This window comes from Vicia villosa, linkage group LG1 (genome assembly GCF_029867415.1).
Source record: "Vicia villosa cultivar HV-30 ecotype Madison, WI linkage group LG1, Vvil1.0, whole genome shotgun sequence".
Taxonomy (NCBI): Eukaryota; Viridiplantae; Streptophyta; class Magnoliopsida; order Fabales; family Fabaceae; genus Vicia; species Vicia villosa.
In genome coordinates this window covers 81,351,600-81,423,266 of record NC_081180.1, presented here as the reverse complement: position 1 = coordinate 81,423,266, position 71,667 = coordinate 81,351,600, and the positions used below count along the sequence as shown (strand labels likewise).

Here is a 71,667-nt window from a genome sequence, read left to right as displayed (position 1 = left end):
TATATTCATTTCAAATGGTGAAGAACAAATCCACAATTGAGCAACATACAAAATTTCACAAGATTATTGATGATCATGAGATTATTGAAGTGAAGATTGATGATGAGGACAAAGATTTGCTCCTGTTGAGTTTATTACCCATATTCTTTGAGCACTTTAAGGATGTCCTTCTTTATGGTAAGAAAGGTACTATTACTTTAGATGAAGTCCAAACGGTGGTGAAATCCAAAGAATTTTCAAAGTCGAAAGATTTGAAGATTGAAGATAGTGGTGAAGGCTTAAAGGTGTCAAGAGGAGAAGGTGAGTATAAAGGGGTGTCCAAATCAAAGAGGTATGACAAGCTAGAGGTAGAATGTTTTAATTGTCAAAAAATTGGTCACTTTAAAAGGGATTGTCCTGAGAGAAAGGGCAATAAAGATTTTGTTCAAGCTGCAGTTGCCTTGGGTGAGGAAAGTTATGTGGATGCTGATGCACTAGTAGTATCGAGTTTGGAAATTGAAGATAGCTGGGTCATTGACTCATGTTGCTCTTATCGCATGTGTCCAAGAATATAATACTTTGAAAATTTAAAGATGGTGCAAGGTGGAGTAGTTCGCCTTGGTGATAATAAAGCATGCAAAGTTCATGGTATTGGTACGGTCAGATTTAAAATGTTTGAGGATCGTCAACTTCTTATTCAGAATGTGAGGTATGTTCTAGAACTCAAGCGAAATTCGTTATTTATAATTATGTTTGATGATCTAGGCTATTGTACTAGAGTTGAACATGGAGTGTTGAAGATTTCGCGTGATGAATTTATTATTGCTAAAGAGTCTAAAATATGTGGTCTATATATTTTAGAAGGTTCAAATGTTGTTATTCATTAATCGTTAACTAGTGGAGGTTTTCATGACAAGGAAGAACTATGAGATTTGAGTTTAAGGCGTTATGAATGCCTTGAGAAAGTTTCAGAGAAGTATAATGAATTTTGCAGAAAACAAGGGATATAAATGCATGTTACCGCTGAGTTGTTATTGAGTTTTTAGGGAAGAGCTAGGGTTAAAACAACTTACTTGGTTGGTAGAGGGAGAATAGTGAAAACCAAAGGAAAAACCTGGTAGAAACTAAAATGGTGAAAACTCAGTTTGAGATGGAGTTTCCTACTATGGATACTAGTAGTAGTGATGGAACTGTTACATAGATCTCTGATTATCATTTGACTCAAGATAAGGTAAGGAGGGTTATTGTATCATCTCAAAGGGACGATTATGCTAGCCTTTGGATATTATGTTTTTAATGTGGCTGAAGAACTGCAAAATAAGAGAAGAAAAACCTTCAGGGAGGCATTTGAAAACAGGTGGAGTCAAGGGTGGTTGAAAAATCATACTTGTAGGCTAATTAAATTACGTAGGAAGAAAAGGGTAATTGGAAACAAGTGGATGTAAGTGGCAAGATCAAGATTCAAGAGTTGTTTGGATTTAATCAAAGTTATTGATTAGAGTTTCAACATGGTAGAGAGCAACAATGTTGTTGATGGTTAAATTGGTATCAACACGGTTTAAAGTCAAGGTGGAGATTGTTGAAGTATGCCTTAAAACCTTTGTTGATGAAGAGAAAGAAAACATGTTTTAAGATTGCTAGAAATCCGAAAGTCAAAAAGTAGTCTGATCCAAGCGATTTACGAATATGTGTGTGCGTGCGTGTGTGCGTGTGTGTGTGTGTGTATTTATAATAGTCTAAGAGATATTATAACATATTTATAATATTTGAGAGATATTATAAGATTATAATAATATCTTTTATTCTAACAATTAAGGAAATATGTTTTGAGAATTGTTGGATTTTGGCTATTATAAATATGTATCTCTTTTGTTATTTTAGTGTGACAATCTCAGAGCTTACAGCAACAAGGGAGAACAAGGGTTTAAAGACATAGCATAGGGTTTTGGTTATTCTCAAGGGAAATCTTAGAAAGGAAATGGTTTTTAGGAAACCTTTGGATTATCTAAGGAAATTGAGAAACACTTATTTACACCTTGAGTTTGAGTTATTCATATATTGAAGGTTTGAGAGGTTGTGAAACACTTGGGTAGAAAATAAGGTTAATTTTTGGGCGCCTTCAGGGTTGTTCTTGGGATCGTGAAGGAAAAAGATATTTTCTTGTAACTCATTTGTAATCTCTTATAACAATTTTCTGAGTACAGTGAATAGGAGAGTTGCTCTCTCCCCTAGAGTAAATCGTTTGATTGAACTGGAAAAACAAACATTCGTATTTTTCTCGCCTTATTCAATTATATTATTTGTGTACGAAATTATTATTGTTGTAGACCATTTATTTTAGTTGCTACTATTCTTGCCTCACAAATTGACATTGAATTTTGTCGTAATTCACAACAAGATTCACAACAATCGCGTAGGGGAAGGTAAAGGGTCGGGAGTTGCGGTGGGGCGAGTATGGGCATTCTCGACCACCTCCAAGTTTGAAGATAAAGCGCAGGAATAAAGCAAACAAGTACTATTCACTGCATTTTTACACAATGAACTATATAGATGGGCCAATACAGCTGAACCCTAACTATACGTGTTTACTTTTTTGAAATCTCTTAACAAAGGTAAATACATAAGATTTACAGTATTACAAGTTGTTTCAAGAAATAAGAAGTGACTAAATAATACCATAATATAACATCGAGCTTTCATTATTTTTTCATCCTCGGTAGAATTATCTGTTAATGTCATTCCTTTATAATGATCCCTAAGTTGTTTGAGATTGATACCTTGGCCCCGAGTTCTTGATCCTGGGTCAACTAAAGGAGCACCCAAAAGTTCTTCGCATATGGTGTTGCCTTGGTTGGCACGATCATTAACAGCCATACCATCAATTGGGAGACCGAATAACATGTACACGTCACATAAGGTGACAGTACATTTGCCGCATGGAAGATGAAACACGTGTGTTTCAGGTCTCCATCTTTCAACCAATGCGAGAATGAATTTATAATCAACATGATAATTGAATATGTTGAGTAAAAGACCAAATCCGATATGTTGAATATGTAACTGAATCCTTGAGCCAATCAGAGCGTGACACCTCGCCTAGCCGTTGGAATTTTATTTTCTTTTACTTTTTAATTCACTTAACTTCTCCAATTTATTTTAAATAGCTACCTTAACCTTTTTAATTCCTTTTTTTTCTTCAAAATTCACAAAAATTATTTTCTATCACATATGGTTTTTTCTTCAGAATTTTAAAATGTTTTTTTGTCATTTATTCAATATTTTATCTCTATTTTATTTGATTTTAAACTATTTTATCTCCACGATTTTAAAACATTTTTTAGTCTAATTTTTTGGATGATGATAGTTGAAGTTTTTCTGACTTTCCATAATTTCTGTGGATATTTATTTGATGTTTTGATATCTCTTTGGTATTTTCTCTTTTATTTACATTTAAAAACCTTTTAAAAGTTGTTGTATCATGTTTTTTAATTATATTTCAATCGGACTTTGGATTGGTATTATTTGATTGATAAAACTTTCTTTATTTCAAATCTATCATAAATTATCATTTGATCATTTTTGGTATTTTGGGTTGAAGACAAGTTTATCTCAAGGTATCATGAAGAAGAATGATTGAAGTAATGATTTAACCCCCTTGCCTTAGTGCATGGCCCCCCTCTTTTTTTTTTTCTTTTCTTTTGTTTTATTTTTGTCTTTGTATTACTATTTTTTTATGATTTTTCTTTTTTTTTTTTGATTTTTTTTTTTTTTTTCTTTGTTTTTTTGTTTTATTTTTTTTTATTTTTTATTTTTCTTTTTTTTGTTTTTTTTTTTTATTGTCTTTTATGTTTTTCTTCTTATTTTTTTTATTTTTTTTTTTTTTTATTTTGATTTTTTTTTTTTTTTTTTTTTTATTTATTTTTTTTTTGTTTCTTTGTTTATATTTTTTCTTCTTGTCTTTTTTTTTTTCTTTTTTTTGTTGATTTTTTTTTTTTTTTTTTTTTTCTTTGTTATCTTTTTTGTTTTTTCCCTTTGCCCATTGGGCTTTTATTTTCTTTCTTTTCTTATTCAAAAGATTCAAAAACATTAATAAAGGCAAAACCTTAAAAAAACTTGGGTTCTAATCTTGGACTATTGGTTACTATCATTTTCTTGAGGAGTTATGGACTTTGAACTTTGGACTTAGTCCTTGTTACTTTCCCTTTGCTTGGAATGGTTACTTGATACTTAATGATCTGTTAGTTCCATGGTTTTAGGATTGACAACATTTTTTCCAAAACATGGTTCTTGAGAGATGCTGAGCAAGATATCGTAACATCTTGATTATACTTTTACAATAGAGTTTAAGCTGATATTGAAGACAAATGTTCTAACAGATGTCATGACATTCTGAACCAGAACATCAGTACAAGCTGTTTTAAATCTTGACAGATTTGATTTGATTTTGTGATATTTCTTTTATATATATATATCTTAATAATACTCGCAGATCAAGAAGATTTAGTATGGAACTAAAAAATCAAATCTCCAATAGAATTAAAGTTTCTAAAATTGAATGATTGGACAATATAGAAAACTTGAAGATTTGTTCCAAGATTAGAAGAGATTTCTCTGCAAACTTGTTGCAGTTCTTAAGTTGTGCATCAAGTAATATTTGGGCATAGATTTTGAAGCCCATGGACTACTAAAGACTATATAAAGAGAACCCTAACCCAATGCATGAACAACTTACACAATTATAAAATTAGGGGAAGTCTTGGGTCTGAAGTTTTGAGAGTCTTTCATGTAGGTGCAAGTCACCCTTGTATCTTTTGATACTTGTGGTAGACCTTATGTTCTCACTCAGAAGCCTTTAGGTAATGATTTGAGTGTTGTTCTCACTCTTAAAGCTTTTAAGCATAGAGTTGAGTTTTGTTCTTGATTGGAGCTTTTAAGCTAGATCAAACATTATTCTTACTCGAAGTTGTGAAGCAAGACTGAGTGTTTTTACTGGAAGAGTAATCTTCTTTAATCACAAGTTTGTGATTTGTTTTGTAACTAGGATATGACTTGTTTTGAAATAACAAATGGGATTGAGAATGTTTATCACTGCAGTGATTGAAGGTGTGATGTCGATTTCTCATATCTAGATGTTGGTTTCTAGGTAGAAGTTGCATTGGATAGGGATTGGGGGAGAAGTTGTAAACTGATACTGGTTAGGTTTTGAATTGATACTTCTAATAGTGGATTTCCTTCATGGTTTGGTAGCCCCCATATTAGGTGTTTTGCACTGAACTAGGTTAACAATTCTCTGTGTTATTTACCATTTTGCATTCTTTTCTATTTGGTAAATATGTGTTATGTCACCAGATGATGTCAAGACATTTGTCCTGACATTATGTTTTATTTTGAGACATTGGTTTTAACTTGTGATTTATGCTGGTTGTCTTTGAAGGATAGAAAAACACTTAGAAAGGGGGGGATTGAATAAGTGTGACTTTAAATCTTGGACGATAAAAATAAATTGCACAATTATTTTTATCCTGGTTCGCTGTTAACGAAGCTACTCCAGTCCACCCCCGCAGAGATGATTTACCTCAACTGAGGATTTAATCCACTAATCGCACGGATTACAATGGTTTTCCACTTAGTCCGCAACTAAGTCTTCCAGAGTCTTCTGATCACAACCTGATCACTCCAGGAACAACTGCTTAGTTCACTCCTAAGACTTTTCTAGAGTCTACTGATCAACACGATCACTCTAGGCTTAGTTCACTCCTAAGACTTTCTGCTCAGCCAACTGCCAAGACTTCCTCTAGAGTATTCTGATCAACCTGATCACTCTAGTTACAAACTGCTCAGCCAACTGCCAAGACTTCCTAGAGTATACTGATCACACGATCACTCTAGTTCCTTACAACTTAATGTAATCTATTCAAGAGTTTACAAATGCTTCTTAAAAGCGATAATCACAACTGTGATATTTCTCTTACAGTTTAAGCTTAATCTCACTAAAAATATTACAACAGCAATGTAGTGAGCTTTGATGAAGATGAAGATTCTGAGTTGTGATTTGAACAGAGTTTCAGCAAGTTAATTTGAATTGTATTGGTGCGAAATCGTTAACCTTGCTTCTCATCAGAACTTCATATTTATAGGCGTTGAGAAGATGACCGTTGAATGCATTTAATGCTTTGTGTGTTCCGTACAGCATTGCATTTAATGTTATACGCTTTTGTCAACTACCTCGAGCCTTGTTCACGCTGTGTCTACTGACGTAGCCTTTAGTAGCTTTAACGTTCCTTTTGTCAGTCAGCGTAGTCTGCCACGTGTACTTCCTTCTGATCTGATGTTTGTGAATACGACGTTTGAATATCATCAGAGTCAAACAGCTTGGTGCATAGCATCTTCTGATCTTCAGTGCTTCTGATCTCATGTTCTTCTGATGCTTCCATAGACCCATGTTCTGATTCTGCTTCGACCATCTTCTGATGTCTTGCCAGACCATGTTCTGATGTTGCATGCTGAACCATTTGAGACACATCTTCTGAGCGCTGAATTATGCGTACTCTTTATATATTTCCTGAAAGGGAAATTGCATTGGATTAGAGTACCATATTATCTTTAAGCAAAATTCATATTATTGTTATCATCAAAACTAAGATAATTGATAAGAACAAATCTTGTTCTAACAATCTCCCCCTTTTTGATGATGACAAAAACATATATAAATGATATGAATTTGCGATCAGAAAGAGTAGACGGCAAAAGACAAATTACACAGCTATAGCATAAGCATATGAATATGTCTCCCCCTGAGATTAACAATCTCCCCCTGAGATAAATAATCTCCCCCTGAAATAAATACTCGAAGAACTTTGATAAAAGACTTCCCTGATTATTTCGGTAGAGACGATCATATAAGCTTCTGCCTTCAGAGAATTCATAGCTTCTGACTTCTGCTTCCATTGGACAGCTTCAGAACTTGAATTTCTTTAGATCCTTAGAACATTCACAGCTTCTGATTTCTGCTTCCATTCAGGACAGCTTCAGAACTTGAATTTCTTTGATCTTCAGAACATTCACAGCTTCTGATTTCTGCTTCCATTCAGGACAGCTTCAGAACTTGAATTTCTGGATCTTTTGGAGCATTCACATCTTCTGATTTCTGCTTCCCTCGGATAGCTTCAGAACTTTGAATGTCTACCAACATCACTTCATGCTAGATTTGTATCAGAACATTGTTGAATGTACCAGAGCATCATCAGAGCATCTCTACATCCTGAAATGTTACAGAACAAAAACTAAACGACAAAAGTCAGCATGAACGAGTTAGAACATAAAATGTATATTCAAATACATGATATGTATCAGAGCCAAATGTATCAGAGCATTTAGGCTAAAAACGTGTATCAGAGCAAATAATGTATCAGAGCCATAACATTATATGTATCAGAGCAAATAGAATTTTGTCAGAACAGGATAGACAATGATATTCAAATTCTATTATCAGTGCTTCTGATTCATTCTTCTTTCTTGCTTCTGATTTCTGAAGCTTGATAGCACTCAGCTTGCTTCAGTTTCCATGGTTTTGCTTCTAGTGTTTGCTTTGAAGATTCTCTTCACTTCTTTGTACCTGCAAAACACTTAAACCATATAGAACTTGCAGTTCTTGTTAGTGAATGTGTGGGAGCCTTTACCCAGCAACTGATAGATTTAATCATATCATTTATCATTTATCTTTCTCCCCCTTTTTTGTCATAACATCAAAAAGAATATTTAAAAAGATTCAGATGTAAAAGACAAAAGAAAACATTTACTGGAATGTAAAACACAAAGAAACTTTTCATTGATAATCAAAAGATATTACAAAAGGTTCCTATGTTTAACAAGATGAAAAACATTCCTAGCAAATACAAAAAAGGATTTCCAAAGAGGAAATCACTACAAAAAATAAAAACAGAACCCTAGCTAGACACGCTCTGTGTCAACCCATCAAGAATCCCGGAGGACTTCTTGTCTTCCAGACTGAAACCTCCACTGTAGGAGAGATCCCAGAACCAAGGAGGAAGTGAGGGACAGTTCACAGACAGAGAGCTAATGTTGCAAACGGGGCTTTCCCTCAACATAGAAGTCAAGAATATCATTCTTAACCTCCTCCCATAACTCAAGAAAGTCTTCTGTCTTTGGATGAAAGTTGATAACAACATCAAAGAAGAGTCTGACTTGAGAGGTATTAGAAGAGCCATCCCGAGATGCACAAAGATCTGTCGCCTTTGAGTCATGGAGCTTCAACAGGCTTAGGGTGAACGCTAGGTTTTGAGAGAAGAAAAGAAAAACGAGAGAGAGAGAGAGAGAGAGAGAAAAAAAACTTTTAAGAGGAAAACAAAGAGATAGGAAACCAAAAAACCATTTTGAAGAGTATTTAAAAGAAAATAAAGTGAAACGAATGATGAAAAGCATTTAATGTTACGTGACGTGAGGAGAGATAATAAAGACGAATGAGGTGACTAGCACAGTTACCTATGGTCGGCGTCCCTTCAACTGCACGCGCGCTTATCCATGAATAGTAACGACAGGTTTACCATCCCGAGATAAAACGTAACAGCTGTTTTGCTTTAAAAGAGGTTCTGAATCAACTTAGACAATGAAACGTTAGTAATAACCGAATCATAATTTCTAAAAGAATTCAATCAGAACTTCTGATTAAAAAAAATGTTCCACATTCATTTCAGAAGATACTCATACATGAGAACTTCTCATCTTCTCATTCTGGGCATAAATCCATACTGATATTCTTCAGAATGAACTTAAACCTATCTTCAGCCAGGGGTTTTGTGAAGATATCAGCCCATTGATGGTCTGTATCCACAAAGTTTAAAGAAATAACACCCTTCTGAACATAGTCCCTTATGAAATGATGTTTAATCTCAATATGTTTAGCTTTTGAATGAAGAATGGGATTCTTAGATAAACATATAGCAGAAGTATTATCACAGAATATAGGAATGTTACTCTCAAATATCTGATAATCTTCTAACTGACTCTTCATCCAGAGCATCTGTGTACTACAACCAGCAGCTGCGACATATTCTGCTTCTATGGTTGATAGAGCAATGGTTGCTTGCTTCTTGCTGTACCAAGAGATCAAATGACTTCCAAGAAATTGGCAACTTCCTGAAGTACTTTTTCTTTCAATTCTGTCTCCAGCATAATCAGCATCGCAGAATCCTACTAAGTTGTATTCTTCAGATTTTCTGTAAACTAAACCAACATTAGTAGTACCTTTCAGATACCTTAGAATTCTCTTAACAGCAGTTAAATGAGATTCTCTAGGATCTGATTGGAATCTAGCACACAAACAAACACTGAACAGAATGTCAGGTCTAGAAGCAGTCAGATATAGAAGAGATCCAATCATACCTCTGTATAACTTCTGATCTACCTTCTTGCTTACCTCATCCTTACCTAGGATGCATGTTGGATGCATAGGAGTTTTGGCTTCTTTGCAGTCTAGAAGATTAAACTTCTTCAGAAGTTCCTTCACATACTTGGTTTGGTGAACGTACGTTCCTTCTGATGTTTGATTTATTTGTATTCCAAGGAAGTACTTGAGTTCTCCCATCATGCTCATTTCAAACTCAGCCTGCATAGACTTAGCAAACTCCTTTCCAAGTGTAGCATTAGATGTTCCAAAAATAATATCATCTACATATATTTGACAGATTAAAATATCCTTTTCAAAGGTTTTACAAAAGAGAGTAGTGTCCACTTTTCCTCTAGTGAAATCATTATCCAGAAGGAAAGAACTTAAGCGTTCATACCAAGCTCTGGGAGCCTGTTTCAATCCATACAATGATTTCTTTAGTTTAAAAACATGATTAGGAGACATAGAGTCTTCAAAACCAGGAGGTTGATGGACATAAACTTCTTCATCTATATAACCATTTAAGAAGGCACTCTTAACATCCATCTGATAGAGAGTGATGTTATGTTGAGTGGCAAAAGAAATTAATAGACGAATAGACTCTAACCTGGCCACTGGTGCAAAGGTTTCTGTATAGTCAATCCCTTCTTGCTGACTATAACCCTGAGCCACCAGTCTGGCTTTGTTTCTTACCACTTCACCTTTCTCACTGAGCTTGTTTCTGAAGACCCATTTTGTACCGATTATATTGAATCCATCTGGTCTAGGAACAAGATCCCAAACATCATTCCTTGTAAACTGATTTAGTTCTTCTTGCATAGCAATTATCCAGTCTGGATCTTCTAGAGCATGATCAACAGAAGTTGGCTCGATCAAAGATACAAGACCTAATTGACAGTCTGCACTGTTCTTAAGGAATGCTCTTGTTCTGATTGGATCATCCTTCTTTCCAAGAATGACATCTTCTGAATGACCAGAGATGAGTCTGGATGATCTTCTGACAGATGGTTCTTCAGATATGCTTAGATCCTCCAGAGAAGCTGATACTTGATCTTCAGATTCTTTGCTTCTGAGAAGCTCTGCTTCTGATGCGTTGCTTCTTGGCTCAACAACTTCTGATATGTCAATATCATAACCTGCAAAATTATCAACCTGCTTTGGTTTTTCAGAACCAAGCTTATCATCAAACCTGATATTGATTGATTCTTCTACAACCAATGTTTCAGTATTGTATACTCTGTAGCCTTTTGAGCGTTCAGAATATCCAAGAAGAAAACATTTTTGTGCTTTGGAATCAAACTTACCAAGATGATCTTTAGTGTTCAGAATAAAGCATACACATCCAAAAGGATGGAAATATGAAATGTTGGGCTTTCTATTCTTCCACAATTCATAGGGAGTCTTATTTAGAATAGGTCTGATAGAGATTCTATTCTGAATATAGCATGCAGTGTTTATTGCTTCTGCCCAGAAATGCTTAGCCATATTGGTTTCATTGATCATGGTTATGGCCATTTCTTGCAGAGTCCTATTCTTTCGCTCTACAACCCCATTTTGTTGTGGAGTTCTAGGACAAGAGAAATCATGGGCAATACCATTTTCTTTGAAGAATTCTTCAAAGGATCTGTTCTCAAATTCACCACCATGATCACTTCTGACCTTTATGATTTTACACTCTTTTTCAGATTGAATCTGAATGCAGAAATCAAAGAACACTGAATGAGTCTCATCCTTGTGTTTCAAGAATTTTACCCAAGTCCAGCGACTATATTCATCTACGATGACTAATCCATATTTCTTTCCTCTGACAGATGCTGTTTTGACTGGTCCAAACAGATCAATGTGCAAGAGTTCTAATGGCCTTGAGGTAGAAACAACATTCTTAGACTTGAATGCAGGTTTGGAGAACTTGCCCTTCTGACATGCTTCACAAAGAGCATCTGATTTGAATTTCAGATTAGGGAGTCCTCTGACAAGATTCAGTTTGTTAATCTGAGAGATCTTTCTCAAACTAGCATGACCTAATCTCCTGTGCCAGACCCACTGCTCTTCAGAAACAGACATAAGACAAGTCACCTTCTGACTCATAAGATCTTGCAGATCTGTCTTATAAATGTTGTTCTTCCTCTTGCCTGTAAATAGGATTGAGCCATCCTTCTGATTTACAGCCTTGCAAGACTCTTGATTGAAGATTATATCATAACCATTGTCACTTAATTGACTGATAGATAAGAGGTTATGTGTTAATCCTTCTACAAGAAGTACATTAGAGATGGAAGGAGAGTTACCAGACTTTATAGTTCCAGAGCCAATTATCTTGCCCTTCTGATCTCCTCCGAACTTGACTTCTCCTCCAGACTTAAGCACCAGGTCTTGGAACATAGACCTTCTTCCTGTCATGTGTCGCGAGCATCCAGAGTCCAGGTACCATGACATGTTGTGCTTTGTCCTTCTTGCAGCCAAGGATATCTGCAATAGGAATAATCTTATCCTTAGGTACCCACATCTTTTTGGGTCCTTTCTTGTTAGATTTTCTCAAGTTCTGATTGAACTTGGGTTTAACATTATAAGCAATAGGATGAACAACATGATAATTTTTAATATGAGTTTCATGATATTTCCTAGGTTGTGTCACATGCTTCTTAGTGTGTGTAATGTGAAAACTTTGTGCATGTGAAGTGTGCCTAATATCATGAGAGTGGCCATACTTGAACTGATCATACAATGGCTTGTATGTAATTTTCATTTCATCAACAGGTTCAAGTTTGTATGGGGTTTCACCCTCATAACCAATGCCGACTCTTTTGTTTCCAGACACAGCATATATCATAGAAGCTAGCTGACTTCTGCCAATACTTCTAGATAAGAACTTCCTGAAACTTAAATCATATTCTTTCAGAATATGGTTTAGACTGAGAGTGGATTTTTCTGAATCAGAAGGAGATCCAACATTATTGGATAATTTTAAAAGTTTTTCTTTTAATTCAGAATTCTCCAACTCAAGCTTCTTTGTTTCAAATTCAAATTGCTTTTTCAGCTTTTTGTATTTGAGACTAATCTGAGACTTGAGTTCCAGAAGTTCAGTTAGACCGGAAACTAACTCATCTCTAGTAAGTTCAGAAAATACCTCTTCAGAATCTGATTCTGATGTAGATTCTGATCCGTCATCTTCTGTCGCCATCAGCGCACAGTTGGCCTGCTCATCTTCTGAATCATCTTCTGACTCATCCCAGGTTGCCATAAGACCTTTCTTCTTATGAAACTTTTTCTTGGGACTTTCCTTCTGAAGATTTGGACATTCATTCTTGTAGTGTCCAGGCTCATTGCATTCATAGCACATGACCTTCTTCTTGTCAAATCTTCTTTCATCAGAAGATTCTCCACGTTCAAATTTCCTTGAACTTCTGAAGCCTCTGAACTTCCTTTGCTTGGTCTTCCAGAGTTGATTTAGCCTTCTGGAAATCATGGACAGTTCATCTTCTTCTTCAGATTCTGATTCTTCAGGATCTTCTTCTTTGGCCTGAAAAGCGTTAGTGCATTTCTTGATATTTGATTTTAATGCAATAGACTTACCTTTCTTTTGAGGCTCATTTGCATCCAGCTCAATCTCATGGCTTCTCAAGGCACTGATCAGCTCTTCCAGAGAAACTTCATTCAGATTCTTTGCAATCTTGAATGCAGTCACCATAGGACCCCATCTTCTGGGTAGACTTCTGATGATCTTCTTAACATGATCCGCCTTGGTGTATCCCTTGTCAAGTACTCTCAATCCAGCAGTCAGAGTTTGAAATCTCGAAAACATCTTTTCAATGTCTTCATCATCCTCCATCTTGAAGGCTTCATACTTCTGGATTAAGGCTAGAGCTTTGGTCTCCTTGACTTGAGCGTTTCCTTCATGAGTCATTTTCAAGGACTCATATATGTCATAGGCCGTTTCCCTGTTAGATATCTTCTCATACTCAGCATGAGAGATAGCATTCAGCAAAACAGTTCTGCATTTATGATGATTCCTGAAAAGCTTCTTTTGATCATCATTCATTTCTTGCCTTGACAACTTTACGCCTCTGGCATTTACTGGATGTTTGTAACCATCCATCAGAAGATCCCATAGATCACCATCTAGACCCAGAAAGTAACTTTCCAGTTTATCTTTCCAGTATTCAAAGTTTTCACCATCAAATACCGGCGGTCTAGTATAACCATTGTTACCGTTGTATTGCTCAGCAGAGCCAGATGTAAATGCAGGTGTAGGTGTAGTCTTTTCACTTTCATCAACCATCTTTTAAATGAAGCGTTTTTCTCTTCCTGAATCTTTTCTAAACACTGTTAAGTGCTTGCACCTTAGAACCGGCGCTCTGATGCCAATTGAAGGATAGAAAAACACTTAGAAAGGGGGGGATTGAATAAGTGTGACTTTAAATCTTGGACGATAAAAATAAATTGCACAATTATTTTTATCCTGGTTCGCTGTTAACGAAGCTACTCCAGTCCACCCCCGCAGAGATGATTTACCTCAACTGAGGATTTAATCCACTAATCGCACGGATTACAATGGTTTTCCACTTAGTCCGCAACTAAGTCTTCCAGAGTCTTCTGATCACAACCTGATCACTCCAGGAACAACTGCTTAGTTCACTCCTAAGACTTTTCTAGAGTCTACTGATCAACACGATCACTCTAGGCTTAGTTCACTCCTAAGACTTTCTGCTCAGCCAACTGCCAAGACTTCCTCTAGAGTATTCTGATCAACCTGATCACTCTAGTTACAAACTGCTCAGCCAACTGCCAAGACTTCCTAGAGTATACTGATCACACGATCACTCTAGTTCCTTACAACTTAATGTAATCTATTCAAGAGTTTACAAATGCTTCTTAAAAGCGATAATCACAACTGTGATATTTCTCTTACAGTTTAAGCTTAATCTCACTAAAAATATTACAACAGCAATGTAGTGAGCTTTGATGAAGATGAAGATTCTGAGTTGTGATTTGAACAGAGTTTCAGCAAGTTAATTTGAATTGTATTGGTGCGAAATCGTTAACCTTGCTTCTCATCAGAACTTCATATTTATAGGCGTTGAGAAGATGACCGTTGAATGCATTTAATGCTTTGCGTGTTCCGTACAGCATTGCATTTAATGTTATACGCTTTTGTCAACTACCTCGAGCCTTGTTCACGCTGTGTCTACTGACGTAGCCTTTAGTAGCTTTAACGTTCCTTTTGTCAGTCAGCGTAGTCTGCCACGTGTACTTCCTTCTGATCTGATGTTTGTGAATACGACGTTTGAATATCATCAGAGTCAAACAGCTTGGTGCATAGCATCTTCTGATCTTCAGTGCTTCTGATCTCATGTTCTTCTGATGCTTCCATAGACCCATGTTCTGATTCTGCTTCGACCATCTTCTGATGTCTTGCCAGACCATGTTCTGATGTTGCATGCTGAACCATTTGAGACACATCTTCTGAGCGCTGAATTATGCGTACTCTTTATATATTTCCTGAAAGGGAAATTGCATTGGATTAGAGTACCATATTATCTTTAAGCAAAATTCATATTATTGTTATCATCAAAACTAAGATAATTGATAAGAACAAATCTTGTTCTAACAGTCTTTCTGTGATTTATCTTTCTGCAAAAGTTACAGGTGGATGCTATTATTCTGTATTAGGAGCAGATGTCACAATATCTTTCTTGATGTCATGTTCTGATGTTGGAACATCAATATGAACATATTGACCCTGTACCAGAGAATTTCATGATCAATCTGATTCTTAGACTTTCATCTGATACTGGAGAATTCATTTGGGGCTTTGGAATTCATTTGATACCTTGAGCTTTCATCTAAGGATTTAATAATCATCTGCTTGCTTGTGTGCTTTGCTTACTTGTGGCAAAATCAAAGGAAATGGAATGTTCATCTTGACAAAGTCAAATGCTAGCTCCATCTTGTGATTAGATTTTTCTTTTCTTATCTTTTATCTTTTTCAAAATCTTCTTCTTTCAAACTTCAAATCATTTTCTCAATAAACCTTGACTTTGTCAAGTGATGTCAAATATTTTTTTAATAAATGCTAAAGCACTTAAGCATATTCAAATTCTTTTTAAAACTTTTAAGAAAGACAAACCCCATCAAACTTCTTTTTGTCCCTTTGTGCACTTTTTCTTTTAAAATCTTTTCACAAAAGATTGGATGATTAAGTTTATTCTTGAGATGATGCAAACACCTATACTTATACAAGATGTTGTGAAGTGATTGACATTTTCCACTTGAATGTTGAGATATGCTCGTTGATTAAATCCAAGTAATGTTCTCTGTATAAAGATGATGCAAATGCTCAATTTCTCATACTTGTGGATATATGGTTGAGTTTTCCACTCGAATATGACGAAATGTCTTTTCTATTAAAATCAATCAAACGAACATCCATGTTTCTTTTTAAGCAGAACTACAAATGATCTGACTTCCCTATTACAACAAAGTAAAATCAGACTCCTAGACACAAGGGTCCCACTGGGCGTGCAAATTTGTTTACCTTGAATTTTGGTAAATAACCGCTAGTCTTCCAAAATTGATATTTCGATTACTTACAGAATCAACTAGATTGATCATAGGACAATATATGCATATTTTTCTTAAGTTTTCTTAGAAATGAACACTATAACAAAGATTGTTAAGACAATGCAAAGACGATTTATAAAAAGTACATGAAGATAAAGTAATTTCGACTAAGACTTAAATGGAATAAAAATGATGTTAATATAAATAGTTTGATACTGAATAAAAATATGGTGCTTCATACATACATATTATTCCAAACTCTTTTCTCAATTCGCTAGATGCTTTGAGTATTGTGAGTTTTGATACAAATTGAACACACATAAATCTAACACTAAGAACTCCTGTTTATACTACTTCGACAATAACGATAACATACAATAATTTCTCCTGAAAATGACACATTGTCGCTTGCATGAACTTCGCCCTCCCTAGACTTCCATGCGTCTTTTCGAAGTAAACTGATAAGGCCAAAAATCAATTATTTTAGTCAGGTCATTCGACGAGACACTTGCAGTGTTGTAGTCGAAGACACATTTTTTTCATAAAGTTGAAAAAATCAGTAATTCCCTTAAACACCACAACGTACTCCCTCTGACTATTATTATAAGTAAATATTCTCTTTTTAGATTTATTGAATAATGAATGTATTTGATCTTTTATAAATCTAAAAAGAAAATATTTGCTTATAATTCAGGGCGGAAGGAATACATACGAACTTCGACAAACTTAAGGCTGAAAAATCTATCAAAGTCTAATGAAACTCTCAACCATCTCAAAATCACATTAATTTTCAATTGTCATTCCCAAAACGCTAATAGTTTTAGTGTGTGGAAAATACCAGCTAGCAGAGAGATTATATACTTTAAATAGCCATTATACATTTAGAAAAATATCTAAGCACTCTTTTGGCAAAAAGTAAAAATGTCTTAGAATGTTTTTGAAATCAAAATCAAAATTATAATATGATGACTAGGTTCAATGAATTCCTCTTATACGACTAATATTCGCTCCTTTCATATTCAATCACCACTCCCTAGTTAAAACCTCTGCAGTATAAAGTCAAATAAACATTCTATATTTTCATTTTCATTTTCATTTCTGCATTCAAACCACGCTACCATGTCTAATTTCTCCGAGTTCCAACCATTGAACGAGAACACACTCATTGAATACATAAAATCCATCCCTGCACTTTCATCCAAACTTAACAACAATTTCTCCGACATTTCCGTTAAAGAAGTCGGCGATGGCAACCTCAATTTCGTCTTCATTGTTTCCAACTCCACCGGTTCCCTCGTTATCAAACAGGTCCGACACTGTCATTACGTTTAATTAATTAATTTTTTTAAATTATTACCGATATATCTCTGTATCATCTGTACGGTGTCTGGTGTCTGTGTTTCTTAGATTTTATGTTTTAATTAATAGTGGATTGTATTGTTTTAGGCTCTTCCGTATGTTCGTTGCATAGGAGAATCATGGCCGATGACGAAAGAGAGAGCTTATTTTGAGTCGTTGGCTTTGAAAGAAGAGGGGAAACTGTGTCCGGAACATGTACCGGAGGTTTATCATTTTGATCGGGTTATGTCTTTGATTGGTATGCGGTATTTGGAGCCACCGCATATAATTCTCAGGAAAGGCTTGATTGCTGGTGTTGAGTATCCTTTGTTGGCCGAACATATTTCGGATTTCATGGCCAACACGCTCTTTTTTACTTCTCTGCTTTTTCGTTCTACTACCGAGCATAAACGGGATGGTATGAATTTTTCCTTTTTTTCAAGTTTTGTTTAATGTTTGAAAGTACTATAGTTTGTTATGTGATACTTTGTCTGAAATTTGATTGAGCTGGTAGTGGTTATTTAAATTTGATTTTGTATTGGAAACATTGGTTGCGTTGGATTGCTAAGACTAGACAATATTAGGGAGAGTGTTGGGTAGCTCATATAGTAGAAAATATACTTTGGTAGTTTGAGTATGCAGTAGAGAGAAGATATGTAGATTATGTGGTAAGGAGAATAGATCAGATGGAGAGGAGTCGTCTTGTTAAGACAGCTCAGTTGGTAGTTGTGTAAGGACATCAGGTGCAGGAGCACGAGTTTGAACACGCGACATCCCACTTGTTTATCTTTAATAAGGTGAACTCCAGCAACTAGGTTACTCAACCAAAAAAAAATGAAGAGGAGTCAAACAACTAGAGGTAGAGGAATGATGACCTAGGAAAACTATAAGAGAAGTTATTAAGCAATATCTCGAGATTAACAATTTGAATAACAACATGGTCCTGGATAGAAGATTATGGCAGAAGTTGATCCATGTAGCCGATCCCACTTAGTGAGATAAGGCTTGCTTGCTGCTGTTGTATTGAAAACATTGGATCCCTTATGGTGTTTGTCACTTAATTAAACACACTGGTATTACCTACGTTGCCATTAGCCTTAATTTATGGTGACTTCACGCAGTGGCCGAATTTTGCGGGAATGTGGAGTTATGCAGGCTGACCGAGCAGGTTGTTTTTTCTGACCCATATAAAGTTTCTGAATATAATCGCTGGACTTCCCCTGATCTTGATCGCGATGCTGAGGCTGTTCGGGAAGACAATCTACTGAAGCTTGAAGTTGCTGAGCTGAAATCAAAGTATAATGACTCACTTTTTCTTCTTTTGATGCGGCAGTTTTATTGTATGGATTTTGTTGATGAGAATTTATGTTCATTTAGGTTCTGTGAGAGGGCTCAGGCACTAATACACGGAGATCTACACTCTGGTTCAGTGATGGTTACTCGTGAGTCAACTCAAGTTATTGATCCGGAATTTGCATTTTATGGACCAATGGGTTTTGACATTGGAGCATACCTGGGAAACTTAATTCTGGCTTACTATTCTCAAGACGGGCATGCTGATCAAGCAAACGATCGAAAAGTAGGTCTTAGTCTGCTGTTAACTGAACTAGCATCGTAGTGTTTATCTATTGTTGTATGTTCATCTAATTTGCTATGTTGTTTTCTTTAAGTTGAATTTCTGCATTGCATTGAAAGGTGAATGAGATACAACATTTGACATTTAAACGGCATTTCTTAATAATTGTCGGGGAAAACTGATTATTAGGGGGAAAGAGTATTGTTCCTTGTCTAATAAACAGAATGTTATGCAGGGATATAAGGAATGGATTCTTAAGTCAATTGAAGACACTTGGAATCTTTTCCACGATAAATTCACTGGACTTTGGGAAAAGCATAGAAATGGTGCTGGCGAGGCATATCTTCCAGCAATCTATAATAATCCTGAGGTTCAGCTGCTCGTACAGAAGAAATACATGACAGATTTGTTTCATGATAGTCTTGGATTTGGTGCTGCTAAAATGATAAGGTGACACCTCCCCTTAATTATTTTGTTTCCTTTTGTAACAAAAGCCATAGGATGAGGTTGTGATAATCATTTTCACTACTATAGAATTTCTGTCTGTATATGATTTATGGGTTAAAAATACAATCAGTAGTTATAGAGAAAGAACGAAGTAGTTTCCATTGTAGAAAAAATGATAGTGTCTCATCTAAGATGATTTATGTATGTATACATATGGGGTGCTGGTGTCCATAAACTACATTCTAGTATACTAGTATGATCATCACGTCCTTGTCTTATAACTATTTCAGTGATTTTTGTTTTCATATAATTGATTTTGAAATAAGCTTGTCTTGCTTGAGAGTATTTGAATTCCTTTGAGTTGTATCCAGAGCCAGTCAAGATAACTTTCATTCATGTTCAGTTGGGGTTAGTCAAGAGAAAGTTACCGTACTCTGATCTTAGTTGAGCAACATGAGTTGGGGTTGCACGAGTTTATTTGCATAGGTCATGTTCGTAAAAGAACAGGAAGGTGTCATGACTAACTCTTCCATTTCACTTATTTGATACACAGGAGAATTGTTGGCGTAGCACATGTTGAGGATCTTGAATCCATTGCTGATGCTGGTAAACGAGCAACCTGTGAACGGAGGGCACTTAATTTCGCTAAGATGATTCTCAAAGAAAGAAGAAAATTTGAGAGTATTTCTGAAATTGTCTCGGCAATTCAACAGTTTTAGGCGTGACACGGTTTTGCTATATCAACAACTTTACCATCATCATTTATCTGCTTTCCAGTATACCATTATTAGATTTTGGTCAAGTGAGTACTACTTGTTACCTGCTACAAGTACAATTTCCCAGCCTCTCATTGATAAGAAACTAAAATATTTATTCACTATACATAATTTGACGGGAATTTTATGTGGTTTATTTAAGGTTCTATTCGAAGTTTTTTTAATTATGAAACTCAATTATGAGTATGAAGGATAAGGTGCTGCTTCTACTGATTCAGTATTGTAATTTCAATGCCGATGGATATAAATAATAATATATTTTACTTAACATTTAATGGTTGGGGTAAAGTTGTGTTGGTACTGATTTTTCCTTTAGGTTAACACAACTTTGTTCTGGTATTACAGATGTATTACATGTTTTCTTATTAGCACCAGCTATGGTTTCCTTAGTTAGTGTTATTCTTATACATGGCTTTATAGTCACTCCACAGCTGAGAAACTGGCTTCCCTAGCAAGTCATTAGAGTAATTCTCACTAAAACCCGTCTTCAATTTCGCGTTCAAATCCGCCACAAACCCGTTTTTGATATTTTCACAGTACCGTTTCCATCTCACTGCAATATATGAGCCATTTTATGGTATATCAACCCAATAACCTCTTTTTTGATATCTCAACGGTACCTCTCAATGTAGCCTGCTGCAATATGAACCACATTGTTGGTAGTAAATGCAATTCCGACAATGTTTTTGACAGTTACGCTGACTTTTTCAGCACTTTTGGTGTAAGTGTTATTGTTATGTTGAATGAGTTTCTGTATGAATTCCGCGGCTGAGTTGAGCGTTTGCTTGACATATTCTGCACCTACTTCTTTGTCGAAACGGAGAGCGCCAGTGCTGGCTCCGGCTTTGTTGGACACAGCATAGTTTAATTACCTCAGCGCAGTTAGCAGCTGTTAGAGTTAGTAGAAATTAGAGTTAGTAGAAAGAACAGAACATGCTAAGGTGTTGTTGATCCATTGTTGTTTTAGGTGTATTTTGCAAGAGATCATTTGAGGTGTTTTTATTGGAGTTTGGAGGGTTGTGCTTGTGCAGTTGTGAAATTGAAATAGCAGGGAATAAGGGGGCGTTAGGAGCATGCCATATATCAATTGATAATAGCAACAAAGTCCATTTTTCTTCTGTGTCTTGCTTATAAACAATCAACAACAAAGCCAAAACAACCGCAGCTGTCATAAGACTAATAACAAGGCATTGCTTCTTCCACACCCTTTTGAAAAATAAAAAATCTCTAAAATTCAAAAGTGCATTTTCGGACACGCAACACAACAACATTTCCTAAATGAGATATTCTTATTTTGCCGCCGAAAAATAGTTTCGAAAATATACTTTTGGAATAAATACTCTCTTGAATGCTAATGAGGTTGACCTGAAGTCAGAGTCAAAGTCAATAATTTATGCCTGTTGCTGAATTTAGCATTATCTGCATATTTCAATAATATTTTCTAGATAGCTCATAAATTAACTTATACTATAAGTATGAATATATTTAATTTCAGATAATCTTTATTACATAAATATAACGACAAAAAGTCACTTATTCATACATTTAATTAATAAGCTACTTGATAATTAATTAAGCTATATTGCCATACTTTGCCTTATACTCTGTCCACAACTGATCAACTGTCTTCCCCAAAAGCTGAGAAAAGAAATCATCACTATAACCACTCTTCATCAACTTATTCAACTCTGCTACAAACCCATTTCTTAAACTATCACAATAATCCAAAAAACGAGCTGTAACATCATAACCATGATCCCATTTATCACCTTGTCCATCTTTAACCCAATGACTTGGTGCAAAATTTGCTTTCAATCTCACATAATCTGCTATACCTTCAATCAATCCACCATTTGCTGCACCATTCCCATTCCACTGCCAAACATGTGTCATTTCATGATACAGTACTCCTGTAATCTCATTTTTCACATCTCCGTTGTAGCCATTAACATATCTTGCACTCACATGAATTTCGTTGTTGCTAGTAAACGCAACTCCGTCCATGTCGTCGATGAATAAACTCACCTTTTGAACGTCTTTTTGGTCGGTAGGGTTTTCTTCTTGAAATACTTTCCATATGAATTGTGTCGCGGAGTCTAGGGTTTGTGTCGCGTATTCATCTCCTATTTGATCACGGAATCGAACTCCACCTGCAATAACAATTCTCTCATTATTCAACATATATATTTTTATTAATAACTTCTATCAAGAATAGTAATAATACCTGTAGTAGAGAGAGCAGTGTTGGTGACAGTGTAATCAACTGCTTGAATTCCATGTATAATAGCAAGGAGTGCTAAGAAAGAACAAAGGACATGCATGATTGTGGTTATGTTTAGAGCTCTTAGATTAATTTCTATTGAAGAATGAGCTTGTGGTTTAGTGCACTAGAATTAGTGCTTTATATAGGGAAAAAAAAGTAAGTAAGTGGTTACAGCTTTTATGTTTTATCACAATACTATTTTTCAACATGTTGAATTTTCTAAGCAGTTGCGGTCACAATACTCATGACCAAGTCATAAAAACCATAAAATTCAAAGTAAAGGAAGGAGGGAAGCTTCGTGGACATAATATTTGTTTTATTTCCATGATCACTCTAATGTGAAGTAAGTGTGATTTTTATCTTATTCAATTTTATTCAATTGATATCATGTTTGGTATGAAGTATCTCCTTAACATAGGAGTGGATGACCAATAATCTATCAAAATTTTATTCCTTCCATGAATAATTAATAATATTTTTCTATTATATCCTTAAATATTTATTATTTTCTTAACATATATCAAAAGTCCAAAACGACTACTAATAAAAAATGGAGGTAATATCCGTTAATTTAATTTAATTATGTTTTTATCCCACTTAAAAGTACTTTATTATTTAAGTAGAGTAAACTTTATTTTCGAAAGTACCAATAAACTAAGTTTGAGGTAGAATAGAAATAAAAGAGATTTTTGAAGTTTTACATACCATTAAAAAATATTTGGAAATACACATACCATTAAAACAATAAGCTTAGCTACATTATTTGATTTTTTTTTTTTAATTTTATTTTTAACTTTTTGGTGTCCATACAAAATTTTTAATTTAGAATTTTGGTTAAAATTTCTCTTCAATTAATTTTGAGTCCTTGAAAATTAGTTTTACCGGGTCAATTCTCACCTAACGACATCTAAGAATTTGAGTGTTTTTAACTTCAGTGCAAAAAAGTCAATTGAAACTCATAATGGATCGGCTTCTAACTTATTTTTCGTTCGTCTTGTCATCTCTTTGATTTGTTCTACTTTTCCTTGCAACCATGAGCGTATGGGCAGGGTTGAACAATAGTATAATAATGAGGCAAATGGTCATGCTAAGTGTAAAATAGTATTATGCTGTCATCAAATATAAATTTAACATTAAGTCAATTTATATAATTAATTTAAAATTTATAGTCCGGTGTGGCGAGATACATGATGGTGATTGATTGATAGTAAAAATTATTATACATTGTCGGTACATATCACATTTTCTCTAATAATATTATATTCATGTATCAATTTCTTTTTAGATAAAAATGTTCATTAGATAGAACGGATCTTACAAAAAAAAAATTATAGAATGTAAAAAAATATAAAAAAAAATAAGAGAAATGCTCTTTTCACCCTTATGATTTCTCTCACACCACTGTCAAAAGACTAGAATGTCCCTAGCATTTGGAGATGTATCTTCAAATGCATATTTTCCATGTATAACTGAAGTAAAAGAAACCCTTAATATGTAAAAAATTGATCTGGAGATTCATTTTCGTATGAATAAAATGGTACTCCCTCTATCCAAAAATAAGTGTCTTTTTAGCCATAAAAAGTTGTCTAAAAAATAATAGTCTCTTTACTTTTCCAAAACAACATTAACTAACTTTTACCAACTTTACCCCTTATTTGCACTCTTTTCAAATCATGGTAATATATAACAACCAATAGTAATTAAGGATAATTTTGTAAAAATATTATCTTTATTGACTCAATCATTACTTTTCTTAATCTGTGTGTAACAACCTTAAACAAAATTTATTTTGAGACGGGGGGTGTATTTCAGAGATGTTTCTCCAAAATGTCCCTTAGTTCATTAGTCAACGAGCAATCCGGAAATGCATCTTTGAAATTCTGTCTGGTAGATCAAAGCAGGAACAATAATGGCTGAATGAAATTCAAATAACTTAAATTAACTCTAAAATAAACATTATATAGATAAATATTACATAAATTTAATATTACATGCTATTAAAAATAGGTAGTTTAGGTCGTTGCAACATTCTTATAATATTGTTGACTGATCTTTGAATCGTCACGTCCACTTCAATCGGATCCTTTGTTGAGTAATGGTAAAAAGTTCTCCACGTCACCTTTAATTCATCGTCTGACTTCAGTTCAAGCAATTTGAATTATAGCTTCCATTCGTTGTCTATCGAGGGTAAACGATACTCGAGCTTGATAACTCTCTGATTTTCTGGATATTGTAGGAGAGTATTCAGTTTGATTTTCAGATCGATGAGAAGTATGTCCATGCAGATCTGAAATTAAAGTGGGGTGTTGGGCCATTGAAATACACAAAAGCAAGATGAAGATATGTAGACATTTTGATTTTTGTAAAGAAAATGGATTGTGAGAACCTATTTATAGAACTTGTAGAGCAATAAGGGCCTCACATACATGATCATGTCTGAATGAAAGACTCCGGAGATACATCTCTCAATCTGCCTTATTTTTCAAAAAATAAGGGTCACTTCAGAGTTGCATCTCTGAATGATCCCCTGTTTTGTTTTTTAATAAACAAAGAAAAATTTGAAGATACATCTTCAGATTCACCCAAAAGTTATGCAGAAAACATAACCATAATAATGCAGGGTAGAAATTCAAAAACAAAAGTTATCCACAAAATATCACCCAATTCTATAACATTGTGTGATGCGTTACTTACAAAATATCACCCAAATTTAGGCTACACATTACATGTACTACTTTATAAATGAAGCAACATACTACATATGCCTCACTTTCTATATGAATTTATCTCTTCCCTTAGCTATTTACTTTTTTAAGTTTTATTTTTATTTTTGTTGCATTTCCATCTATCTGATATCTTGTTTTTCGATGCTTTTATTTTTTTTGTTTTACAAACGTATTTTAAACTTGGATTTTGTAAAATATTTTTTATTTGGATATAGTTTTTCAAACTCAAACAATTCACATTTCTCTTGTGTTTGGAGTATCCTTTCCAACACTCTTGGATCTGTTTTTTGAGACCGGTTAAGATCATGAAAGAACTACTCCTATCGAGCAGATTATGCCTTGTCATATGCCAAGGAAAATCGATCAATCATGCCACATGAAGAATGCATTTTTCTAGAGCCTTCCGAAGCCCTAAAGGTCATAAGTCGGGTGAAAATTTAACATATGCCTCAAGCACCAAGGAGCAACATTTTAAAGTAGTTAAAGGAAAAAGGTGAATATTGAGGGAAATATTCTTGGAAAATCTTCTGCAACTTCTATGGAAATTTGCTTCCCCGCCAAGAGTGACATGTCCTTCTTGTGTCTCTTAGTGGATGACGAGGTGATTGGTTCCATAATTCCTTGTCATCTTCAATGTAGAGAATGGTAACATTATTAGAGGGATGTATATTAGAAAGACCAATATTAAGATAGCCATTGGTGGAAGGACTATTAGTAGAAGGACAAACACAGAAGGATTCTAATTTATGGTCCAAATTTGTTCTCATTATATTCCCAATAACCATGCCAGTCGTAAAAAGAACAAAAATGTCAATAAATAATATGTATGAGGAAAATCAAATAACATGACAATATAACATACCTAACATAATCAAATGTTCTTTCTCCATGTCATCAACTTACATGAAGTATTGGTGACATATATTATCTCATGTGAAGCCACAGTCATAGGAATGTATCGCCACATAAAGCTAATGGGAAAAAGTGAAAAAAGTTTTGAAAACATGAATAAAAAGGTCAAAAGTAACCAAACACTGATTTGACAAGAGAATTCCTGCTGTAATTTAAACACAATAAAGACTAAGATATGAGGTTTCACTTTTAAGGCATGCACACAAGTGTTAGAAACCCATTATGTTAGCCTAATAAGAAGGATAAATTTGCAAAAGATATAAAAATATACTTTCCAACATATGACATTCGAACATAGTGAAGGGAAATAGGATCCCATATTTTTGAAAAGTAACATTGTGCATGAGAAAATTACATACAAAGTGCCAACCACCTAAATAGTTCTCTATAGCAGGGATAAAGACAACACATTTGGTCGACTTCCCCAATTCAGTTGAGGGTTAAACGAGTGTGTCACAATTGGATCAGAATAAATATGTCGCAAGACATATGACAAACAAGATCTATAACATCCCCCAAGCATCCCATTCAATGAGGCACATCAAGACCTCCTGAGGGACAGCGAGGAAATTTATCCATAATAACCTGTCCAAAAAAAGGCCAGACCATGGTAAAATTCAACCCACTTTTTCATTTCCCTTAACTAAATAAGGCTAACAATCACATTATTTGATTCTTCAACCAAAATATAACTGTTAAAGGGGGTTGAAAGGGAGATATGGGAGAAACATTATTAGATTCTTATTACATGAGATACTGAATAGATAATATTGTCATAAAACTAAATTGCAAAACATAAAACAAACAAACAGTAAGAAACATATAATTGTACCGAGAGAAATACTTTGAGGGAAAGATGACTATAATAGAAATGAGTTGGAAGTAGAATAAGGAGAATAATCGATTGTTAAGAAAAAAAAAAGGAATTTCAGAAAAGATACACATAAATTGAAAAGACAAAGCCTAAAATAGATAAGAGAACACATGAGAGTAAGAAGTGGAGACTCCTTATTTAAAAATAGTTTTTGAAAGAAAGAAACAACACTCTTGGATTTTCACAGTTTGTGAAAATTATGGATTCACACTTGCATGTGTTAAACAATGAATTTTTTAGAAGACAATGACAAAATTGATTTATATATGTTCTAGATATAAGATACAAAATAGGTGAAATTAAGCAATTCATTCAAGAATAATTCTACAATTAAGATTTGAATCAGATGAAAAAACAACTTGAATTAAGGTGATAAATTCCAAGTTTAACTTGTTTGATTTGAATCACACAACCTTAGTTGATTTCCAAAAGAGTTCATTTAGTCTTGATCCAAATCAACCAACCATAAGTACGATTCACATTAAGGTGTCTTTGATTTGAATCGGACGGATCCTTGACTCGAATCACACCCACATCACCAAGTTCGAAATTTTCCTTTTACTCTTGATTTGAATCAGCAAATTTTTTTATTTGAATTAAGCTTTAAAAACATCTTATTTTAAGACGTGTAACTTGTGATTCAAGACAGTCATAATTGAGTTTGACCATTTTGCTCAAATTAAAAAACATTGCAGTTTCAAGTTTCAACTTAAGTGAATGTATGGGATATCTCAAGTTACAACACTACAATAAATGGTAGAAATAAAATTAGGATAAATCGATCAAATAAAAATTAATAAAAAAATGAAAATTCGAAAAATATCAAAAGTACATTAAAACATCAAAATACGCAGATGAAATTACACTGTTACAGATGAAGTAATTTCGTGTAATTTCAGCCACCCCCTACACTCTGTTAAATGATGTCACTCTTTTGGAGTAGTAATCCTCAAAGAAGATTTTAATACTGTTAAACTAAGGTGAATCTATCCTAGAAGGACCCTTGATCACAATAACTATAAATAACACAATCTCTAGATCTTACCAAGAAGGATCCTTTAACACATTTCCTCTCATATTGTTGTCAAATTAGAAACTTCCATGTCCCGAAAAACCCTAGAACCTTACAATAAACACCTAACTTGTTACTCAAATCAAGCTTTAAGAACACTTTATTTTAAGGCTTATAATTTGTGATTCAAGTCATTCATAATTGAGTTTGACCATTTTGCTCAAATTAAAAAAAAAAAACATTGCAATGGTTTCAACCTAAGTGAGTGTAAGAGATATCACGAGGAAAAATACCACAGTAAGCGCTTAAAGTAAAATTACGATAAATCGATCTAATAAAAAAGCACAACAAAGAATAATTCAAAAATATCAAAGTAAAAAAAAATCAAAATACACAGATGAAATTACAATGTTACTAATGCAGTAATTTCAACCACCCCCATGACATATGGCCAATGATGTCACTCTTTTGATGAAGTTATCTTCAAAGAAGATTTTAGTACTGTGAAGCCTAAGATAAACATATCTTAGAATGACCTTGATCATAACAACTAGAAATTCAAAAATACCCTCATCACACCAAGAAAGATCCACTAATATCCGTCCTCTCATACAATTGAGTAGAAGCTTTTAGGTTCTAAAAAATCGTATAATCTTACGATAAACATATAACAAAGACATCACATCAATTTATATATTATTATAATTCTATATACCTTTCTCTTTCGGTTGTCACTGATTTTTCATCGAAGTATTTACATGTATCATTGTTGTCAAACCGGAGCTCAAAGACATCAAGACCTTTCAATAGAGTTTACCACCAGAACTTAGTCTCTCAAAAATCAATTTTTATTTTTTTATCATATTATTCAATGAAGCAAACAATTTTTTTTGTTATAGCTATGATGTGGGCAACTCTAACTGATTTTCTATCTTGAGAAAAATAGAATATTTTGAAAGAACAAAATATTTAGGTTTTTTTTAAGGTTGTTTTCTTATCCCTATGCTATGCATGATTCATGGAAATTGAATCATCCTTAATCACTCTTAATCACTCTGTTGACGAATTCACGCAGTCATGTTATCATTGTTATAGATTGATATTGAATATGGTCTGAAATTTGATCAAATGATCTAAAAAGACATGACTGCTAGAATGTGGTATGCGGCCAAATAATAACACCTTCTTCCTTAAATAAGTACTATTTCAAGACGACATTGCAATTTGAATCACATTTTAGCACCGATGAAAAATTAAAATAATTCTCATTCTTTCTCTTAATTAATAAATATTTATTTTCATATTTTAATCATGTCCATTAAAACTTTTAAACGCCAAGTGTCAAACATCTACTGAAAAAACTTGATTCTTAAGAAATATAGAGCCGAGCCGATGTGGACACCCATAACATGATGCGAGAGCAGCACCATTTTCCAAATCAAAACCTGACCAGGTTCACTTAACTCCTTTCAATTTCAACCACCAAACATAGAATTTCTGACTGAACAATAAAATCAACACACGTAAGTATAAAACGCAACACAACACTAAAAAAATTAGTTATTCGTTTGTATTGTACTACAAAACATTCTATCTTGATTATACATTCCCCTCCAATTCAAGCCCCACTATTACCATGTCTAAATTCTCCGACTTCAAGCCACTCAACGAGACCACCCTCATTGAATACATCAAAACCATCCCCACCCTCTCATCCAAACTCAACAACAACTTCTCCAACATATCCATCAAAGAAATCGGAGACGGCAACCTTAACCTCGTCTTCATCGTTTCCAACTCCAATGGCTCCTTCATCATCAAACAAGCTCTTCCATACGTTCGTCTAATAGGCGAATCATGGAAGATGACGAAAGAGAGAGCTTACTTCGAGTCACTGGCGTTGAAAGAAAAGGGAAAACTGTGTCCGGAACATGTTCCGGAAGTTTATCATTTTGATCGTGTTATGTCCTTGATTGGTATGCGTTATTTGGAGCCACCGCATGTGATTCTTAGAAAAGGGTTGGTTGCTGGTGTTGAGTATCCTTTGTTAGCTGAACATATGTCTGGTTTTATTGCAAAGACGCTGTTCTTTTCGTCTCTGCTTTTTCGCTCTACCACCGACCATAAACGAGACGGTAAAAACATGCTTTCCCTTCTTTGATACTCTCAACACATTTAATGGTAGCTTTATCTCATGCTGGTTTCATGTAGTTGCTGAGTTTTGCGGGAACGTGGAGTTATGCAGGCTAACTGAACAGGTCATTTTCTCTGACCCTTACAAAGTTTCTGAACATAATCATTGGACTTCTCCTTATCTTGATCGTGACGCCGAGGCTATTCGGGAAGACAATCTACTGAAGCTTGAAATTGCTGAGCTGAAATCAAAGTACGGTATATGTCTCACTTTTTTGTTCTGTTTATGCATTAGTTTTATTCTCAGGTGTTTTGCTTATAAGAATTTGTGTTCCTTTAGGTTCTGTGAGAGGGCTCAGGCACTACTACATGCAGATCTCCATACGAGTTCTGTCATGGTTACTCGTGAATCAACCCAAGTTATCGATCCGGAATTTGCATTTTATGGACCAATGGGCTTTGATATTGGAGCATTTCTAGGAAACTTGATTTTGGCTTTCTTTTCTCAAGATGGACATGCTGATCAAACAAATGATCGAAAAGTAGGTCCTTTTGTCTCGCAGGACCTCCAAAAACTTAAAACGACTCTGATTGTATCATACTAATATGTTCTAGAAATACCCGTGTTTTTATGCAGACATATAAAGAGTGGATTCTTAAGACAATTGAAAACACTTGGACTCTTTTCTACTATAAATTCACTAAACTTTGGGATGAGCATAGACATGGCACTGGTGACGCATATCTTCCAGAAATCTATAACAATCCCGAGGTTCAGCTACTTGTACAGAAGAAATACATGACAGATTTGTTTCATGACAGTCTTGGATTCGCTGCTGCCAAAATGATAAGGTAAGCATATGCAATATCAATTACTCAAGTCTAAAGAGCTCTTGTTTGATATAAACTTTTATTTTCCATTTTATTTATTTGGTTGTTATTAGGAGAATAATTGGTGTGGCACATGTTGAGGATTTTGAATCAATCACTGATGCTGCTAAACGGGCAACCTATGAAAAACAGGCTCTTGATTTTGCTAAGATGCTTCTCAAAGAAAGAAGAAAATTTGAGGCCATTTCTGAAGTTGTGTCAGCAATTAGGCAAATTTAGTTTGGATGATTTTTTTTCCTGTATTAATAGTTTAATACCTCTTTTATATTTTGTTGTACCTTATAATGAGCGTACAAAACTCGGCTCATCCTGAATTGAGTGATATCATTCGGGTTCGGGTTAGGTTTGACCTCCGGCTTACGTACTCCTCCCGTCCGTTTGTTAGTGAGACAAGCAAATTCGTAAAATAAACCTGCTAGTGTTTTCTCTCCAAATGATGTTGCTGTTACTGTCAAGTATTCAAATTGAGAAACCTAATTTGGTTGCGCATGTTCTCAAGGGTATGGAAGAGTATGCTATCATATATTACCTCTTAGATTTTGGCTGAATGATCACTAGTTCAGCTTCTTCCTTGAAAAATTATGTATAATAACTTTTATTGTTTCTTCTTCCTCTGCTATAGTACCAATATACTTTCTAATTAGTGTCCCATACCTCATCAAAGTAATTAGTGTCCCCATGACAAAATAAAATGCATAGTATATGGATTTTGTGGTATAACATAGCATTCCAGGCAAGTTTTTTATTAAGTAAAAGATAATAATTTTGTAATGCTTAAGAAAGTTAGTTAAATGTAATTTTTAAAATTTTAGAGAAAATATAATATAATTGTGAGCGTACGAACGTGCAAGTGTTTAGATATTGGGCCCTCGAGCTGACATGCAGATCTTCATAGGTGAACTTGTTATGTGAGAACCCCTTTATGGATAAGTGCAGTCAGACGTCTTTTATTTAGGATTGTTGTTGGGTTAAAGCGAGCTCAAACAAGGATGGTGAAATGTTCTGTATATGGTATTTTTGCGTAATGAATTAGATGTCCACTCAACCCAGGATTGAGGTATTTATAAAAAAAATTGTGGGCATGGACCTTAGTCTCCATTAGAGTGGTAATCGCTCTTAAGAGCGTGGGAAATGGGTAATTAACTTCCCCTATTACTCATAAGAACACGGTCTTCCACTTTTGACTCGCTTTCCCGAACCTCTGTGGACCACGACACCTTCCCAAGTTCTCACGAACAAGAGAGCAATCCAAGATACAAGTGACGTAATCAATAAATGGACGCCAATCCCAATAAATAGGCGGCTATAGAATCTCTTGCAAGGGCTACATGCTACATAGTCTATCCTGAGAGAGTTATGGCGTCCTTCCTGGGTGGCCTCGACACTTATACCGATACATAGTCCCTCAAGCACGATGTCTTTATAAAGAGAAAAGAGATTAAGTTTAATTTTCTTATTTAGAGTTATTCAGACAAATATTTAAGTTGAATCCCTTTGGTGAGACTTTAAGTTGAGTCCCTAAAGAGAGACGTTAAGTTGAATCTCTAATGAGAGACTTTAAGTTGAGTCTCTCATAAGAGAACTTAAATAGAGTTCCTCTATCGAGACTTTAATTTTAGTCCCTCATGCGAGACTTTAAGTAGAGTCTCTCAAGTGAGACTTTAAGTTGAATCCTTCCATGGAGACTTTAAGTTTAGTCCCTTCACACGAGATTTTAAGTAGAGCCCCTCAGACAAGACATTAAGTTGAGTTTCTTAGGCGAAACTTTAAGTTGACTTCATTAGGCGAGACTTTAAGTTCAGTCCCTTAGGAGAGACTTTAAATTTAGTTCCTCATGCAAGACTTTAAGTTAAGTCCATCAGGAGAGAATTTAATTTGAGTCTCTCAGGTGACACTTTAAGTTGATTCCCTCAAACGAGACTTTAAGTTGAATCTCTCGGGCAATACTTTAATTTTAGCCTCTAGGACAAAACTTTAAGATGAGTCCTTCATGCAAGAATTAAAGTATAGTCCCATAGGCGAGACTTTAAATTGAACCCCTCGAGCAAGAATTTAGGTTGACTCCCTCAGGAGAGAATTATAGTTGAGTCCTTTAGGCGAGAATTTTTGTCGAATCTCTTAGTAAAACTTTAAGTTAAGACTCTCAGGAGAGACATTAAATCTAGTCCCTCAGGCGAGAATTTTATTTTAGTCCCTTGGGAGAGATTTAAAGTTGAGTCCCAAATGCGAGAATTTAAGTATAGTCCCTCAAATGAGATATTAAGTTGAGTCCCTTGGGCAAGACTTAAAGCTGAGTCCCTCAGTTGAGACTTTAATTTGAGTCCCTCTGTCGAGACATTAAGTTAATTCTCTCACGAGGGACTTTAAGTTGAGTCCCTCAGGCGAGACTTTAAGTTTAATATCTCATTCCAAACTTTAAGTTCAGTACCTCAGACGAGACTTTAAGTTGAATCTCTCATTCCAGACATTAAGTACAGTACCTCAGGCGAGACTTTAAGTTGATTCTCTCATTCAAGACTTTTAAGTTACAGTCCTCAGGTTAGAATTTAAGTTGAGTCATACAGACATAACTTTAAGTTGAGTCCCTCATGCAAGAATTTAAATTGAGTCTCTCATTCAAGACTTTAAGACCAGTCCCTTAGGCAAGACTTTAAGTTAAGTCCATCATGCGAGACTTTACATAAAGACTCTCAGGCGAGACTTTATGTTGATTCTCTCATGCAAGACTTTAAGTTGGGTACCTTAGGCGAGACATTAAGTTGAGTCATACAAGAGTGACTTTAAGTTGATTTTCTCAGGAAAGACTTTAAGTTTAGTCCCTCAAGCAATAATTTAAGTTCAACCCCATAGGTGGGACTTTAAATTGAGTTCTTCAAGCGATTTTGTTTGTCGAATTCCTCAAGCGAGACTTTTAGTTGAGTCCCTTAGGCAAGACATTAAGTTGAGTCCCTCATACGAGATTTTAAGTTGAGTCCCTCATACCAGACTTTAAGTCGAGTCTGTCAGAAGAGACTTTAAGTTGAGTCACTCTGGCGAGACTTTAAGGTAAGCCTGTCAAGCAAGAAATTAAGTTGAGTCCATCGTGCAAGACTTTAAGTTAAGTCCTTCTAGAAATACCTTAGGTTCAGTCCTTCAGGTGAGACTTTAGGTTGAATCCCTTGCGCGAGACTTTAAGTTGAGTCCCTCATGTGAGACTTTTAGTTGAGTTTCTCAGGCGGGAATTTAAGTTTATTCTCTCAAACGAGAAAATTTAAGTTGAATTTATGAGGAGAGACTTTAAATTGAGTTTCTCATACAAGACTTTAAGTTAAGTCCCATAGGAGAGAATTTAAGTTGAGTCCCTCAAGAGAGACTTTAAGTTAAGTCCCTCGGGCGAGACTTTTATTTGAGTCCTTCAGGTGAGACTTTAAGTTAAATCCCTCAGGGAGGTTCAGTACCTTCACGCAAGACTTTAAGTTGAGTCTCTCAGGAGAGTTTTAAAAATTGAGTCCCTCAAGTAAGACTTTAAGTTGAATCCCTCAGGTGAGACTATAAGTTGAGTCTCTCAGGCGGTACTTTAAGTTAAACCCCTCTGGTGAGACTTTAAATCCGATCCCTCTAGAGAGACTTTAAGTTGAGTCCTTCAGGAAAGACTTTAAGTTGAGTCCCTCGTGTGAGACATTAAGTTGAGTTGGTGTTTTATGCTCTGTGGGGATCTTCCCTTGGAAGTTTAGTGTTTATATTGCCCCAAAGAGCGACAAAGATCTTCCAACAAAAGTCTAACATATGTGTTGCCCCTTAAGGGTAACAAGGATTTGCTAAATAAAGTCCAACATATGAATTGCCCCTTAGATAAAGAGGTATATGTCACACAACATCCTGAGTTTGTGAAACATGAGGAAGAAAGGAAAGTATACAATTTGTACAAAGCGCTCTTTGGTTTTAAACATGCACCTAGGGGATGAAACAAGAAGATTGATTCATACTTAGTCGAATCGGGATTCATCAAATGCAAATGTGAGTATGGTGTCTATGTACAGGTAATGGCACAAGATATAACCATCATCTGCTTATATGTCTATGACTTGCTGGTAATTGGAAATAGCATGAAGAACTTGTCGAAGTTCAAATAGCAGACAACGAGGGAATTTGAAATGTCGGATCTGGGAAGTTTGTAGTATTTACAAGGCACAAAATTTCAAATTATCAAGCAAGGTATGATGTTGCATCAAAGGAAGTATGTCAAAGAGATACTCAAGAGATTCAGAATGGATGAATTAAATCACGCATCCTCAATTGTCAAACCAAATTTGAAACTAGAGAAGCATGGAAAGGAGGACAGCGTCTATGTAACCTTGTTCAACCAAACTGTAGGATTTTTGAGATATATGTGCAATATCATACTTGATATAGGTTTCTCAATCGAATTTGTGAGCAAATACATGAGTAAACCAAGGTTGTCACACATAAAGACTGCAAGAAGAATCTTGAAATACTTAAAAGGATCGATAAGCTATGAAATTCTGTTTCCACAAGATTTTGAAAGCAAAGAAGCTACAATTACTTTGTATTCAAATACTAATTGGTGTGGAGATAAGGAAGCTCAAAGAAGCACAATTGGTTACTTCTTTCAAGTATTTGGTGTCCCATTCTAATGGTGCTCGAGAAAGCAACTTGTGGTGGCATTATTATCCTGTGAGGCTAAATATATAGCAGGATCCTATGTTGTGTGTCAAGCAATTTGGACCAGATTTGTGTTGGAAGAGATGAAAGTTGAAGTGAAGAAACCTCTGGTGTTGCAGAACGTTAACAAGTTAGCTATAAATCTTGCAAAGAATCCAGTTATGCGTGGAAGGAGTAAGAACTTCGAAGCTAGATTTCATTTCTTAAGGGAGAAGGTAAAGCGAGGTGAACTTAAAGTGAGACATTGCTCACGTGAAGCACAACTGACCGACATTTTCACCAAAGGATTGAAGATCGACAAATTCCTAACCTTGAGAAAGAAATTATGAATAGTTCAAATCGATTATGTTTAACATGTACTAAGTAATTTGGATTATAAGGGAGTATCTTGAGAGTATAATCCAAATTACATAGACTAAACCTAAGTTAGCCCAAACCCAAGTTAGTTAGGATTAAAGTTTGATATATTAGTTATACAAGTCAGATAATTGCATGTAAAAAATAACCTACATACCACCTTTTATTTGACATATTACAAAGACAGACCGTACTATTGTACTAAAAAAAATGAGAATTTCTTTACCCACCTCCCTATGGGGGTCACCCCCAGCGAAAACCCCATTTTACCCCGCTTCGGAAATGCATTTCCGAAATATTTTTTTTTCTAAATTTTTCCAGACTTCGGAAGTGCATTTCCGAAAAAATCTCAAAAATTGAGATTTTGACTAATTCGGAAATGCATCTCCGAAACAACAAAAAAAATCTAAAAATATCCCAAAAATTAATTTTAGGATATTAATTAATTCACATATCATAAATTTGATATAATTTATGAATAATAATAATTATATATTTTGATATAATTTATGAGTTATGAATAATAGTTATTATATATTTCTATCCTGATTCATATTTTAAAATTTAAAATAATTTTAATTAAAAAAATTAAAATAATTTCACTTACAAAATAAGTTATAATTTTTTATTTATATATTTATAATAATTGTTATATATTTATAAAAAAAATTAAAAAAATTAGTGTTTTAATTTATATATTTATATAATAATTATAATAATTATTATATATTTATAAAAATTATTATATTTATATATTTATATATTTATATAATAATTATAAAAATTAAAAAAATGAGTATTTTAATTTATAATAATTATTATATATTTATATATTTATATATTTATATAATAATTATTATATATTTAAATATATATATATATATATTATATTTATATATTTCACTTACAAAATTAATAATTAAAAGTCTGATTCATAATTAAAAATGAGTTATAATTTTTTATTTAGTTTAAAAAAATTAAAAAAAGATTTTGTCTTAATTTTATTTAATGGATAAATTTTATATTTAATTTTATATAATTCAAAATTTACTTATGAAATTAAGATGTTTTTGATTTATATAAGTTAGTAAAATAATTTTTAACTTTAAAATTGTTTAGGAAATTTTGATTCACCTTGATTTTATTGATTCACCTTTATTTTATTGATTCACTTTCATTTTATACCTATTAATTGTATTGATTCACCTTGATTTTAATTTTTTAATAATTATTGAATTCTTTCGGAAGTGTATATCCGAAACATTCCAAGACCAATTTGGTCTTGGAATATTTTGGATATGCATCTCCGAAAAGCGAAAATACCCCTCTCTCAAAAAGGGGTGTTTTCGGAAATGCATCTCCGAAAACTCAAAAAAGGGGGTGTTTTCGGAAATGCATCTCCGAAAACACTTTTTTTTTTCGTGTTTTCAGAAGTGCATTTCCGAAAACACCCTTTTTTTCAATAAAAGTACGTTTTCGGAAATGTATTTTCGAAATAAGAGGTATTTTGGTAAATTCCCCAGAGGTTACTAAGAAGGTTAGGAGGTGGGTAAAGAAATTCTTAAAAAAAATTACAATATCCTATTATTCTTACTTTTGGTAGATGTTCTCTTCAAATGGATTATAACTCTTTTTGAGGTTCTATTTTTTTCTTGCCGGCGAAATGACATATAAAACTTTCACATTTGAACTATAATAAGGATCAATTTTTCTATAGTCTAATCATGTATGGAAAAAATGATGTGCCGTAATTCACCATAATCCATATGTTTTGTATCGATAATATTAATATTTCATACAAGACATAACAACAAAGTTGCTTATTTTACATTTAATTAATAATTAATTAGGGTATATTACCATAATGATTCTTATAGTCCATAAACAACTGATCAGGCGTCTTTCCCAACAACGTAACAAAGAAATCATCACTATAACCACTCTTCATCAACTTATTCAACTCTGCCACAAATCCATTTCTTAAACTATCACAATAATCCAAAAAACGAGCAGTAACATCATAACCATGATCCCATTTATCACCTTGTCCATCTTTAACCCAATGACTTGGTGCAAAATTTGCTTTCAACCTCACATAATCTGCTATACCTTCAATCAATCCACCATTTGCTGCACCATTCCCATTCCACTGCCAAACATGTGTCATTTCATGATACAATACTCCTGTAAGTTCATCTATGGTGGTAATCGTATTAAGATACCTTGCACTAACGTGAATCTCGCTGGTGCTTATATATGTGAATGCAATTCCATCAATATCGTCCACAAATAAGCTCACCTTCTGCACGTTTTTTCTGTCAGCAGGGTTGTTCTCTTGGAAGATTTTCCATATGAATTGTGTGGCGGAGTTTAGTGTTTGTTTGGTGTATTGTGTTCCCATATAGTCGCGGAAACGCATACCACCAGGTGTAGAGAGTGCGGTGTTGGTTACAGTGTACTCAACTGCTTGTATTCCATGAGTTACTGCAAGGAGTACTGAGAAAAAGAAGACAGTTTGCATGGTTGTGTTTTGAGTTCTTAGGTTTCTTTCTCTTGAAGAATGGGTTTGTGAGATGAAAATGCGCAAGGATTAGTGCTTTATATAGAGGAAAAATGGTTGTAATTTATATTCTTTTCGCACCAAATTACAAGTAAAAGTTGGTAATTATAAATGATTTATTTAAGTAATACCTTTTCACACGTCTTTGTTAATATCGTTACTCTAAATTTTGTGAATTATAAATAAATAATATATTTAATTAATAAAATAACTGTAATTAAAATTTTAATTAATACAGTTAAAATTAAACAATATCTACCGTATAAGAAAATTTATCCATATGGAAAACTCCCTTTTAGCCTACCCGCCAACTCATTAAAATAGGGGCAATTTTGGTACAAAAATTGCTTTTTCCAACTAATGATGTTATATTTTTCCATTTCAATTACATGATTGTTGTTTTATTTGAACCGGTTGAGGATGTCATACACTTGAATTGCTATTGCTATTCCTCTTTGACCTCTTTCCAACCTCCTCTTCAAATTGGATTGTGATTCTAGGGTTTCATATATTTTTTTTGATATATTTTGATTTAGTGTTTGTTGTTTTAGGTTTGGTTGTGTTGTCTCGCAACGAAAGATGAATGGTGTGCGAATCGATTTTACGGTGGTGCATCGGCTGTATTGAGTGAGTCGGTTTTGGTATCGGTTGTTTTAGGGTTTTTATTTTCATTTAATGTTTGGTGTTATTTGTTGTTGTTACTGTGAGAGTTGTTTGTGTTAATAATGTGCTTTCAAAATACGGAGTTTTGTTCCTTGCCTGCAAAGTGTTTGAGGAAAGTTCTAAACCAATCATTTTCTTAGTTTTTTGTTTCAGATTCGTAGTTATTGATGTTTTATTGTTACAGTGTCTCAGAATATTGCTGGAAAACACATCAATAGGGTTTTCACCTTCGACAAGGTTCTTAATTTCTAAACCTAAACCCTTTTATTTGTGTCAAAACTAGCTTATTCTTTTAAATTTCATTGTTTTTTTAGGTTTTATTGTCGGACGAGATGTAGAGGCGTGTTAGTAACCACCCAAAATTGCAGCAGAAATAAAGTTATGTCTTTCATTTTTTGGTTATTTGCAGGTGTTGAATCTATTGTGCATTGCTATTGTTTTTCAAATTTCTTGAATTGTGTCGAATATTAAATAACTCTGTGTTCGAACATCGATTGCAGGTGCATAATTGTGGTACCGGTTTGGTTCGTGGAGCGGGTCCGTGATGGTTGTTGATAAACACATTTGGATTATAGCAGCAACTATCTATTTGTAGTTTTCCTTAAATGGTTATTACACGCAAATTAATTTACCAAGCTATTCTCTTTATTTGAATTTTACGATTGTTATTTTCCTGGTTATGATATGCTTTCAGGGAAAATAAAGAAACATAATGGAAAATATACAAAGTGGCCTCTGAGAAGAGCTTATTTTTTATGCTTTATAAAGTTTTTGAAGATAAGTAAGATCCTCTTCATGTATCGCGGAAAGTGTCTCTTAAGAAGTGGAAGGAATCAGAGATGGAAAATTTTCCAACAGCTAGAGGAGACAAATAGATGACCCAGAAGCAGCACTATATACAATTTGGTCTGTTTGTCTGAATCTCCTTTCGAGGGAAGACTATAATCCTAGTCCCGATCCTTTTTTGTTATTAGTAGGAGTGAACTGATCCTAGTCCTCAACAACTATAGCAAAAATCTTAGAAGTAGGTTGGCCTAGACCAAGAGAGACCAGGGAGCCTCTAACAATAGCAAATATGCTAGGACCAACTAGAGGAAGAGTGGGAGATGAAGAAGAAGAAGAAGCCACAGTGAAACCTTGAGCCTCTCGCTCTTTAGCAGTGTTAGACACCTTCTTCAAATAATACATTTTATCTGCAAATATCAAACACCCATATAAAAGACTATAAAGGGATAACTTTATCCTCACAAAAAATATCCTTCCTCTCCAGACTACTGACCACATCCATAATAACATGAGTATCAAGGAATTATTTCCTCAACAGAGAAAACTTTTTCTTTGTCAAATCAAACCCTTATAATAACCAAGATTCTCATAAAAAGCGCCAAGATCCTTCTTCATATCAATCTCGTAATAAGTGAGAGAATTCATATGTAAAACGTATGCATGAGGTTCACGTTTGAAATGGATCCAAGCCCAAAACTTTCGAAACTTGTTCATGCACGGACGAGAGAGTAAGCCTTGACAGTCAATAGAACTAGAAAAGGGTGAGAAATAACTACAATTCACTAGTATCTACCTGGGAATCTGTATAACAAACATAAAGAACAACAACAAAAACAAATAGAAAATAGGTGAGAAATATGTTACATATATTAGAGGTGTATAAACAGCAAAGATAATATACTATCACAGTTAAATCAATCATACAAGTTCAACAATATAATAATTAATCAACAGATGCAATCATGTATGCAGTGTATTCATCTTCTCTACTTTCATGCATGTGGTACCAATAATTCGGATACTCAGAGGAGTGTTACTGAAATATCTAACCTGTCACTGGACCGAAACTTTACTCGTCACTAGACCGAAATCCTAACCCGTCACTAGACCAAAGTGCTAACTCGTTACTGGACAGAAGTCCAACCTATCTTCGATATACATGATGCATGAATGCAACTAACAATACAAATTGTAATCCAAAATCTTCTAACTCGAATCCTTGTCACTAGACATAAGTCACACACATCATTGGTTCTTTCGATCCTAAACACATCATCATCAAATAATTGTCAGTGTAAGGCCACGTCACCGATTCCCTTGAACCTAAACATCCAAACACTGGTTCTCCCGAACCTAATCATGAATCACATCAACAGTTTCGTCCTAACCTTAAAATCTTAACTCGTATATGTATTATAAACCATTTGACTTGTGTCATAAAATATTAACAACTTAATTCACATAGCATCTAATCAAAACAGCCCCAAAATCATGTTTTCTACTAATCGTACCTCAATTTCATATAATTATTTAAAATATTAAACAGAGACGAAATCAAGTAAATAAATATGTTTTGAAAAGCTTAGAGTGTCTATTTTAAGACTATGAATTTTATTTTCGAACTTAAGATCCCAATCAATATATTTTAATCAAACAATAGAAACTAGTGCAGACACCAGACAAATTGTTTTCTACTAGTCATATCTCAAGTTCAAGCAATTCTTTAAAGTATCAAATAAAGTGGAAATCAAGTAAATGAATATGTTTTGGAAAAATTAAAGTTTCTATTTTAAATCTATGATTTTTACTTTAGGACTTAATATCCTAATTGATATAGTTTAATCGAATAATAGAAAGTAGTACGGACACCGGGCAGAGTGTTTCATCAGATTCGTAACTAATATTTCTCCTATTGAACTTAATGAAATGAGATAATTATTAAGTCTAATATAAAGGAAATTTTGTCTATTTTATTAGAATATAAGGTTTACTCTTAAAGGACTTGTGTGGAGCGAGTTGTGTCCAAATTACTAATAGCATGTCAAATAGTTGTGTTGTAGAGTTTTCAAAGCACTAACTGAACTTCCAATTCAATTTTCTAGTCCTTGCCAGAACAGAATTGATCCATATCGAAGTCTATCTCGTCCTAATTCTTTTATAGTTTCTAATAGTCTCAATTTAATTCTTAAAAGATCTAGGTAAGAAAGTTTATAGGAAAATGACGAACAGGGTATACTAATTGCAAGTTGTAGAAATTAATCGATGTATGGTATCAACAATACTTAAACATCTATTATCACGGCTAATCATCCTATATAGTAGTCTGATATCTAATTTCTCAAATCAAGTACACTTATGTTCAATTACTACTTTACACTAAACTCACGTTATATACACAACACAAGTACTGCTTTACACAACGTTATTCATATAAACCTCGTAAAAGTATATCATATTCCCAACATCATTCACCCGCACAATCATTATGAGATACTACCATAATCACGACCCCGTCTACACATTTAAACCTCATTCATTCATTACTCTGAAAAATGCATATGTCTTAGTTTTCCAACGCAACTGATAGCAGCTCAAACAGACTTACGAAATTCAAGTTATGCATGAAACCATATGACCAATACTCTTCTATGTTTTCTCTGACATCATGAAGGTTGTGGAGGAGTTCCTTGAAAAGGGAAGGCTATACAAAGCTGTTAATAACATATTGGCTACTTTCATTTCCAAGACCAATAACTCTGAGATGATTAAGGATTTATATCCCATATCTTATTGCACCAATCTTTACAAGTTAATCTCAAAGGTGTTAGCAGCTAGTTTAGGCAAAGTGTTCAAGAGTATCATACGAGTAAGCCATACATGACCACATACTACTTGCTTACGAGCTTCTGAAAGTGTACACTGGAAATGGAGGTGCCCCCAGATGCATGCTCCAGATGGACCTGCAGAAAGCGTATGATACGATGGAATGGGGGCTGTGGAGGACATACTTAGAGAGTTGAGCTTCCAAAACAAGTTCATAAAGTGGATCATGTTGGCCATCACAACAGTCTCGTACAGGTAAAATGTAAATAACAAGATTACTAGTTGTTTGGATGCCAAGAGAGGGTTGAGGCAAGGTGATCCCTTGTCTCCCCTCCTCTTTGTGATAGTGATGGAATATTTGCATAGAGTGCTATACAAATTAAGGAAGAAACCGAACTTCAATTTTCACTATAAATGGGAAAATTTGAACATTTTGGAGATTAGTTTCGCGGATGACCTCTTGCTCTTTTCATGAGGTGATGATATTTCTATTAAGCCCATGATGCCGGCATTTGATACCTTTTCTAATTCAACTGAGCTGGTAGCTAATCCCACTAAATGTAAGGCTTATTTTGGAAACGTGGAGAATAATGTGAAGGAGCAAATATGTAACATTATTTCCTTCACTGAAGGACCCCTGTCCTTTCTTAATTTGGGGATTCCCCTTACGAGTAAAAAACTATCTAATCACCATTGCTTAGTTCTGGTTGAGAAAATAGTTGTTAGAGTGAAGCATTGGAGCACACGATTGCTCAGTTCTGGTTTAGCCCATATGATAAAAAGTATACAATTTGCCATAACTAACTTTTGGATGCAGTGTCTCCCTATTCCTCAACAGGTGCTGAAGCAAGTGGATGCAGAGTGCAGATCATTCATGTGGTCAGGGAAAGAAATGATAACCAAAAAGTCACTAGTGGCTTGGGAAAGAGTATGCACTCCTAAGAACCATGGTGGACTAAATATAATGAATATGAATATTTGGAACAATGTGTGCATGTGCAAACTATTAAGGAATCTATGTGGTAAATCGGATAGCTTATGGATTCGATGGGTGCACAATTATTTTGTAAAAGGAGCATACCTCATGAGTATTGAAGTAAAACAAGGAAGCACATGGATTTTGAAAGCTAGTCTTAATATGAGACAAGAGGCCACCCAAACCTTGGCGTTGGAGAATATGAAAGGCAATAGCAAATTCAACTCCCAAGCCTTATACAAGGAGCTGTGCAAAAATAACCAAATGGTGGATTGGAGGAAAATTATGTTTTATACTAATGCTAGACCAAAAGCAGTATACACGACTTGGATGGAATGCCACAATAGACTTGCTACCAAAGGTAGACTCTCCAAATTTGGGATGATTAACAACTCTATATGTTGTTTTTGTGAGAAGCTTGAAGATTTGCAGCATCCAATGTTTGAAGGTGGGACCACAAAGAGAATATGGCAGTACGTTTTATAGGGATGGCAGATAGACTCAAACCCGTGGGACCCACCCTCACCCAAACCCAAGTCAACGGGTAAAAACCCGAGTTGACTGGGTTCGAGTGCCACCCGATATTTCGGGTGCGGGTTTGGGTAGTATGAAACCCGCGCTCGAAACCCGATATTCCACCCGCTTATAATTATATATATTATAGAAACTTGTAGGGAAATTGTAGGAAAAATGTATTTTATGTATTTTACTGCGGGTTCGGGTTTGGGTGAAAAAACTCTAACCCAACGGGTGTGGGTGTGGGTGTGGGTGTGGGTGTTATTTTGCCACCCGAATAGCCTTTGGGTTTAGGTTCAGGTTTGGGTGGTGATTTCGGGTGCGGATTTGGGTAGTCTGAAACTCGCACCTGACCCTACCCATTGTCATCCTTAATATTTTACAATTGATAAATAACACGCATTCCCCCTTGGTTGGAAAGAAGAATTACATTGGATGACAGGTCAGTGCAATAGGAAGGGTTGGATAATGGAAATATTGAAAAGTGCTTTCATGGAGATAATCTATGAGATCTGGATTTTCAAAAACTCGATGTGTTTTGGTACAAACAACAGTAGAAATTAGGACCAAGTTGGCCCTAAAATTGTGGATAACATTATGCATAGATGTTGGGCTCACCCCAAGCTTAGGAAACATATTGGTGTACTCCTTTTGCCTTAGAGTGGCTCTAGAGTTTTGTATTAGTTCCTAATCGTACCTGATCAGACTAGATCGTCAATGGTCTTCTACTGTTGGACTTTGAGTGAATGGGGGTGTGCCTGCAAGGTACTCCGATGTCAAAGTGAGAATATGAGCAAGGGAGTGCAAGTACAGAGATTAGGTGAGAATGAATGAGTTACCTGATCCTATAGTGAAAGAGGGCATTTATAGCCCTCATCGCTGGGCCAAGATCTCCATATTGGACTAGATGCCCAGGCCCAAAATGGAGACTACCAGGATCTACGTGTATAGTGGAGACTAACACGTGGTCTCCATCCTGGGTCAACTGTTCCGAAGTTTTAGGGGAGACACGGTCTTCTCGGGAGCGCGTAGATTCTGCCCTATTTGGAGGGTTAGAGACAGAATGAACCCTACGAGGAGGAGGGTTCTCGAAGGGATGGAAGACGGAAGTGCTTGCACAAATCGCGTGCTCGAGACCCTGAAGGCGGTCTTGCTCGGTCCACAGTGCTGCTCGAGGGGTTTGTGGACTTGTCAGGCCTAACCAGGAGCAGCCCATTTCCGGTGTATGAGCAGGTGTAGGCCCGGGTGAGTAGAAGCTTGATTGGGCCTTCTCCTTGGTCAGGATGGATTTAGACCTTGCGCCATGTTTGGGCCAGCGTCGGTCCAGTCCAGAACAATTCCTAAGTCTTTATGTCTTGCTGGATCGACTTCGATCGCTTGTGCTGTAATATTTTTGAATCTATCAATAAAGTATATCTTTTGATTAAAAAAAACACATAGAATTTAACTTTGACTAAATAATATATAAAATTAATATTATATTTTTAATATGAGGCCCTGTGTTATGGTTCAGGCACATGGTCGGGCCTGCATGGGGTCTCCCCTCTTTTCCTTGAAAGATGTATTTATAGAGACTTATAGGATCTAGGGCTTTTTCAAAAAGAGTCACCGTCCATTTAATCAATAGTGGACAGTTGAATCCCTATATCTAAGGGAGTCGTGGGATCGGTTAATGATCTTGACTTTATCTCTTCTCAAAAAATGTCTTATTCCATGTTTCTCATGTAGGAGCGAGGAAAGACTATGGTACGAGGCGATATCTTCCTTCGAACGATCTTCTATCGTTGCCTGTTTTAAAGTGGTCCAAAAACATCACCCTAAGTGAGGCCTTTTACAAATGTAACACTACAATATTCATTTAATTTAAAATTCCTGCTCTTTTTAAATGTAATTGCATGAATGCATGACAAGGTTGTGAAGTGTCATTTTCTACATGAGCATACAAAATTCTTTTAAATTGACTGAAAACTTGCCTCTGAATTTTTAAGGTGTTTAATTCTTCTAACACTAACTTGATAATGGATGTCTCCCCTATCTCAAAGCTGAATAATATTTTGTGATCGACACTGTCATTTTTTTTAAATTGTAGTCTATGTTCTCTTTCTTTAGCTTGTAAAAGAAATTCATTAATATGTCAGTTATTTAACTTGCAAAAATAAATAAATAAACTATCCGTTCTTTTTTTATCATTTATGTTTTGTAGTGAATATGTCAATATAGTACTAAGAGTAAGTTGCCACAAACAAACTATAAACTGAATGTGAATTACTAACAACAAAACTAAACTAAAAATAAATGGTGATTTGCTATTTTAATAATGTGCCAAGCAAAATGCTATCTTATAGACCAATTTAACACCAATGAAGTGATGAACACCTTTGAACGAAAACTTATTAATGAGGTCATAAGAGCACGCGTATTCGAACGATGAAGCTACAGTCATTGATCTTGTCCCACAGCATTAACTCCTACAACACTCCAAGATATACACCCCCACAACTCCTTCACATATCACGAAACCAACAATGGATTACTGGTTGGACCAGTAAGTCTCACTAATCACACCGTATGACTTCTAATAATGTAAAAATATAATTTTACTTTTCTTTTAGTAACATGCTTTTTCTAAGTTTTTGTTAATATATAATATTATTTTATCATATAATTAATTTTTTAATTTTTTAAATTTATTATATTATATTATATGATTAATAATAAATAAGTTTAATGAGAATTATCGACTCGGTCAAGTTATTGGATCACGGAATTACTGGTTGGACCAGCGAGTCACACTGGTCAGATCGCATGACTTCTAATAATGTTAAAAATATATTTTTACTTTTCTTTAGTAACATATTTTTTCAAATTTTTTGTTAATATATAATATTATTCTATCATATAATTAATTTTCTAATTTTTTAAATTTATTATATTATTATATTATTATATTATATGATTAATAATAAATAAATTTAATGAAAATTGTATTATTGAAAAATATTATAATTGTAAAATATATAACTTTCTTCTCTTTCATCAACTTTCTTCTCTTTGATCAAATTAAACATTCAAAGCGTAGTTGGTAAAACTATAGTCATAATAGTTTTGAAAGTTACATGTCTAATTCTTAAAATTTGACAAAAATTGATTTTACAATTTTAACATTATTTAATTGTTATAATTAATTAACATGATTATAAATATTAATAAAATGGATTTTAAAACAGGGACACCAAAACTTTAAAAAAAATAAAAATAGGAGATCAAAATTATAATTAAACTAAAAAATAAAATAAAAAATCAATCTGTCGGATCAAAAAATCCATCGGCTCACACCAGTAAATCGGCCGGGTCACATTGATTTTGTCGGATCAAAAAATCCATTGGCTCACACCAGTAAATCGGCCGGGTCACATTGATTTTCACCAGATTAATTGCAACTATGGTCTAATGATCTTACCGGACCGCTCTACCCTCTAATTCACGGTCTAACCGGTCAGAACAGTCCGGATTTTAAAACACTGCATTATCCATTCAACAAAAATTATTAGATTAAAAATAAAATAGATTTATAATTTTACAAAAATTTATAGAGTTAATCTATAAAATAAGAACTTTTAATTCAACAATTAAATTAATAAAAGATATTTTTTATGATAAATTATTAAATAAAATAATTTTTTCAATTAATAAATACTACTATAACACTTTTCAAATGGAGTGAAATTTCAACATTTTCAAGACTTGATTATCATATTGTTAGTCCTTGCAAAAAAAGTTGAGAATATTTTGGAATAACTTGATGTATTGTCTACCAAAATTTACATAGACAAAATATATATAATAAATTATATGGGCATCCTAAACTCCTAGTTCAAGGCCCCATAGATCAAAACCCTACATAAAATATTTCCTTCTTTCTATAGAAAATATAGAAGTGAAGTGACCCCCCAAAAACAGATGTTACATAATTAAGGACAAAATCATGACATTTCATTTGTACCCCATGTGTAAACTTTAACCTAATCTTGTTAATTGTTAACCCTTCTTTACCTTTTCCAAAAGTTTACCTTCTCATCCTTCTTTTCCTTCTCCAAATAACCTGTCACCATCATATTGAGTACATCTCCAATTTGAGCAGACACAAAAACCCATTTCTCAAAAGATGCAACTTCTTTTTTCAATTCCATTAATTAATTTTGATTACTCTCCTACTGCTTAGCAATAGTAGTTGAAGGTGAAACAACATTGTTGTTGTCTATTGTTGCTGGTGACCAAAAATCAGCACCGTTACTACCTGCCACGTGTAAGGTGCATCCAACAGGGATCAAACATAAACCTCTGCTAGATAAATCTTTGTTCACTTGTGTGTTTTCTTCCCCTCTTTCATTGTTATCTCCGTCCCCCTGAAATAACGCGTACACACACAATCAAGAATCTTATGTCATCAAGAGTTTACCTTAAATGGATAATCTGTCACAACATGACTTTGCTCAATGTGAACATATAATCAGTAAAGAAATGTTCAGTGTTGTCCCCATCAAGTGGACCCCACCCCAACTTCAACTAGCTGTATTTTATGTTTGTTTCTGTTATTGTGATGTGAAAATTTTTACGATTTTGTTCTTTAGAAAAGAAATGTGAACTATTTTGATCGGTCCAGAACAATTTCAAAACATAAATAAATAAATGTTTGGAATAGTACTAGATATTTTTATGATGAGACTTACATTTTGAAATTGAATTTGTGAAGGTTGGAGGTATGGAGAGCACAGAACCTGAACTTGATCATGTAAGAATCTTATGTAACCAGTTGCCTCGTGAAGCACGGAAGCAGTATCAGTCTACACATGCAATTTCAGTTTTCAATTTTCAATTTCCAAAACCTAAATTCAATTCACAATTTCCCATATTCTAATTTAATACTCTAAGATTGAAAAATTAATAGACCTTGCCAAAGGGAGAAACAAGTTGTTGTAATGCTGCAATTCGTTCGCCAAGTTTCTCTTTTTTCTACAAAATAATAGAAAAAAGAAATCATGTTACAATTTTTTATCCTAGAAAATGACAGGTTATGTTTGTTCAAGATTAGAGAGTGACATGCAATGTTTGATAGTTGGTTCTTTCTTGGTTACCTTTGCATGTCCAGTTGAAGTGGGGTTGTCTGCTTTGGTCTTCTTAGGACCTTTCTGCCCTCCAACACCTGCCCTGGTCCCTAGTTCTTGTCCTCCTGACCCATTCCGCTTTTTCTGCAAACTCTTTAATAACCAAAAAAATTAGAGAGAGAAAAAAATTAAAATAAAATAAAAAACAATCAAAACCATCATCATTCTTAAATAAACAAAGACAGACATTATTGACATTATTGAAAGCAGTGTTGTTGGTGTAGTTGCATGAAGAAGCTGAAGCAGAAGAAGAATCACTAGAAGTGATGACAGATTTCTGAGGAGTAATTTCAATTTCATTTTGGTAGTTACCACCAAAACAAAGCATTTTGGGTGTGTTGTGAAGAGAGAAAAGAGAAGAAGTTGAAAAGGTTTGGTCCACATGATGATCAAGACCCACCACCAATGGGTTTTGATTATCAGCCACAAGAACATCGTCATCTGCTAATAGTAACTGAGAGAAACTGGTCCCAGTTGTTGTTGGTGGTGTGGTCAAATGGTCCACTACTTGAAGTTCATCTTTTGGGGTCTCCATTAAAAACAAAGATTGAGAAAGGTGTTGTTGTTGTTGGGTTAGTTTTTCAAAGATTGAAATGGAAATGTGGATGCATTTTGGGGGAGAGGGGTTGTTTAAAAGAGAGAGAGAGAAAACAAAAATGTCAAGTGGCAGTGATGGTAAGAGACATTTGTTGTAATGAGGTTAGTGTCATCACTGTTGTTCTTTGTGTGTGTGAAAGTAGAATCAAAATGAAAGAAAAGAAAGAGTTACTACAAGAATTGGGCTGAGTGGGCTATTTCCAAGGTTGGCTTCGGTTTTTGGTAACCAATGGTCAAACCCACCTGGCCCGAGAAAACCGTGTTTGAGCTATCCAATGCATCATTGCAATTCCTTCAATATACTCTTATTAAAAATATTATATGTTACTAAATTAATAAAATAATAATAATAAATGTTATATTGATTTTTAAAGTAATAATTACTTTAAAATAAAAAGCATAGTATAAATAAATTATTATTTATTTAATTTATATTATATTTTTCAGTAAATTTTATTTTAATGGAACAAGTTCCTATGGAGTTTTTTTTTTTTAAGTTAGAGGAGAAAAAATATTATTAATAATAAAAATATTACTAGTTATTTTACAAATTGTTTAGACACATCAATACGCTAAGTCATGTTTTTTAAGTGTGATTTTTTAATTTTTATTAATTCATTTTTTATTTTATATTTTAAATGGTATTTAAAATAGTCTTTAAACTTATAAATTTTTAATTAAAATTTATTTTTTAAAAAATAAGTATATTTTTAATATAAATAAAAGTTTAATTGAATTAGGTTTATCAACAAGAGTTGAATTCAAAATCTTGGGATGAATTATCTTGAGTTATTGTTTCTTATTTTGTAGTATATATTTAAAAATTGACTTATATTTAAAAGTATGTCTTGCTTTAGGGCCGAATATATTATATTAAACTATTTTTTATATTTTAAATTATTTATTATATTAATTATTTTTATTCTTTTTTATGGGTGCGTTTGATTTGCAAAATGAGAAGTACTGGACAGAACAGTACTAGACAGTACAGAACAGTACAAGACAGTTTTATGTATTGTACTGTGTTTGATGATTAATGCACTGGACAATTTTTTTCTCAATTTTTTTTAATATTTCTTAATATGTTTATGCATCAGAGAAAATAATATGATTTTTACTATAATATTATTTATTGATATATAAAATATTAATATTTATGAATCAAAATATTAAATTATAAAAAGGAGGAAAAAAGGATAGAGAGATAAATGTTTTTACTTTGTCGTTTTAATATATTTATGAAGCAGATAAAATAATTTAATTTTTAACTATAATACTTTTTATTGTTATATAAAATATTGATATTTATGAATCAAAATATTAAATATTGAGAAGAAAAGAAAAATGACAAATAATTTTTTTTCTCTACTTTGTTTGATATGTCGATGAACGGAATAAAAATAATATAATGTTATTATAATATTATTGATTTATAAAATATTAATATTATATTTATGAATTAAAATATTAAATAATGAGAAAGAGGGTGAAAAAAATATATGATATTTTGATGTTTTTTTAATAATCTGTACTTGGGACAAAAAGTTGTCTCATGGTTTAGTGAGGGACAAGAAATCATAGTTTTGTCCTGTCCCTTATCATTTATTTTGTCCAGTACCATAATTAATTTATGCATCAAACGAGGTACAAAGAAAGTTGTCCTGTCTAGTATCATATTTATTAACAAATCAAACGCACCCTATATAAATTACTGATATATTTTTAATAGTTATTGGTGTAAAATGTGATCTTTGTGTTTTAAATTTAATATTACATTTGAATTGTACAAAAGAAATTAAAATAATTAACCAAGTTGATTCATTAATAAAATTATTTTTCTTTTACTATTGAATCTTATTAATCATGATAATGGAATACTTAAGAGGAGAAAATTTTATTAAATAAGAATATATTAATAAAAGAAAAATAATAAATATTAGGTTAAATTACAATTTTAGTCTTTCAATCCAACTTTGCCTGATCCACAATATTAATCCCTTTTTAAATTCAAACAATTTTAGTCCCTCTATTTTAAATTCTAACAATTTCAATCCCTCTTCTCACATTTTTTTTAAAGAAAATCAATGACATTTTATTATTTTTAATTTATATTTGTATGTTTAAAGTACAACAATATGTTTATATACGATTATTTGTCATGTTTCACAAGTAATTTGTTATTAAAAAAATGAAAACATCGTTAATTTTAAGTGTAAAAGTATGAAAGGGAGACTAAAATTGTTTAAAATTTAAAACAAGGGGGACAAAAACTGTTTAAATTTCAAATAGAGAGACCAAAACTGTTTAAATTTATAATAGGGGAAACAATTTCGTGAATTAGGTAAAATATGGAGACTAAAATTATAATTAAGCCAAAATATTATAGTATAAATACAACAAATTTTAAAAAAAATATATATGTTATATTAATTTTCAAATATAACAATTATTTTAAAATATATTTGTGTGTGTTTTTTATATAATAGAAAAAATATTAATAATAAATAAAATTCAAAATATACTAGAACCTTAAATAAAAAATTTGTTTGAACAAATACAGAGGAAATACCATTTTTTTAATTTAAATTGTTTATTCTTATAAGTTTTTTGTATTGGAACAAGTTCCTATGAGAGAAGTTTTCTAAAATATAATAAAAAATAATTAAAAGTTATAATATATAATTTTACAACCTAATCTATTATGTGACTCATCTTCGTTGAATTTATTGAGGTTACAACAATCGTGATTGGTTAATAGTATAAAGTTATTTTACATTGTCAATGTATATATTTTTTTCTCAATTGAAAATTCATATACTTTTTTAAACTCTTTTAAATTGCTTTGATAAAGTTAAGTGTGTTTAACTTTTAAGTGTTGAGACTAGTTTTTGAATGTCGAAATATGTGATCTAAGGATATGTTTGCGAGTTTGGAGGAGAGGGGAGGAGAAGGCTTTTGAAAACGAAATTTTAAAAAAATAAAAAAATATTTGATATTTTTTGAAAAAATGATTTTGTTTATAATGATAAAAGAGTCATTATCGTTACTAAATTGTTAATTTTCAAAATAGTATAACAACCTAAATGATATTTGGAAAATTTATGTAAGCCCTCCAAAACACTCATTCAATACAATTTTTGAGTTACTTCATTTTATGTGGTTTTTTGTGTTATGAATAAAATTAAACCCTCCAAAATCCTCCTGTCCAAAATTAATTTGAACCTGAGACCTTGAGGGGAGCACACCATCAAGACCCAAACTTTCACCACTAGGCCACACACGCACACATAAATATTTTATATATATATATATATATATATATATATATATATATATATATATATATATATATATATATATATATATTGAAGAGAAAAACTTATAATAATTATTTTTTTAAAAATATTATCAACATGTTATTATAGGTTTAAGTTAAATCGGTAGTTTATAAAAATGTTATAAATGTATACTATATGACGATGATATTTTGTATATTCATTTTAAATTCAACTTTTTGAGAAAAACTTTGATACACGGAACAGAACTTTTAGTAATATTTTGAACAATTTACAATATGAGAATAATCGGGATAATTTTTTTTTTCATAGAATGCGACTTCATTTAAAATTGTATCTTTGTGCGTCCTTAATTGGCAACCTTAGGGGAGGTTTCCTCAACGGTTCATCAAGAACTCAAATTCCACACTCTAAAAGACCAAATTGTGGAGAGAATCATTCCCAAGATGAAATCCAAGAGAAACAACAAGGTTATGTCCAGTGGCGGAGCCAGAATGAAATTGTTGAGGGGACATTTATTTTGAGACATGAAAAAAGTGCAAATGAGACACTTATTATGAGACGGAGGGAGTAATAAAAAAATATAATGTTAAAAATGTTTATTCATTTACCCAATAGCACTTGAATGAGATGGTAAGAGATCTCTTCCGCATTATTTAAAAATTTTGGGTTCGATCTTGGTCCTGGACATACAACCTCGTTAAATTCTTTTGAGGGATCCGACTCGAAAGATTAGTATGTGCAATTGCGCGTAGAGATATCTCATTTCTACCATAAAAAAATCATTCTATTTGCTTTCACTTTTTTTGGTACTAGCAAAAATAAATGTATAAATTGTTTTTTCTTTTTTAAAAAAACTCTTGTGCAAAAGTGTGTCAAATTATACTATAAAATTTATTGATACATCTTCAAAAATCAACTAATTATTGTCAACATAAATCAACTAATTATTGTCAACGTGTCTAGCAATATTATTATGTTCTTTATTTTTGTAGATTTACGATTTTTATATGCTCTTTGTTCAATAATTTTGTATAGTGATAATTAATTGAAATCATTTTATGTGAATAAAATAACAACCAAATAATCTATGCGTGTTTGTATGCCAGGGGGAAAGAAAATCAATAACCAAACAAAATATGAACGAGAGAGTGTAAAAAAAATACATTCAAAACTTATTTTAGAACAATTTTAAGAAATTGAATTAGATGGACATTATTGTTAATAAATAAGTTGGATAGAATTTTTAAAAAGAATTATTAATACTTAATATAATATTAAGTTTGGGAATACATATACAAATATTTAAAAAAATTGTAAAAAGACTCAATAAAATTTGATTCCATGACATTTAAAAAAATAGTAAAAAATTTCAATTTAGACATCAGCCAGCAGATTTTGATCTCATGACATTGAGATTGTAGTTATACAACATATTCACTCGGCCATTTTGCATTTATGATAGCATGGTGCTTTATAAATTTATAAATATTAAATTTTATAGGAAAAGTTATATATTATACCTATTTTTTTAAAAAATCATAAAAACTTGGCCACCCCCTGTCCCAAGGAAGATCCGCCCCTGATTATGTCATCAAATCCAAAAATAGAAGGTGGAGAGACCCGAACTAATCAGAGACATCACCACCATCTAAGATGAAAACCATTAAGGTAGGGGCTGATTTACTCGAACCAGTACGCGAGGCGTGATCGAGTATTTGCAAACGATCCATGTTTCGTTTGCATGATTTGCAATGGAAATGGTAGGTCTCATCCCAGAGATAAGATGTTATTCATACCTTAGCCCTTATAGGCGATGTCACTTATGAGGCTCAACACATGAGAAAATAATCACCAGAAAATGTCAAAGCCACGAAGAAGGCCACAAACGACCTCCTCAAGGTTGGATTCATAGCCAAGATAAGATACACAACATGGATCTATAAGGTAGTATCATTGAGGTAAAAAACAAGAAATATGACATGTGCATCGATCATTTAGATCTAAGAATGGCTTTCCCAAAAGACTGTTACCCACGTCTCAACATCGACAAACTTGTCTCCATCTCATATGGATTCAAACTCATATAATTTATGAACACATACTCTGTGTATAATCAAATATCAATGGACTCTCGATCGTAGTAAGATGGTATTCATGACAGATGGAGGAAATGTTTTATACAAGGCCATGCCATTTGACCTTAAGAATGTCAAAGCGACTTACCAAAGAATGATAAACTAGGTCTTTAGAAACCAGATAGGGTATACGTTGGAAGTCTACATGGATGATACAATTGTTAAATATAAAGATCAAGAAGAGCACACAAACCACCTGGAATCCATATTTGGGGAAGTGAGAAAACACAGGATGCAGTTGAACCCCGAAAAATGCCTCTTTGGAGTATGATATTGAAAGTTATTAGGGTATTATCTCGCATAAAAGGGGATAGAGGTAAACCCCATCAATTATCAGATGATAGTTAACATGACAGCCCCATAACCAAAACGGGAATTAGTTGAACGACATGATAATTCTAACAACCTAAAATTCCCTACAGCCAAATCCATATATAAATCAAGTGTGAATCACATATACACATTTAGGATGTTATTCATCATCAAACAACATCTGTTTTGTAACACTTATCACTTCAAATAAACATTCATGTACATCTGTCATTGTGTGCTCACATTCACTTAGGGTATCATCGTAACAAAACTCGTCAAATAAGCATGCTTCAAAATTATTAAATCTCATAAAAATAATTCATTTGAAATTAAAACCACTATGGCAAAAGCCTCCATAACCAACATAACTCAAAACGTAGAGAGCATAACATCCAACCCCCACTTAACATAAACATAATAATAAAATAACATTGTTTGTCCATCCAATGTTACAGAATCAGAGCATTAAACCACTATACATACGATTAACAAACAAAAATAACTCCACGATCTATTTCCCACTCACATCAGCAAACTCTACTCCTGAGTATTTGCAAGATGACAATGTCCAGGTAAGTGTTATTGATTCCTTGCTCTGCTAAATATGTCTTCCTCTTCTACCTCCTTCTGTTTTCTTTTGAATTTACTATTGAATTGACTGTTGAATTCTTAAATTTATAGGGTTGTTGATACTCGAATTATTGTAGGTGATGATGATGATGGAGTATGATTCATGTGAGATGATGGATGAAGGTGATAGTGTTTAGAGGAAGCTTGAATGGATTTTGAACAGAGTTTTGGCTGAATTTTAGTGAGATTGTTGTTGCTTTATATATTAATTGAAGCTCTTTTTTATTGGTTATGATTAAATGAAATGAGAGGGAGTTTTAGTGTAGAATTAGGAGGTAAAGTTTGTTAGAATTTGGTTTAGTTAAAAGTGAATTGGGAGAGTGATCCATGTGAAAGTTAGTGATCCAAGTGAAAAAATATTTTCCATCTTTGATTAATTTGAATGTGAGGTTAGGATAGGATGAGAGGTAAATTGAAATTTTTGTGAAATTGTGATTGTATTGTGAGTTTGAAATTTGAATGAAATAGAAATCGTGTTTGAATTTTGGTTGTTAAGAAATTTGGATAAATTTGGAACTTACTATCAAGTTATGCAAAAAAAAAAAAAAAAAAAAGTGAATGGTATGTAAAAGTGTGGTCTCATGCAAAATGGCTTGGCTTGTCTCAAACTTTGGCTTCAAAATGTTTAAATTACCCATGGTTTTATCTAATTAGTAAATAAAAATTAAACTTAAAATTAAATTGACACTGAAAAATGCTTTTGTTTAATTTTTTTCAAATAAAAGCAAAATCGGTAAAGACTGAAAACGAATAAAATTGAGCGCATGAACAGTCAAAATATAAAAAAGAACACATCAACATGATCTAAGCGCAACAAAGTTCAGTAAAACACACAGAAAATGATCAAAATCACAACTATAAATACCCGGATAAACATGCTTTAAATGTTCAAAAAGAGACCGCAAACGGAGTGAAAAAATAAAACAAGCACACCAACACGACCTATGTACATCGTAGTTTCACAAAAACAGTTAGGTAAAGATCAAATCTCAAAAGATTTCGCCTGCTAATTTTGATCAATTTCACGCAATGCATAAGGCGGTGTAAATGAATAAAAATGCATGAAGTGCGATTTAGGTTATTTTTGGCCTTTAAATGATGCAAACGTTTACATAATGTTAAAATTTGGTCAACCTTATACATAAATGACCGACTAATGATGAAAATTCGGTGAATGAATGACTATATGGCAAAATTAGTATATGACAACTATGAACCCGAATGTCTTACGTTAATTTTTTCGTCCCTAAAGGACTTGTCCTTGAGGGACAGTGGACTGGAATAACTTTTGTTATGCCGAATGAACTTGCCTATCAACTCTCCAACCATAAATAGCATGATGATAATTGGTTGTTAAAGGGTGGGATCAGATGGCGAGCATGTGATCTGCTAGACCCAATACTCCTTCGTCATGAATAATGTGAGAACGTGTCAAGTCACATGTTTAAAGAATAATTTAAAGATCTCGAGTCACATAAAATATTTGCACTCCTACTTTTAGAGGTGACTCGCACTATTCATTCCCATTACTAGGCCAAAGCTAGGGGGTGTAAGTCCTTACTCATGGGCATTAGAATCAGTCATCTTAATGAATCCTCGATCAAGTAACCACATTTATAAACACCTTAATTAGACAATTGCGTATTTTCATTTACTTTTTTACCTATTAAAATTAAATAAGCTCTCTTGCATACCTTACTATAAACAAGGGAGACATTATTGTACTCGTTGAAATATGTATATATATATATATATATATATTCACAATAAAGATGACATTAAGTATTTATTAGTTAAGTGTGCTAATTAAATTTAACCTATGAACAGTTCTCCGACCCTCATGTCGTTGATAGGGCCAGACCCATGTCCTCCTAAGGAACTCCAGGTTTCTTATTTGGATGAGGAATACTCATACTTATCCAATTTGTTAGGGTGTGTCTAGGAGGAAGAACATGTGATTGTGGTGCATTACACTCGGTGCGCACCTGCTACTTTGACCATTGGTGGAGGTGGTCGTTGGGATGCTCTTTGATATGATCAACAACGTGAAGAGAAGCATTGGCCTGAGGAATACGCTTGCAACCCGACGCTCCAATAGGATACGTACCTGTAAGAAATACAAATAAATTCAACTTTTCTTACTAGGATAGGTGATGCTTTACACCTCCTTAATCTCCCTGGCTCTCTTATCAGTCGCGTGACTCTTTTGGTGGTGGGTGTAGCAAGGACGGACAAGTCTATAGCTTTTTTCCAGGCTACTTTGACGTCTACTCAAGCGTCTATTTTGGAGACTCAAAGAAATTTGTAGTCTCTACGTTTTGAGAATGCATCATTGGCTCAATGTTTAACTTATTGTTCTACTGATAGCCTTAGGGCCGTCTTGCAACATTTTGAGAATGTCTTGTAGCAAGAGGAGCATATTCACCTTCCTTTACGTATTTTGAAAGAGCGGTTTTGACTGGATCAGATGCTCAAAGATGGAACAGTTGTTTCCCTTTTGGGGTAGCCTTCCTTCAGTTTTTTCATATCCGGTGTGTAAAGAATGTAATATATATAATGGAGAAATATATATATGTTTTTGCTTTTACCTATTTGAGGTATGTTTGTTTGATCCTGAATGCAAAGTTTTGGATTCCATGTGAACTTACGAGGTTTTTCCTTGAAGTTTATTAGATGTCTCTAGGGTCGTTCCCAAACAAAGGTCGGTTTCCCTTCCTTCGCCCAGGTGAAAATCTTGTTCAAGGTCGACATGTGGCCAAACCACCGCGGCCTCTAGAGTGTTAAACTTTCAAAGGGGGTGTAATGTTATTGATGTTTTAGTGGTTTTCCACTTTCTTTGTGTATGTGTGATTGTGTGTGTGCGATTTAAAATGTGGGGAATCGATTGTTGTAATCACATGTGTGTGGCGTTTGAGAAAACACCCTGAGTCTTTATGTTGTGGACTCGATCCCTTCGGTCTTAGCCGGACTTACTGCTACCTTATGCAATCACAAAGAAATGAATATTTGAGAATTTGCATTATTTCATTAATAATTGAGAACTAATCCTAAATTCGAGAAAGTTGATTAAATATGAATAATGTCAAACGCAAATAATAGAAAAACATAACTAGGTGGTCTGACCACTGCTTATTCTTCCTGTTTTGCTTCTCAATAGTTCAACCACTTTTGGGAGACTAGACGTTCATGATTTTGAGGTGGTCAGTTAGGGATGCCACGTAAATTTCCATCATAATGCCTCCTCCTTTGTGTCGTTGGAATACTTGATATAGCCTCTTTGCTTCTCTGAAATCAACATTGATTATAACTGAATCCCCTCTAGTGATAGCGGTAATGTATTGGTGTTTTTCTTACTAGGCTCCTTATCTTCGACTTTGGTCCCAACGTCTATAGCTTTTGAGGTAGACTTGTGTTATAGCCAGAAAAAAATTCACTGAAATCGCCACTATTATTTATTTGTCCTAAGGACGGGAAGATAACAGGAAAACCCTAAAGGTATAGATAAAGCAATTGTCGCAACCAAGTTAAGGGTTCGAGAGCCAGTTAGGCGAGGGGAAAGTGTTAGGCACCCCTCACCTCCTTTGTACTAAAGGGGAACCTTCTCTAATCTTAGGGTTACTAGGAATGTTTGCTTACTTATTTAATTATTGCGTACATAGGATTAAAGTAAATTAGGGTTAGTGATTAGGGAAAATTGACTCGTTAAGGTATCACACCTTATGCCTACGTATACATAAAATGTAATCAGAGTCAACGTAGTTCGTAGGTTGGTTGGAGTTTTTTAGTATTGTGAAAATGTGTTTGAATTTGAATTAATCGCACAGAGGAGAGAGTGATTTGTTGTCGCACGAAGCGAAAGATTAGTTTGATATGTTGATGGATTTAAGATGTTTTGATTTGAATAATCAATCGGTAACGCATTAAGCTCACCTATTAATTACTCGAGGATGCACTGATTCTATTATTTGCAAAATTGTTGGAATTAATTTAGTTTTAAAAAAGGTTTGATTTATGTACAAAGTTAGTGATTTTATTTACGGGTGGTGGGTAAATGAATTAATTTAATAGGATAGACTTAAGATATGCACAAAACTTTATTATCTAGTTGAATAGAAATTAATTAAAAAGAACATTTTTTATATTTTGTAATAATTAAAATTAAATAACTAACTAAACTATATTTTTTAAGTTTTTGTATTTTTTATATAATCAATCTATCTTTTAAGAAAGATTTATTTATTAATTATAAAGTATTTTGCAAATATGTTTCATGTTCCTAAATCTAAAAGCTTTGGTTAGAAATAACATGGTGAAAAAAATAGAAAAAGTGATAGATTTTAGAAGAAAAAAATAAAAATAAAAATGTGCTAAAAGGAAGGGTTCAACCCGCAGGCTTGCACTCACAACTCGTTAAACACTCTCTTCACTATTAAATGGGCTATCTCATTCATTCGAGGTAAAATGCGATAGTTAAAACGTCCGGACAAAATCGGGGTATGACAACTTGCTCTTAAGTGACTCTTCTATTTTCCTTTTTAATGCCTTCATGTATTTGTATAATCAACCTCTTTTTATCAACCCCTTAATAATATCCTTCAACAGTATGCATTCATCGGTGTTGTGGTCTTGACCCTTATGGAAGCGACACTACTTTGTATTCTTTGCCCGGGATGATTCTTTGATGGAAAGAGGGCTCTAATTCCTCCCTTTCAAAACTGTGTTAGCACACTCTTGATAAATCATTTCCTGTTATGCATTCAACGGTGTGTACTTATCGTACTGGCTTTGCATTCCACGTTCTAATTCATCTTTTGGTTGGTGAGAATCCTTCCCCGTCAAGTGACTAGAATTGGCGTCGGAAGCAACTAGGTTGTCAAATAGGGTGTTCAAATTTTCCTCGAGGTTGATGAAAGATTAAGCCTTTTTCAACAATTCCTTCATGGTATTAGTCTCTCTTCTCCCCTACTTCTATCTACATAGGCTATCCCGTATAAGGTCGTTCTCAAATATCCTACACTTGAGACATTATGGAGCTCCCTTTACTTCAATGTCCACTTGTGTGAATCAGTCAATGTAAGACTGTAGGTTCTCCTTCTTTCCTTGAGTGCCCAAAGCGGCTACTATAACTAGTTTCCTTTTTCGGATGACAACTTGATGCATTTTACTCAAGGATGACAACTTGGCTTCTCTTTGACATAACATCTTGCACAGTATTTCCTTGCGGAGATGTGTTGTGCAGGCATTATTTGAGACAAAGCAACATTTCCTCGATTTCTAGTGAATTCTACTATCAAATGATGTTTTACATGTTATTCAATAATTTATTGATGCCTGGTATCCCGATGTTAAATCCCAATAATTGAAAACTAAACAAGGATTCTAGTTGTGAAGTTGGCGACAATATTGGAGGTATAATCGGAGGCACTGGAACAAATCTAGCGATCTAAGGAGCTTGGAGTATACTTGTATGTAGTGGAGTCTCTTCTACTTGATTCGCAACACCTTGTGAAGGAGGCAGAGGTGGTCGACTGATCGCTGCTTAAGCAATAACAGTGGCAGTAACGGCTTCGCATGTTGTGGCGAAACAAGTAGCTTTGGATCCGGTCTTTACTGAGATGTTAGGAAGTTAGTGATCTGTAAATTTAGGAAATCAAAGTTGATGTGGTGCTTGATAAGGTCAATGCAGTAGATCTCCATGTTCGATTCAAGGTACTCTTGATTCGATAAACTGAAAATGTTTGGTGAGAATATGGATAAGAAACAGTCTATATGGGGGGTGAGTATACCTCCCAATTAAAAATTTCTTTTATAATAGTTTGAAAAACTTTTATCATAGTTTTTAAAACAAAAGTGATGTTTGCATGGCAGGAGCAAACTTTAGTGTAAAATATATTATGTATATCAATTAGAATTGGTATGTAGTGACTTAAGTCATTCACAACACAATTAAGATTTACACACAAATTCAACCAAAATGTACAAACTATTAAATGTATTGATCAATTGTTAAATTATACAACCAGAGTTTTCCTTAAATGACTATATTTGTATAATTTCGCCTATATTTGTATAATTTGGGAACTATTAAATTTCGCCTATAACCAATAACAAATATAATTTGTATAATTTGTGTACCTACACACTGTACACAAATCTAATATTTGTATGCCTTAAATGACTATACTCAAGAGTAGGGGTGGACAAACGTATACCACCCGGGAGAAACCGACCGGTCCGAAATGAATTTTGGGCAACGGATCGGTTAACTTCGGTTTTCGGGTATAAATGGGCCATTTAATTGGGTGTTAACGGATATAGTTGGTCGGAATCGGTGTTTAATATTTGATCCGTCGGAATCCGAACCCGACTGAATAAAATAATAATATTTTTACTATTATTATAACTATAGTTATATTACTATATGGGCTTAAATGTTAGCGTGAAGTTGCCTCAATTCCTTGGCCCAATTTCATAATTTTTAGTTAGGGTTTACAAGTATAATAACAACACCATAGGGTTTTGCCGCCGCTCTTCATCACTTTCAAGTGTTCTGCTTCAATCCTTCTAGGTTTTTTATCGTCGCTGAGCTTCAAACTACCACCACCATTTTCACTTGGCGTATTTCACTCACGCAGTTTCATTGTCCCTTTTTCTCCGTAAGTATTCTCTCACTCTTCACTTCATTTTTGTGTTTTTTTTTTATGATCGGTGCAAAGTCTCAATCTTTCTGCTGAATCTACTCAGGATTTTTAAGATGACTTCCGACTATACTTTAGATCTGGGTAAGTGATTTTTTTTCCAAGTCATAAGTGTTTTTTTTTTTTTTCATTTTACATTCATAACATCTATGAATTTTTTGTTCATGTTAAATTTAATCTGTGTTTTTTTTTATGATCGCTCTAAATTTTCAATCTTTCTGATTAAAAGAGACTACTCCGAATTTTCAAGACAAGAGAACTGTTATCTTTCCGACCCTCTTTTAGATCTGGGTAAGTTTGTTTGGATCTGGGTAAGTTTGTTTCCTAAGTTATAAGTGTTTTTTTAATTTTTATTTTACATTCATAATATCTATGAAGTTTTTATTTTTCAAAGTGTGTTCTGTTAGTTAGATTTAATGGAGGATGATAATTTCATATCAGGTTATATGCAGAATCTTGATTCAGCTGGAAAGTAAACTCCTAATAACAAAGTAGTGGCTGAAAACTTAAGGTCAGTGAATTCCCTTTTATTTTCATTGAACTTTTGTCTTGTGTAAATTTATATTTCTGTTTGTGTAACCTTGTCTTAAATGTATTTGGAAAATAAATATATTTTTTGTTTCAGGAGTATCGGTGTAGTTTCGGAGTAAGAAGTTTTTGAGATGGTAAGACAAGAGTATCGGTGTAGTTTCGGAGTAAGAAGTTTTTGAGATGGTAAGACAAGAATTGTGTCTTTTTTGTTTTTGTTGGTTGATGAGCAAGTGGCTTCACATATTTGTTGCAGGATTTTAGAATTATTTTAACTTTTAGATAGCTAATTTTGATTCAAAGTTGGTTTGATACTTATTTATTTTGATTGTAGGTGTAAGACCAAAATAATAGAGAAATTCATCTCTATACTGTCTGAAGCTGGTTTTTAAATAATTCAGTTTAGGTTGGTGGTAATAATTTTCTGGTTATTTTGATTTCTTACAAGTCCTACACATTAACCTCACTCTTTGATTGCAGATTCATGAATTTATTTTATATTAATCTCATTAGAGAGCAACTATGAAATGTAAATCTAGTTTGTTATATAATTTTAGTGAATATAAAAACAGAATGAAAACAGAATGAAAGTTGTAAGTGCCCTTTCAACTCACTAACATGATTTAATGCAGGGGCAATATGTTATGCTATGAGTTTGCAGGTATGTGCAATATGTGTGCGAATCTGCCAATTACTCTTAAATTTTGTATCTATTCTTATGTTAATTTTAGTTTTTCTTGTATGAGTTTGCAGGTAATAACAATGAATATCAATTGCTTGTTGAGTTTTTTATTTGTTGTAATTTTGGCTTCTGATCTTGATTAATAATTTTACAGAGTGCACATGATGAACCAAACTCAAAGTCTTTTGAGGAGAGAGTAGCTCTTGAAGCCTAGTACCAAACTTATTGAAGATGCCCTTATATTGAACATAAACCCCAGTACCAAACTTGTTGAAGATGTCCTTATGTTGAACATAAACTCAGTGCTAGAAGTATGATCCATGAAGATGGGCAACAATTATCATTTGTAATTTATGTTGGCTTAGCTGTTTTATTTTATCTTGGGTTGTCATGCTATTTTATTTTTAAATTTGTAATGACTTTAATTTGCTGGGTATCATGTTCCAACAATAATTTAGAGGGATGAACTAAACTAGCTCAATAAGCCTATTAAAATTAAAATAATCAAACAAATTTTAATAAAAATTTAGCCAATTTTGTCATTTTAAAATAAAAAATAAATTTTTGATTAAAGGTGGTTTGAGGAAATTTGAGGGGTCGAATTAATAGATTGTTAACAAGAATTAATAAAAAAAGTTAAAACAACCTATTGGATTTATTATTTAAATTATATTTTATTGGCCCAACAGTAATTGGGATCCGAACTTAATTGTTGTTGTTACCCGAACCGTTTTAACCCGAACCCGAGAAAAACCGATTTTAAATAGGGTCGAAATTGGGCCTATATGTATCACCCGAAGGTTGGGCCGGATTGGGATTTTGGGCCCGAATCCGAACCGGCCCGAACCGATGTCCACCCCTACTCAAGAGTATCATATCATAATCCCTTTCTAATGACCTTCTTTCTTTTTTGTGATTCACAATTATTCATTGATTGCTGTCATCTGCACTGCATGTCTAGACGACAAGTCTAACCCAACATACGTGTAAGTCGCCAGTCCCCAGAAACTAACCGAAACAAAAACTAAATCTGCGTGTACATGGATACGACAACAATTTCCTTTCAATTCTACATTCTAACAAGTACAAAAACCAACAAGACACTATCAATAAATCCAAACTAGGCCTCAAGTAAGACAGAAAAACCCAGTTACAACCACTAGTTCCTCTTCCCTTCGAGGGTTGAAATCCATCCATGCCGGCAATCGAACTATCATTCATTCCCTCCTTAAAAACTAACCCCATTCATCCATTTTCCTCCACACCCCAAAAACAACCATTCAATATGGATATCTGGTCATGGATATCTGAACTCCCCAACTCAGTTGAGTGGAACGAGTCCAACTCACCACTCATATTCGAACTCGCTAGCGACGGACATGGCGATTCAACTCGCTCCATTCACCTCAAAGCTGAACGAACTTCCGGTTCAGACTCAGAAGCAGTAGTAACCTTCATGGTTTTCCTACAAGGCTTTCATCCATTCAACGCTCAGAAGCCACTTTGGGTTTCTGAAAAATGCACCATCTCTTCAGAAAACCCTAACTTCCTCCCCCTCCTTCTCCAACTCCTTCAAGAAATCATAACCAACTCACCCACAGCGCACGATAGCACTTGCCCTAGGTCTCAGCTTCAGAAGCTGAAACCCGAACCTATAGCATGGATCATCGACTCGCACACACCGGAATCCCTCTCGCTTTTCTTCAACCTAGTCTTTATTATCCGTCTCTTCTGGCTATGCGCTTGCGACGCGCCGAGTGAAGCAGGCTCACTCTATTTCCACTCACTACTAGCACCCATTCTCGAAACGGCGTCGTCGAGGAAACTAGCTTCGGTTCTTCGAACCTTCTTTATAACAGTAGGCGTCGATACTGAACTCTGCTTCATGCGCACCCTTGGGTACATAATAGCAAAATGGTGCATTATAAGAGAGCTAGGCGTAGGTTTACAAACACTAGTTCCTTCTTCGTCGAGTTCGAATCCGAAATTCTCGTATGCGACGGAGTCTCACGGTTTATGGATTCTGAAAGGCTATGCGCCGGTTATGAATATGAAACTAGTGCGAAGCAATGGGCAAAAAAGTAAATTTCATGGTATCGATGCTAAGGAGGCAATAATCAGATATGGTCTCGCGCACCATCAACTTGAAGCACACGTGCAGTTAGAATACACCGTTAGATTCCTTGAAGGATTTATTAAGGTGACAATTTTTTCATCCATCATAAAAAGTAGTATCGTATTTAATTATTTATTAAATATTATATTTTAGTTATTTTTAAAATATTTTACACTAAGGATAATTGTATCAAACTTTTTGCATTGAGTAAATAAGAATTTACCATTTATTCAGGTTAACGCACGTGTTGATAATATTCGTCTCCATGTGGCGAGGCTTGGTTTTAAGCATGGTGATGATGTGGATTTTGTTGAGGAGAAACATTTTCCTTCTCGGGCTCGGGTTTGGATGGGCCCAGAAATCGGAGCTACCTATGTCGCAGGTTTGAGTTTGGGCCGATCTACGGAGAATAATGAGAGAGAAGTGGAAATTGAGAAGAATGTGAAGGGTGATTTTGATAAATCAGAGATTTCAAAGGTGAAAGCATCGACGAGAACGTCGAGGAGAATGAGGACTAAGAGTTGGAGAATGGATCAAGAGGCTGAAGGGAACGCAGCGATATTTGATGTTGTTCTGCATGATAATATGACAGGCCAGGAAGTGGGCTCGTGGAGGCCCTTGGGGGATGATTCAATTCATGGTTTGAAAGGGAGATATGTTGGAGCGAATAGACCGTTTAGTAAGAGTGGATCAGTGGTTATTGCGGGAGATGAATATGGAGAAGAAGTGGGGTGGAGGGTTAGTAAAGAGATGGAAGGGAGTGTTTTGAAGTGGAGGATAGGGGGAGAGTTTTGTGTTAGTTATTTGCCTGACCAGGCAAAAGGTTCTCATTTTGAAACTAGATCTGTTCAGTGGTGTGATGAAGTTGACTTGCCTCTAATTCCTGGAAAAACAACATGATTAATGTTTGTAGTAACTATTGCATATATGAAACGTCTTCCCTCCAAATCAACCACGAAAAGAAATGGCTGGGGGTTTGTGGAAATATATTGAATGAAGTTGTGCCATGAGTAAGGTTATTAGTGTTATAGTCTATAGATTGTACACTAATGTTTAGGTTCCAACCTAATGTAAGCCATTATGTGGATTGGTGTAATAAATGCTTTATTTATTATGTATATAATAATATAAGTATTTTTTTCTTATTGGATGTACAATATATACTTATACATCTCATCTAATGTATATTTTTAGAGACTAGGATTCCAATCACTTATTTATGTAGTCATTTATTTATGAATGATTTCATTAGTGAATCATAATGAGTCATAACTTTCAATTTATTTTATTCATATAAATTGTAAATTGTACACTAATTTAATAACTCAATTGATGCCAAGTCGATAAAATTCGCAATGTTTATTTGAATGTGAAAGAGTATGAAAAAGTATGTCCTCAATGTGTAGTGATTACCAATTTATATAAGACCTCCTAGGTTCGGAATCATTTATGACCAATTAATTTCTCGTTATGATGCATGTCTCTTTGTCTAGCTAGGAATGATGACTGAGCATCAAGCCCCCTATTTCTTTGTTTGAGACCGATCATTTATGAACATTAATATGCTCTTAAACGTTTGTCTGTGTATTGAAGTGCATCAGCTATCAACTAGATGTGCCTGCCTTAGGCTGACCTGTTCACTTTGGCCCATTTATGTTGAGATCAATCAATGCCCGGGTTCATACCCGACCCTGTTATGCTATGCTCGAGTGTTAGACGCTGGCCTGAGGATCTAGAGGGGGGGTGAATAGATCTCACAGAGTTTTTCGGAATTATTTCGAGCTAAAGCGAAAGCGGTTCTGAATCGACTTGCGTCTATTCCGGACCGTTATTGCAAGGGTCGTATATGTGACAAAACCACAAGATAATTGAGATTAACGATGAAGTGATATGTTATCGAATCAATACGTTTCACAGCTGAAAATCAATTAACTTCTAAATTGACAAACTTTGATTTGCAATGCAGTAATAATGGAATAAGCAAAAAGACAAACACTTGGTGATAATGTTCAAATTGATGATGATTCAAGATGTGGTGAATTGTGATGTTTATGCAGAACCTTAATTCACAATTTTAACACTTGAATCGTTAATCAATTTTGCAATTATGACCAAATATGAACAGAACATAAATGAAAAGATAAAAGCGACAAGAACACGATATTTGTTCAGGCAGTTCGTCGATCGTCCTCGCTACGACTACGTCTGCCCCCAATTCCAAATTGAAATTGGGAAATCTTCCATTAATGTTGAAAGTAGTATATACAAAGAAGAAAACAAAGCGATAAACAATAAACCAAATTTGTCGATCCTTTGAATCTTCTTCCCCCTTAATCTTGAGTCAGATCAAGGTGATCCAAGAGCTTCACTTGATCCCTTTTCTGCAGTGTCTTGAATTGCCTTGAACCCTTGTTCTTCAATCTTCACACTCAGATGGATCCTCGATGAAACCTCTTGATAAAAACCCCCAAGAAACACCTATCTTGGAGGACAAAACCCTCGGATTTTATTCACCAAAAACCCCACAAATCTTCACCCACTAGGAATCTTCAATTTCGTTCCATGGACGTTATCGAACTCGATCACTAACCCTCAACGCAAGAATGATTATGTGTAATTGTGTTGGAGATGACGAAGAACGAAGATGAGAAGCCTTTGTGTATCTTTCAGTCGTTGGTGTTGTTTTTAATAATTGAACCTTGGACAATATATATGAGAGCTTTTCAGTTGATGCAGAGAAAACCAAGAATTTTGGCAGTTTTGATCAGATAGGTCGACCTAATTTAGGGCTGGGTCGACCTAACAGAGCTGCATATCCTTTGAAAGTCAGTTTTGATCAGATAGGTCGACCTAATTTAGGGCTGGGTCGACCTAACAGAGCTGCATATCCTTTGGATGTCATTTGTTCCCAGTTAGGTCGACCTGTCAAAGAAGTAGGTCGACCAGAATCCACTTCAGATGCGTTTTGGGGAAATTTTCTCAGATTAGGTCGACCTAGTTGTTGTGTAGGTCGACCTAGCAGAATGATATGTAAATTTCTTCATTTTAGGTCGACCTTTGTTGGGAGTAGGTCGACCTGACTGCTGATTTTCTGAGTTCCTCTTATTTTGCTTGTGTTGAGTCGACCTGTATGCATAGTAGGTCGACCTGCTCTGTTATGAGTGACCAAAGCTTGCTTTTCTTTGAGTTCTTCTGCTTGTACCTTATTGCTTGTATGCTTGTTGAGTTTGCCATGAATCAAAAACATCTTTGTGAGTGTGATCTTGTATTCACATACTCCCCCTTTTTGATGATGGCAAACCGGTAGTAGAAGCTTTGGCAATAAGTGGTAAAAGCTCCCCCGTACACTCAGCATCTATCTCCCCCTTTGACAACATCAAAAGAGATACAAGAAAAACAGCAGAGGAGAGTAACGAGAGAAACATAGATAACACGCTAGCATTCATAGTATAGTAGATAAAAGGTAGATAGTGATAGCATGAGAGCCAAATATGTTTAAAGGTGTATTAAAGATGAGACACATATATGAGCAAGAGAGATATATGTATGAAGTCACTATAAGCATGTTAATTGATAGCATATTATAGTATCAATAATATTTTTGGAAGTGAACAACAATTACGTTACCGCTTTCTCAATATGTAGGTGTCAACTTTAGTGGTAGCCTTTAGTCAATGTGGAATGACGCCTGGCTTGATAATGAACTACCTTTACGCTAAGAGAGATGTTAGCAAAAAAAATATATATAAAGTAAAGGAATAATATTAAGAGAGAACAAACGTAATTAGCCCAAATTGGAGATATCGAGTATCCCCAATTCCCTACGAATGTTGAAGTATTGCTCCGTTGCTAGAGGTTTGGTGAAGATGTCGGCTAGTTGCTTCTTGCTTTCTACATGTTCAAATGTAACGTCTCCTTTCTCTACATGATCTCGTAGGAAGTGATGTCTTATTTCAATATGCTTGGTGCGTGAGTGTAAGACAGGATTTTTACTCAAGTTTATGGCACTTGTGTTGTCGCACATGATAGGTATACGATCAAGCTTAATACCAAAGTCAAGAAGTTGTTGCTTGAGCCATAATATTTGTGCACAGCAGCTTCCAGCAGCTACATATTCTGCCTCAGCAGTAGATAATGCAACCGATACTTGTTTCTTGTTATGCCAACTTATCAATGAATTTGAGAATAGATGACATGTTCCACTGGTGCTTTTTCTATCGGATTTGCAGCCAGCAAAATCTGAATCGGAGAATCCTACCAAATGGCACTCATTTCCCTTTGGATACCATAGGCCATATGTAGTAGTTCCACGTAAGTATCGCAGAATTCTTTTGACAGCTTTTAAGTGAGATTCTTTTGGACAAGATTGATATCTTGCACACATACACACACTAAACATAATGTCTGGTCTTGAGGCAGTAAGATACAATAGTGAACCTATCATACCTCGGTACAATTTCACGTCAACCTCTTTACCTTTCTCATCTTTGTCTAGATTAGTATTTGTTGCCATAGGTGTGTCAATTTCCTTCGCTTCACTCATTCCAAATCTTTTGAGCAGCTCCGTACAGTATTTAGTTTGATTCACAAACGTTCCATGACTGAGTTGCTTGATTTGTAGGCCAAGGAAGAAATTTAGCTCACCCATGAGACTCATCTCAAATTGACTCTGATGATATTCAAACGTTGTATTCACAAACATCAGATCAGAAGGAAGTACATGTGGCAGGCTACGCTGACTGACAAAAGGAACGTTAGAAGCTATTAAAGGCAACGTCAGTAGACACAGCGTGAACAAGGCTCGAGGTAGTTGACAAAAGCGTATAACATTAAATGCGATGCTGTACGGAACACGCAAAGCATTAAATGCACTCAACGGTCATCTTCTCCAACGCCTATAAATATGAAGTTCTGATGAGAAGCAAGGTTAACGATTCTGAACAAAACAACTCATATTAACTTGCTGAAACTCTGTTCTATTCAAAGCTCAGAATCTTCATCTTCATCAAAGCTCACTACATTGCTGTTGTAATATATTAGTGAGAATAAGCTTAAACGATAAGAGAAATATCACAGTTTGTGATTATAGCTTTTAAGAAGCAATTGTAATACTCTTAGATTTGATTACATTAAGTTGTAAGGAACTAGAGTGATCGTGTGGATCAGAATACTCTAGGAAGTCTTAGAGGTTATCTAAGCAGGTTGTAACTAGAGTGATCGTGTGGATCAGAATACTCTAGAAAGTCTTAGAGGGTATCTAAGCAGTTG

The 71,667-nt window shown here is 34.1% G+C and overlaps 6 protein-coding genes across 14 annotated transcripts; 3 read left to right on the top strand and 3 right to left on the bottom strand.

The window, feature by feature from the left end:
• Positions 1-16,956: 16,956 nt before the first annotated feature.
• Positions 16,957-20,358, top strand: LOC131643331 (methylthioribose kinase-like). Its single transcript, XM_058913530.1, has 6 exons — positions 16,957-17,254; positions 17,393-17,702; positions 18,406-18,580; positions 18,662-18,863; positions 19,096-19,310; positions 19,861-20,358. The coding sequence occupies exons 1-6, from the start codon at positions 17,066-17,068 to the stop codon at positions 20,024-20,026; spliced, it is 1,257 nt and encodes a 418-aa protein (XP_058769513.1). The 5' UTR covers positions 16,957-17,065; the 3' UTR covers positions 20,027-20,358.
• Positions 20,359-21,545: 1,187 nt separating this feature from the next.
• LOC131643334 (uncharacterized) lies at positions 21,546-22,473 on the bottom strand. Its single transcript, XM_058913531.1, has 2 exons — positions 22,308-22,473; positions 21,546-22,233 (listed from the first exon to the last, which is right to left on the bottom strand). The coding sequence occupies exons 1-2, from the start codon at positions 22,402-22,404 to the stop codon at positions 21,656-21,658; spliced, it is 675 nt and encodes a 224-aa protein (XP_058769514.1). The 5' UTR covers positions 22,405-22,473; the 3' UTR covers positions 21,546-21,655.
• Positions 22,474-29,401: 6,928 nt separating this feature from the next.
• Positions 29,402-32,188, top strand: LOC131610701 (methylthioribose kinase-like). The gene is made up of 5 exons (XM_058882724.1): positions 29,402-30,005; positions 30,082-30,256; positions 30,344-30,545; positions 30,641-30,855; positions 30,948-32,188. The coding sequence occupies exons 1-5, from the start codon at positions 29,507-29,509 to the stop codon at positions 31,111-31,113; spliced, it is 1,257 nt and encodes a 418-aa protein (XP_058738707.1). The 5' UTR covers positions 29,402-29,506; the 3' UTR covers positions 31,114-32,188.
• Positions 32,189-37,759: 5,571 nt separating this feature from the next.
• Positions 37,760-38,434, bottom strand: LOC131610700 (uncharacterized). The gene has a single exon (XM_058882723.1). The coding sequence runs from the start codon at positions 38,432-38,434 to the stop codon at positions 37,760-37,762; it is 675 nt and encodes a 224-aa protein (XP_058738706.1).
• A 9,581-nt stretch (positions 38,435-48,015) lies between these two features.
• On the bottom strand, positions 48,016-50,169 carry LOC131610681 (transcription factor bHLH113-like). Of its 3 annotated transcripts, none has more exons than XM_058882710.1 (5): positions 49,590-50,169; positions 49,373-49,486; positions 49,188-49,250; positions 48,968-49,081; positions 48,016-48,643 (listed from the first exon to the last, which is right to left on the bottom strand). In XM_058882710.1, exons 1-5 carry the CDS (start codon positions 49,935-49,937, stop codon positions 48,449-48,451), a joined length of 834 nt encoding a protein of 277 aa, XP_058738693.1. In that variant the 5' UTR covers positions 49,938-50,169; the 3' UTR covers positions 48,016-48,448. The 3 variants fall into 3 exon arrangements, with proteins under 3 accessions (XP_058738693.1, XP_058738700.1, XP_058738684.1); XM_058882717.1 differs by having other exon boundaries at positions 49,373-49,495; positions 49,599-50,169; XM_058882701.1 differs by having other exon boundaries at positions 49,373-49,495; positions 49,590-50,168.
• Positions 50,170-62,824: 12,655 nt separating this feature from the next.
• On the top strand, positions 62,825-67,623 carry LOC131643330 (uncharacterized). 7 transcript variants are annotated; one of them, XM_058913526.1, is made up of 9 exons: positions 62,825-63,031; positions 63,120-63,157; positions 63,303-63,364; positions 63,515-63,584; positions 63,699-63,787; positions 63,936-64,007; positions 64,234-64,262; positions 64,438-66,483; positions 66,634-67,623. In XM_058913526.1, the coding sequence occupies exons 8-9, from the start codon at positions 65,479-65,481 to the stop codon at positions 67,297-67,299; spliced, it is 1,671 nt and encodes a 556-aa protein (XP_058769509.1). In that variant the 5' UTR covers positions 62,825-63,031; positions 63,120-63,157; positions 63,303-63,364; positions 63,515-63,584; positions 63,699-63,787; positions 63,936-64,007; positions 64,234-64,262; positions 64,438-65,478; the 3' UTR covers positions 67,300-67,623. The 7 variants fall into 7 exon arrangements, with proteins under 7 accessions (XP_058769509.1, XP_058769511.1, XP_058769508.1 ...); XM_058913528.1 differs by lacking the exon at positions 64,234-64,262; XM_058913525.1 differs by having other exon boundaries at positions 64,234-66,483.
• The last annotated feature ends 4,044 nt before the right edge of the window (positions 67,624-71,667 follow it).

Bases quoted from the DNA above. Each gene is read 5' to 3' on its own strand.
- LOC131643331 (XM_058913530.1), top strand. From the start codon at position 17,066: ATGTCTAATTTCTCCGAGTTCCAACCATTGAACGAGAACACACTCATT. The intron at 17,255-17,392 runs GTCCGACACTGT...GTATTGTTTTAG, and splicing joins GTTCCCTCGTTATCAAACAG to GCTCTTCCGTATGTTCGTTG. The intron at 17,703-18,405 runs GTATGAATTTTT...GACTTCACGCAG, and splicing joins TACCGAGCATAAACGGGATG to TGGCCGAATTTTGCGGGAAT.
- LOC131643330 (XM_058913529.1), top strand. From the start codon at position 65,479: ATGCCGGCAATCGAACTATCATTCATTCCCTCCTTAAAAACTAACCCC. The intron at 66,484-66,633 runs GTGACAATTTTT...CCATTTATTCAG, and splicing joins TCCTTGAAGGATTTATTAAG to GTTAACGCACGTGTTGATAA.
- LOC131610681 (XM_058882701.1), bottom strand. From the start codon at position 49,937: ATGGAGACCCCAAAAGATGAACTTCAAGTAGTGGACCATTTGACCACA. The intron at 49,496-49,589 runs GTCTGTCTTTGT...TGGTTATTAAAG, and splicing joins CTTTCAATAATGTCAATAAT to AGTTTGCAGAAAAAGCGGAA. The intron at 49,251-49,372 runs GTAACCAAGAAA...ATTATTTTGTAG, and splicing joins CTTCAACTGGACATGCAAAG to AAAAAAGAGAAACTTGGCGA.
- LOC131610700 (XM_058882723.1), bottom strand. From the start codon at position 38,434: ATGCAAACTGTCTTCTTTTTCTCAGTACTCCTTGCAGTAACTCATGGA.
- LOC131643334 (XM_058913531.1), bottom strand. From the start codon at position 22,404: ATGCATGTCCTTTGTTCTTTCTTAGCACTCCTTGCTATTATACATGGA. The intron at 22,234-22,307 runs GTATTATTACTA...TTGTTATTGCAG, and splicing joins CACTGCTCTCTCTACTACAG to GTGGAGTTCGATTCCGTGAT.
- LOC131610701 (XM_058882724.1), top strand. From the start codon at position 29,507: ATGTCTAAATTCTCCGACTTCAAGCCACTCAACGAGACCACCCTCATT. The intron at 30,006-30,081 runs GTAAAAACATGC...GGTTTCATGTAG, and splicing joins CACCGACCATAAACGAGACG to TTGCTGAGTTTTGCGGGAAC. The intron at 30,546-30,640 runs GTAGGTCCTTTT...GTTTTTATGCAG, and splicing joins ATCAAACAAATGATCGAAAA to ACATATAAAGAGTGGATTCT.